The following is a 72,089-nucleotide window of genomic DNA, read 5'->3' as shown; positions in this document are numbered from 1 at the left end:
TGGTCTTACCGAAGATTGGGCCGAAGTCCAAAGGGTATGCCGGAGACATGATGAGAGGAAGATGAGAATCTTGTCAACGACATGGCCGATGAAGGATGGTCGATTGAAGACAAACGATGGAGCCGATATGAAGGCCGAAATACAACATGATGGTGCGACGGAAGAGGGTGTAAAACAAGCTACCCTCTTGTCTTGCGAAAGAATGACGGCGAAGGATAAGGCCGATAACCCAAGTGTAGACGAAGATTTCGGAATACCAGTGTCCGAAACATCGGGTGAAAAAGGGGTAAGCATAATTGATGCAGTGAAAGAGAGCAAAGAGGACTTGATTGAGGAGGTCGCCACGAAAGATGACATCGAATCGAAGGTGGCTATGGACGAATCAACGACGGATGGCCATATCGAGACTTCCCCACCACTGATTCTAGAGACTCCGGCGGTTGCGTTCGAAAGGCAACGTGAGACCGAAGAGACGGAAGGTGGCGGAGAGAAAACAAAGGTCGAAGTCGATGCATACGACGGAGAGATAGCCGAGAATATGGCTATGGGTGAAACAATGGAGGATGATAATACCGAGGATTCCTACCCACTAATCCTAGAGACTTCGGCGGTTGTGTCTGAGAAGCAACGTGAGACCGGAGAGACGGGAGGTGGCGGCAAGAAAGGTAAAGTCGGAAGCCAGTTAGGATGGAAGGTGATCCGGACGGGATTCCGATCCGAAAGAAAGCCAAACCGGGTAAAAGAGGATTCGACCGAAAGTCGACCCGAAAGAAAGCCGAACCGAAAGGAAGAGAATTCGGCCGAAAGACGACACAAACGAAAGCCGAACCGGGCAAATGAGGATTCAGCCGAAAGACGACCCGAAAGAAAGCCGACCCGAAAAGGGGTCGACTCGGTCAAAACCGATCGACCGAGTCTGACTTGGCCGAACGCGAATATGGATGGAAGCCGACCTAGCCGAAAGCCAATCGGACGAGACCGATCCGGAAAGAAGCTAATCCGACTCAACCGGAGGTTGGACCGGTCGAGGCTGGTGAAAACGAGGAAAAGAAAGCCAACCGAAACCGAAACCGATAGATCGAAACCGGGCCGGAAGGAGACCGACTCAATCGAAACCGAACAACCGATTCCGATTCGGCCGAATACGAATCCGATCGGAAGCCGATCAAACCGAAAGTTGATCGGACGAGAGCGATCCGGAAAAAAGTCAAGGTTGATGAAGACAAGAAAGAGGCCAGTAAAAGACACTACCACGAATGACAAGGGCCAAGAATATGACGAGAGAGAACAAAGAATATGGTGGATCGGATGGCGACAATGGTTCGGGTGGAAAGAATGGGTCTACTCAAAATGGAGAGACAAAGTTGACATAGCGGGACAAACGGAGGATGAAGGGGAGACAGCGAGCATCGGCAACTTCGGCACATACCGGAGGATGTGCGGGTTCGGAGGGGGCGAGTGTCGTAGTGTATTTCGTACACTACGTGAAAAAGTAAAAATAATATAACCGATTTAATTACATATAAATAAATAAAATAAGAATATCAAGATATTTATCACGTGCATAGGGCAAGATTCGAACCTTGTACCTCCACGTAGCCAAACCTTAACTTTACCATTATGCTACCTTATCTTTAGTGTTCTACAAATAGATTTAACAACTATAAGTGCTTTATTTACGCCTACCTTTATTAAAAGGTAAATCATGTATATTTAGAGTGCGTGAATATTTTATAGAAAAACGCAAGCAACTAAAAAGTGACTCATGCACATCTAGCGTGCATGAGCACTATATTTAGCAAATAAAAGCAAGGATTAGAAAAGCATCACATGCACATTTAGTGTGCATGAACATATTAGAAAAAGCATGTAGTTATGCTTAGTCTCTGCCATCACTATATAAGGATGGGGAGCACATTGTAGTTTTTGTTGATTATTTTTCTATAATGATCAATCAATCTAAAATATTCGTGGGATTCACGAATTTGCGAAAATAATTCTCTCTTACTACCTAAATATTGACTAAATATACTAAACTCGTGGGATTCACGAGATTGCTATCTTACTTCTCTTTCTAATAATCTATCCATTACTAGCCTCATCTCATATTCTTCTTTCTCCTAGTCCAAAACCCCAGTGGTTCCCACCCGACTCACGCAAACGATCCGGAGCCGAAAGGCACGACAACGTAAAGAAAAAGGGACGAAGAAAATGTCGGCAATGCTGAGTCAAATTAGAGCAAATCAGACTTCTCGCCAATCGAGAAGGAACCTCCGTGGAAGAGGTCGAAATCGACGAAAAGGGTCATGAAATTGGGTAATCACGAATTACATCGATCTACCTGCCTGAAAAACCCCGTAAAAATATACAGGTACAATGAATACATGGCACACCATTACGCGTACATGACACAAGTGGCGGAAGTGCGTGAGCCGGAGAGCTACACAAAAGTGGCGGAAGATGCAAATTGGTGTGTCGCAATGGAAGAAGAGATGCGCGCTTTAACGGACAACGAGACTTGGGAACTGGTTGACGCGCCTAAAGGTGTTAAGCTGATTGGATGCAGATGGGTGTTTAAGGTGAAATACAACACCGACGGCTCGGTCAACCGATATAAGGCCCATTTGGTTGCGAAAGGCTACACGTAGAAGCACGACGTAGATTACGACGAGACCTTCGCACTAGTAGCGAAGATGACTACCGTGCGAGTTTTGCTAGCCGTAACAATGACGAAGGGGTGGCAATTACATCAGATGGATGTAAAAAATGTGTTCTTGAGGAACAGGTGTACATGGTACAACCCCCCGAATTTCTATCTGAACAGAACACTTCGGCCGTTTGCTGATTGAAGAAGTCACTATACGGACTTAAACAAACCCCACGAGCTTGGAACGCGAAGATTACGCAACAATTGCGTAGAATGGGGTTTACGACGTCCAGATCGGACTCTTCATTGTTCGTTCGGCAAGGTCGACATGGACCGGTTTGTCTTTTACTTTATGTTGATGATTTAGTCATCGCCGGTGCCGACCTGGAAGAAATCGGCCGTGTCAAGTCTGAGCTCGCGACATCTTTCGAAATGAAGGATCTTGGAGACCTTATTACTTCCTCGGGATCGAAGTGATCCCTTCCCCCGAAGGCATATTGATCAGCCAACGTCATTAAGCGTTGAACATACTCTTTAAGTTCAGGATGACAGATTGTAAGCCCATCTCGAACCCTCTCGATCATGGTTGTTTACATACCCATATTTAACGTTTAAATACCTATAGTACCTCATTTTTTGTATAGTACGTACTATGCGTCAATGTTGTTCAATCAAATATCATGTACATTTGTCCTTGATACGGTATTTAACGTATTTATAAAAAAACAGGTATAATATGTATTTATAAAGAAAATGTAAGTAAAACCCCAACAAAAAGCAAAAGAAAAAAAAGATTTTAGTGAAAAAGAAACCAAAGGAAAGAAGAAAGAAGAATAGAAGAGACGATAATGAAGAGGATGAAGAAGAAGAAGAAGAAGAAGAAGAAGAAGAAGAAGAGAGTAAAGAAGACATAAACTTGTCTTGACTTTGAGTGTGATAATCGTAGAAGATAGAAGAAGAAGAAGAAGAAAAGAGAAACCTATCATGAGTGTGATAATCGTAGACGATTCCTCAATCTATGAAGGCATAATTGTAAATAATTACAATTTGAAGTAGAACATCGTGATACACACTTACACTGATTTATAGAATAAAGGAATGTCAACATTCATATTACTACAAGTATTTTAGGATGTGAAATGTTTAAATGTCTTATATGCATTTTAGGATCTAGAACTATACTATACATCACAAAATTATGTAAACATAGATGTTTTTTACAATATTATAGATATTTTTTAGAAAGGTAAATAATTTTTCAAATTCTAGAAGTATTTAACGTACTATACGTAAAATACGTATTTTATGTATCTTACGTATTTTATAAGTATTTAACATATTAAGAAAATGTATTTAACATATTTTTTAATTGGGAGGTACTATACACGTATTAATATGTTATATACGTATGGTATCCATACCATACCTAACAACCTTGCTCTGGATAGAAACGTAAAGCTTCACCGAGATTCGGGAAAGGCATGCGACCCGACACGGTTCCGACAAATTGTCGGAAGCCTAATCTACTTGACGATCACTCGGCCGGATCTCAGTTACCCGGTCGGCTTGATCAGTCAATTTATCTCGCAGGCCACGGCCGAACACTTTCAATATGCACAAAGGATATTGCGATATGTCAGCGGCACTAAGGACATGGCGTTGCTATATCGGGTAGGCGTAGCCGAACAGTTAGTTGGCTACACGGATGCCGATTGTGCCGGAAATGCCCATGATCGTAGACCCACATCCGGATACGTATTCTCATTGGGAAGTGCGGCGATCGCATGGAGTAGTAAGAAGCATCCAACAGTAGCACTGTCGAGCACGGACGCTGAATATCGAGGGGCGACTGTCGCTACATGCGAAGTAATTTGGCTGAAACGACTATTATGGGATCTGCATGTGGAGGTGTTCGACCTGACGATGATCTATTGTGACAACCTCAGCAGTATCCATCTTGCGAAAAATCTTGTATTCCACGCTCGGACCAAGCACATTCAGGTGCACTACCATTTTGTCCGCGAGCGTGTGCTTTCTGGTGAAGTCGAACTAGCGTATGTTCCCACGGGTCGGCAGATTGCCGACATCTTCACCAAACCCCTTGGTCTCGACAAGTTGTAGCAGTTCTCGGGTGAGCTGGGTTTGTGCCACCTCGACACGCTGAACTTGAGGGGGAGACAACAAGAGAGTGAACGTCAATGGAGTGGTAGTGACTGCTATGCCGAATCGGATGAAGAATTCAATTTCGGGTCAGCTGAAGAAGCTAAAGAAGATAACAGGGGTCATAATTGCAAGGAAGACCCGAAGACAGTTGAACAAAGGGGAAATACAACCAAGAAGGGAGTAAAGGCCAAGACCAAGACGTGGTCTGACGTTGTCAAGGGCTTGAAAACAGAAGATGAATTGGAGACAGCCAATTCGGGCGAAAGTGGAATTGAATCGGTAGTGACCGATTCAATCGAAATGTTTGATTTGAACATTACAAATCGACTGAGAGCCAAGCGGAGGAAAGGGCAGCGAAAGAGGCATCGAGAAGGGCTACATGAACAGACAAGCCGACCGGAAGGGTCGAAGCGTGCGGAATTGAACGGATTGATGAGCATGAGGAAGGCGTGAAGCCAGAAGAGGTTGGAGCAAAGATCCGGAAAAGTCAATGGAACCTCAAGTTGAGCTTGAGGGGGAGTAAACGGGTGCGTAACCCAGTGCGTAGACTGGGTGCGTAAAACCGTACACACAATATGGCCGTGGCAGTGTGTAAACCGAGAGTCCGTTATAATGTTATTCCTCGTAAGGAATAATTTTGGGAGTAAGTGTAGGATGCTCATTTATGAACAGTCAAGTACTCTCAGTACTTGTGTCGGCCCAATAGTCAGGGCTTGTATAAAAGGTGCTCACTGAGCACGAAGTATGTACAGAGAACATACTGAGAATTATTTTTGAATATAGTTTCATTTTCTTCTCTCTCTCTCTCTCTCTCCCTCTCCTTCTTTGTGATTTCTGCATTTTGCCGAACTGTCGTACTTCTGAACCGTGTACTCTATGTCTTTCGCATACGCTTCTGCACACGTATTCTTTTACAATGAATATGTCAGCATTACACAAAAATTTACCTACATTAGAAAAGTTGTGGTTCCGACAAGGGGTGCAATGTACCACTTGTCTCTACACCAGCCATTCGACGATGAAATCCAGTTGATGTTGTCGTGAAGATTTCTGGCTTTGGTATGAAACCGAGATGGAATGGGCAAGTCGGCAATGTGCAACATGTGCACATGTATAGTAGGGAAATGGTGTATAGAATAAGGGGTTGCCTATTTTGAGTGAGAGAGGTATACCACTTAGGTCGAGGGTTTCTATTTCGGGTTTAGGGTTTCGTCTAGGGTTTTACTATTCTTCTTCTTCTTCATACCATTTCGGGTTTAGGGTTTCGCTTAGGGTTTCTTCATCATCATCTTCTTTACTTTACTTATCCGGTTAGGGTTCCATATGGTGTTTTCGTTCGGCCTATGCGGCCATGGTTGTAAAGCGTTTGGTGTTTCTTAATATAACTCGTTTGTGTATCTTGCCTCCATCCATTCTATGTTTATGTCCTATTCTTTCTCCTCCCCTCTCGAGCTAAGCTTCCATTCCCCCTCTACTCCCTACTCCAAGACCCCCGCGATTCCGCCTAATATCTTACACGTACTCGCGGAATCCTGTGACATCTTTGGTGAACCTGTCGTGAATAGGTAGCAAGGGAGGACGGAGATGGAAGACGAAGACTTCGACTTTGCGGAAATGATGGCAAAGATTGTGATGGATGCCAGACGGAAGAAGGCGAGGCGAGATGCGGCTCAAAAAACCGTAGAGAGGGTGGTCGATCGAGTCGGCCGGTTCAACGGGGATGATGTCCCGAGATTCTTAGAAGCGTACACTGTTGAGATGACGAAGAGGGGCGTGGACGAAGCAATGAGGCTAGAATATTTTTGTCGAGTGGTGTTCGTATCGACGCACAGAGAGGTCAAGGAGCTTCGAGAAGCTCACGATTTGTGGGAGTTCTTTGAGGGAGCTCTATTTGAGGCGTACGGTTACACGAAACCGGAGTGGGTATACCGGCAACACGATGAGAAGCAATCGGCCACAACACAACCCGCGAGTGGCAGAGAAGAGAGGGCAGTGAGTGACTACACATTACCGCCGAAGGAGAGCTCGACGCATGATGGATCGGAGGAGTACGACCTAGAGGCGTTGGTATGGGAGGCGTATGAGAGCATGAAGGCGAAGTTCGAAGCCGAAGGAAGGTCTATTGTGGAGTCGGGCCCGAGAGGATCAGAGGATGCGGGGGAAGAAGCCTCCCTACACGTGGAGGACGGGGCCTTTGTGGAGGCCGAAAGAGTATATGATGGTGACGAGGGAGAGGGTGCGAAGCAAGCCACCCTCTCATCTTACGGTGAAAGGACGGCCATGTATGAGACTGGTGACTATGGAGTGGGCAGCACCACTTCGAGACTGGGTGGAGGATTCGGGACACGGTGGCCTGAAACATCAAGCGAGGAGGAGACGAATGGCTGTGCCGGGACCTTACCCACACCGGTTCTAGAGACTCCAGCGGCCGGCCCGAGAACCAGCGTGAGACCTAGAGTGAGGGCGGTGGCGGCGGCAAGGTTGGCAACCAAGACGACGACAAGGAGAACGAGGAAGAGGAGGATGCAAGCATAATTGAGGCTTGCATAATTGGGGACGGGGTAGCCGCAGACAATGACGTTCGGACGGAGGTGGCTACGGACATGACGAGCAACGGTGTTGGGACCTTACCCACACCTGTTCTAGAGACTCCAGCAGCCGGCCTAAGAGCCGGCGTGAGACCTAGAGTGACGGACGGTGGAGGCGGCAAGGCGGGTGACCGAAACGAGAACAAGGAAGATTGTAGCGGACGGAGGATAGTGTGAAGATTCGAACTCTTGACACGACATAGTTATAATCTAGTATTATGAGTTAACCAAGATATCTAGTACATAGTGTTGGGAGACAGGTCCCTCTGGATGGGAAGGGAGAAGAACAGTGCCGACGAACAAACTCGGCCGAGGCCGATAGGCCGGATGGGAAACGGTATGAGGAGTACTCGGCTACGGAGAGCTGGATGATACAGGCCCGGTGTGAACCTGATGAGGAGTACCCGGCTACGGAGAGCCGGATGATACAGGCCCGGTGTGAACCAGATGAGTAGTACCCGGCTACGGAGAGCCGGATGATACAGGCCCGGTGTGAACCGGATGAGTAGTACCCGGCTACGGAGAGCCGGATGGTGCAGGCCCGGTGTGAACCGGATGAGGAGTACCCGGCTACGGAGAGCCGGATGGTGCAGAACCGGTATGAACCGAAGGAAGAGACATATTCGTAAATATGTTTCTGAGAGCCCATTGTGGCTACATTTGGAAATAGCCGAAAAGTCATATTAGTATAAATATGACTTAGGGCAAACTTTTAAGTTGTTGCTGTCATTTTCTTGTTGGTGCAAGAAGAAGAAGAGAGAGCACGTAACGTTGTACAGAGAGAGAGAGAGAGAAAGAGGTCGCGGCCTCTGTTTTAACCGCCGCCTGTGGCGAAGATCGTGAGCACGAGGTCGTTGCCTCGGTGAACTCACTGTTTTGTACATTCATACATAGTGACAGTTTGCAGCCTGTGGGCTGCCGTGGTTTTCCCCCCCTAGTTTGGGGTTTTCCACGTTAACCTCCTGTGTACCATTTCTCTTCTTTGTGTCGTGTTCTAATTCCCGTTTTCTGTGTATGAAAAGAATCTCGGTTGTGGCCGAGTCTTGCGCATAAGGAACGACAAGTTCCCGTCACATAGTTATGTATGTAATTGATCCTTATTATTTTGCTAGCATCATGTGCATAGTTGCTCCCTTGTAGTATTTACAGTTGGCACATGCATGCATACCTACATGCTCTATTGTAGATTCACATGCGTGCAAACAAGTATGCATGCCATGTAGTATAAATAGAGGAGTTCACCTTGAAGGAATTCAAAGTGAACAACACTAGTTATGGAGTCTTTCCTTTAATACTATCTTCTTTCTTGTCCATTTGGTTATATTCTCGCTTGTCTCTTGAGCTTATGATCCGTGATAGTTTGTTCACCTTCTCATTCTCATACCTCTCCCTCTCATAAGCCATAGCTATGTCCGACTCAACTAGTGAGTTAGGCCAAATAATGGTAGCCTTACGACAACTACAACTTGAAAATGAAGCTCTTCGAAATTCTTTACAAGAACTTCAAGTCGGTACCTCCCTATCCTCACAACCCCCGAACCCTAGTCTCCCACAACAACCTAGCCTAGAGCTCGATCTTCTACCAACATCTAGCATAGCTTCGTCACAGTTTCTTGAGCCTAAGGTTAGCCTCCCAGAAAAATTTGATGGAACGAGGTCGCGTTTCCAAGGGTTCATCAACCAAGTGCGACTTATCATTCGGCTACAACCTCAACGTTATGGAGATGGTCTTCGACAAGACGGCCTTGTGGGCACCCTTCTCTCCAGTCCGGCCCAAGCTTGGTTTGCACCATTGGTAGAAACCTCGTCACCTCTATTGGAGGACTTTCCCGCCTTCCTCGCCGAGTTAGAGGCCACATTTGGAGAGACGGACCGACGACGTACAACTCTTAACAAGATTTATGCACTCGAACAAGGTTCGCGTGCAGCTTCAGTCTATGCTTCAGAATTTCGACAACTAGCATGCGATGTCAATTGGGATGATCAAGCTTTAGCTGATCACTTTCGGTGCGGCCTTCGAAGCAATGTCAAGAATCTTCTCTTAAACTTTCCGGAGCCCACCTCGATATCCCAAGCGATTTCACAAGCAGTTCATTGTGACAATCGTCTTTTTGAATTTCGCCAAGAAGAGCGCCGGACTTGGGTTCCACCTCATTCACTTCCACGCCACGCCCCGGTCATACAACCCCAGGCATCCTCACACTCGCCTACTTCACATTGGAGGTATGGCTTTCGTTTAACTCTAGTTCCATTCAATCTGTTGCTTTACTTGATTCTGGGGCATCTTCTTGCTTCATCGACGTCACGTTTGCCCAAGCACATGGCGTACCTGTCGTTTGCCTCTCAAAACCCATTCCAGTTGAAGCCATCGATGGGTGCGTCCTCTCGTCAGGTGCAATTACTCAAGCTACAATCCCATTAGGGCTTCGGGTGGGCTCACACCCGGAGGAGCTCGCCTTTTACCTCATCGCATCTCCTCGACATCCGATCGTCCTAGGACTAACGTGGTTGGAGGCGCACAATCCAATAGTGGATTGGTGCAACTGCTCAATCACATTTAGCAAGCCAAAATGCTCGTGCAAAAGTATGAAGGTAAATTCAGTTTCCTATCCTTCGGAGACGGTCGACTCCGAATTGACGACCTCATCATCGGTCCAAGATGGGTTTGTTTGTGGCGCCATTTCTAACACACTCCATGTTATACCCGAAAAATACTGACAATTCTCCAACGTATTTGAAAAATGTAATGCTAATCGTTTGCTTGAACACCGGCTCTATGACTGTCCGATTGATCTTCAAGAAGGTGCATGTCCACCCTTTGGTCCTCTATATGCGTTGTCTGCACCAGAGTTGAAGGCCCTTCGTGTGTATCTCAATGAGAACCTCGAGAAAGGATTTATTCAACCTTCTAAGTCACCAGCCGGGGCCCCCATTTTATTTGTGAAGAAGAAGGACGGCTCTCTACGCTTATGCGTCGACTACTGAGGTCTCCACAAACTCACTGTGCGCAACCGCTATCCGCTACCTCTGATCCCCGAACTCCTTGATCGACTCTGAGTTGCGTGTGTCTTCTCCAAAGTTGATCTGCGTGGAGCGTACAATCTAGTACGCATCAAGCCGGGGGATGAATGGAAAACCGCATTTCGAACACGGTATGGGCATTTCGAATACAAGGTAATGCCTTTTGGTCTTACTAACGCTCCCGCAGTTTTTCAACATATGATGAACGATATATTCCGGGAATATCTTGATCTTTTTGTTGTCATTTACCTCGATGATATTCTCATTTTCTCGCCAAACATGGAGGAGCACACTCGCCAAGTCCGATTAGTTCTTGCCAAACTTCGCGAGCATGGCCTTTATGCCAAAGGCGAGAAATGCGAGTTCGACCGTACCTCGATTGAATTTCTAGGCTACATCATCTCGCCCACTGGCATCACCATGGATATGAAGAAGGTCTCTGTCATTCAGGCGTGGGCGACTCCAAGGCAACTTAAAGATGTGCAATCCTTCCTCCGCTTCGCGAATTTTTACTGTCGCTTCATCAAGGGGTTTTCCACCCTAGCACAACCTCTAATCGCTCTCACCCATAAAGGCACTCCATTTTTATGGACCTCGGAGGCGCAAAATGTGTTCGACTCACTCAAACACGCATTCATCACTGCCCCGGTGCTGCTACATGCCGACCCCACAAAACCCTTCCAAGTCGAAACCGATGCCTCTGACTTTGCCATTGGCGCCATCTTATCCCAGGCAGATGACAACAACCTAATGCACCCAATGGCTTACTATTCCCGAAAATTTACGGCATCCGAAATCAATTATGCCATTTACGACAAGGAGCTTGCTGCTATCATTGCTGCCTTTGAAGAATGGCGACCCTACTTGGCCGGCACACAACATCGTGTCCAGGTAGTGACTGATCATAAAAATTTAGTTTATTTTTCCACCACTCGTACTTTGAATCGAAGGTAGGCCCGTTGGTCGACATTTCTTGCCGACTACGATTTTGAGATCGTATTTCGACCTGGTGGCCAACATGGGAAGGTTGATGCCCTTTCTCGCCGAGCTGACCTTGCACTCCGCCCTAGGGATGCTGCTTATGCTCAACAATCTAGACGTTTATTGAAACCCGACCAATTGCATCTTTTTGCCACTTGTATGTTGCAGGATGATTCTTTACTCCAACAAATCACTAATGCCTCCAAGATCGATGAGTTCGCCAACGAGATTCAAGATAGTCTGCAAAACCCCTCCAAGGCGACCAAAAGGAAGGATCTTGACACCTTCACCATACAAGAGGGTTTGTTGTTCCGAGATCATCTCTTATACGTCCCAGAGGGCCCATGTCGCACCCGGGTGTTGCGGGAATGCCACGATGACCCACTTGCAGGTCATTTTGGGGTCGCGAAAACCCTCAAGCTAATCTCTCGGGGGTATTGGTGGCCACAACCATGGAAGTTGGTCAAAGAATACATAAAGAGTTGTGAGGTTTGTGCTCGCTCCAAAGCCATTCATCATCGGCCATACGGCTTACTACAACCGCTTCCATGTCCTCGTCGTCCTTGGGCCTCTATCTCTATGGACCTGATAACTGATCTACCCTTGGTCAATAGCTATGACTCGGTGTTGGTCGTTGTCGATCGGTTTACGAAGATGGCTCACTTTACTCCATGCTCCAAAACCATTTCTGGAGAAGGAATGGTGCATCTACTACTCAACAATGTGGTACGCTTGCATGGACTCCCCGATGATGTCATCTCGGATTGTGGACCCCAGTTTGTCTCTCACTTCTGGCAACGCCTGCTATAAACTTTAGGCATCTCTGTCAAGTTGTCCTCCGCTTATCACCCCCAAACTGACGGGCAAACGGAGCATGTCAACCAAATCCTTGAGCAGTATCTTCGGTGCTCGGTTAGTTACCAACAAGATGATTGGGTCAACTTACTTTCGCTCGCGGAATTCACCTACAATAATTCTCTCCATGCATCGACTAGCGTCACTCCCTTCTTTGCCAACTATGGTTTAAATCCTCACTTCAACATTTCCCTTCCTACCACTTCCGTGAACCCTTCGGCGGAGTATCGCGCCCGCATTTTGGAAGAACTACATCATGATTTATCCTTGGAGCTTAGTCTTGCTAGTGAACGATACAAGAAGCAGGCTGATCGCCATCGATCTTCCACTCCACACTTTGTCGTTGGAGACATGGTCTGGTTGTTACGTCGACACATCTCTACTACTCGTCCATGTGCGAAACTTGATTACAAGAAGTTGGGACTATTCCGGCTCGCCCTTCCATCCCACTTCCGGATTCATGATGTTTTTCATGTCTCCCTCCTCGAACCCCAGTATGCTTCACAACTCCCAAGACGTCAGGCCCCACCACCACCACCTGTGCAATTGACGACAGGGGAGGAATACGAGGTCAACCAAATCCTTGACTCACGTTGGCACTGTCGACACTTGCAATACCTTGTCCTATGGAGGGGTAGATTCACATGCGTGCAAACAAGTATGCATGCCATGTAGTATAAATAGAGGAGTTCACCTTGAAGGAATTCAAGGTGAACAACACCAGTTATGGAGTCTTTCCTTTAATACTATCTTCTTTCTTGTCCATTTGGTTATCTTCTTGCTTTTCTCTTGAGCTTATGATCCGTGACAGATAGATCCCTCAACACTGGGGCCGGAGACTTTAGCGGTTGCGTACCGACATGAGACCGGAGAGATGGGCGATGGCCGTGAGGATGCGAGGCCTGGAGCGGGCACGTGCGGAAGGACCGAAAGGAAGGCTGGGAGCAGCAAAGAGGAGAGAGTCGGGAACCAACCCTACCGGAAGACGACGGAGAAGAAGATTGGAGTAGGGGCTGGTCAACCGGGCCCGAACCGAAGAAGAGCCGACAAGGTCAGGATTGTTCGGTCGAACCCGTATCGGCCGGTTATGATCATGGAAGAGAGCTAGCTGAACCAGAACCTGATCAGTCGAGACCAATCCGGGCAACGACTATGCAGGCATGATTGGAGGTTGAGGTACACGAACCACAACACGCAGTGGGAACCGGTGAGCGCGAGAAGGAGGCCAAGCGGGTGCGACGACTACTGTTAGGTGGAAGACCTAAAACAATAGGAACCCTCCACAACTATTCTAGAGACTTGGATGGTTGCGGATCAATGTAAGACCGGAGAGACGACGGGTGGCGGCGAGGAGTCGGAGGCCAGAGCGGACGAGGTTACCGAAACAAGTATCAGGTGCAGAAACACGGACGAGTGGGGCCAAGAGGGCCAAACGGAGCTAGAAAGGACTACGAGGACGAAAGAAGAAGAGGCTGATGCGGAAGTCGGGACTACGGCGTGTAAAGGGCGTGAAACGGAGCATGCAGTACGACCGGCGAAGGGCCAAGAAACAAGCATGCACCCGAAAGAGTGGCAACGAGTGACCGGTGATAGCGGTCCGGTCGAGCCTTTGAGAGGCAAGCATGGGATGGAAGGTGGAGCGGTGAGTTGCTGGGATCGTCGGATGAACGACGAGAGTGGAGGATGGTGAGCGGAGAGCAAAGGGCTACGCACCGGGAAGAGAAAACGCGGCGTCCCGGAGGACATGCGAGGCCAAGCGGGCCAAGTGGGCGCGAGTCGGGATGAAGCAGTAATGAGAGTCGCGAAGGACCTCGGCACGAAGGTCGGGATGACGGTACGTTCTACCGTGAGAGAGCACGACGAGCAAGGGAGAAACAAGGAGCGTGTAATGGGGTCACCTAAGGACCGAAGAATGAGCGTGTATTCAGAGGACGACATTGACGCACGGTGTCGTGCCTTTCGGCTCCGGATCGTTTGCGTGAGTCGGGTGGGAACCACCGGGGTTTTGGACTCGGAGGAAGAGGAATACAACTTAAGGCTAGTTATGAATAATAGGAAGAGAAGTAAGATAGTAACCTCGTGAATCCCACGAGTATATTAGATTGATCAAAAACTTGTATATTAATCAACAACCCTATACATATTTTTCTCCTCCTTATATAAAGATGGAAGAGGCTAAGCATGGCTTCATGCTTTTTCACCTAAAGTGTCCATGCACACTAAATGTGCATGTGATGCTTTGTCATTTTCTAAATATAGGGCTCGTGCACGCTAGACGTGCATGAGTCACTTTTAATGTCACGTGTAAATAAAATATTCACACTCTAAAGAATACATGATTTTTACCTTTTAATAAAGGTATGTGTAAATAAAGGTCTTATACGTATTAAATCTATATTTATAACACTAAAGATAAGTTATTACAATGGTAAAGTTGGGGTTTATCTACGTGGAGGTGCATGGTTCAAATCTTGCCCTATGCACGTGATAAATTCTTTTGATATATTATTTATTTATTTATATGTATCTAAATTCGGATATATTATTTTATGGTTTTCACGTAGTGTGTGGAATACACTACGACACTCACCCCCTCCGAACCCGCACATCCTCCGGTATGTGCCAAAGTTCTCGATTCCCCATATCCGTCTTCACCCAAAGCTTCCTCTGATTCTCCCCTTATGTCGACTATGAGTTGTAATTCACGTTCTTCGCTTCCCGCATCCCCGTGGTCTTCGTCTGATTGCTCCTCGTAGTCGGCCTTGGCTTGGATCACATAGGGTTTGTCGTCGGTCCGCTTCTTGAAAATCTTCACCCGCTTCCCGGCTATAGGCACTCGTAGTATTGTTCCATCCAACTCGGACAGTCGGTACGTTCCGTTGTCGAAGACTTTCCGAACCTCGTATGGCCCGAACCACCTTTTCGCGAATTTCCGCATCGTTGTATGTTGATGGTCCAAACTACTGTCATAGACGATCACCCAGTCTCCTTCTTCAATCCTCCTCCGTCGTAGTCGGTGCTTTGTGTCGAACCGGCTTTTGTTCCTTAATCGTGCTTCTTGTTGTCGGCGTATTGCTTCTGCTATGTCTGCCGGTCTTCCCTCTAGTTGTCGTATCCGGACCGCTAGTAGTTCTTCCCGGCTCATCTCTTCCTTCCACGGTAGCACTGTCCATGTTGCGATCGCGGTTTCCGTCGGCATTACAGGTGCTTGTCCGGTCATGAGTTCTGCCGGCATGTAACTGGTTATGGAACTATGCGTCGTCCGATCCGCCCATAGTGCATACGGAAGCATCTGCGGCCAGTCCTTCACCTTTCCATCGCATGCCTTTGCAAGTGCTTTCACGATCGGACTATGTCCTTGTTCGATTTTCCCGTTGGCCTCCGGATTGTATGCCGTTGTCAGCGATAACCGAACTCCGTGTTTAGCGAAGAATCCCCTAGCCTTGTCCGAGTCGAGTTCTCCCCGGTCCGCAATCACTTGTCCTACGCACCCGTACCTGCAAAATACTTCCTCCAAAAGAAATTGGCATACCGCGGAACACGTTTTCCTCCGAAGCGCTCGACCTTCTACTTGATTCGTGAGATCTTCCCGAGCTAATACCAAGTATTTCTTTTGTCCGATCCCGGTCGGCATGGCCACTATGTCGACCATCCACTTGAAGTTGATTGTCGGTGAGAATGTCGGATGTAACTCATCTCGATGTCGAACCCCGGAGTAGACTTAACATTTCTCGCAGCTTTCCGTAAACTCCGCGATATCTTTGTACATTTTCTTCCACCAATATTTTTGCTTGATCTTCACAAATGTTGCCCATGTTCCTCGGTGTCCAGCCCAATTGGATTCGTGAAACTCGGACATTATCCGGTTTCGTTGCTCTTTTGTCCCGACTACTCGAAGTGGTATACCATCCGGTCTTTTCGGCGCCCTCCATATTAATCCGTTTTCCAAGAAGAACTTTTGGACTTGCCTCTTCTTCGTTCGGATCTCGGCTCTTCTTCCTTTATCGTTTGTCGAGTCCTCGGCCTCTTGTAACATCTTTCCGATCATCAAACTTTCTCCCTCATATTCTTCTTCCCGAAATTCTCGGATTACGTTCACTCGGCATATGTGCTCCGATGCGAAGTAGTCTTCGGAAACTTCTTCATTATCCGATTCGGTTATGTCGTCTCCGAACCGAGCCCTTGATAACATATCCGCTACCGCGTTTTCCTTCCCCGAGATGTGTCGAACCTCCGGATTAAGTGACTTGACATATGCAACCCACCTTAGCATAGCTACATCTGGTATCGTACAACACCGCATCATCCCGAGTATCGGAAGACAATCCGTCTCGATCACCACTTCGGCTCCGATCAAATAATCCCGATCCGATTTTATCGCCGACACGACTCCCCACAGTTCTCTTTTGACTTGTGCATATCCACGTTGCCTTTCGTTGAGAACCTTTGCTCCGAATCGGATCGGATACCGCGAACCATCCGAGTCGGCTTGATTGATGACCCACCCGATACCGGTTGGACTTGTATCAACCGTTACTATGATCGGTCGGTCGTAGCTCGGCTTCTTAAGTGCTTCCGCCCTCCGAAGTGTCTTCTTCAATTTCTTCATGGCTTTGGTGTGTTCCGGTTTCCATTCGAATTTCTTACCTTTCCGCAACAAGTGGTAGAGCGGGTCCGCTATATGTGCATAGTGCGGAATCCATATGTGATAGAATGCACATGCACCGAGAAACCTTCGGACTTCGGATGTTGACTCGCATACTTCCTCCATAGCTTGAATCGCATCGATCTTTGTTGGTGACAGTCTTCGGCCGTAGGGCCCACATAGATGTCCGACCACCAATATTTCTTCTTGCCCGAATGCCGATTTCTCCCCGGAAAGTGTTAGGTGCACATCTTCTAGCTTTCGCAACACTTTCTCGCAATCATGAATATGGTCGACCACGAACTTTCGGCATCCCCGATCATCCATAGTCTCATCTTTTTCTTCTACCGTGCATCCTTTCATCGGAATGTCATCGAGGAACGGCATCGTTATCTCCGGAATGCAGTCTCGAAGCACCTTGTTCATCGCGTTCATCATATGAGCAACCGAGTTTGTCGCTCCTTGTGGTAGTGTGCACATTCGGACCAATCCTATCGGTGTTCGCATGGTTGTGATGTCTCGGCTCTCCACGGCTAGTTGGAATTGGTCATACCCCGAGTATAGGTCTCCGATGGAGTATATCGCACGACCGGCAAAAGCTTCCGCAAATTCGTCCACTATCGGACCGACTCCCGAGTTCCGGATCGTGACCTTATTCACCGGTTGCAAGTCTTGGATAAATCGGAGTGACCCATTCTTCTTCGGAACTGTAAACCATCGATTTGAGTACGGAGCAGTTGATGGCTCTAGAATCCCCATCGCCACCTTCTCCTTGAGCAAGTCAATGACTTTCGGAATATGCGCTCGTGGCACCGGAATCGGTTTCAGGTTCCACGGTACATGGTCAATCGTGAAGATCACCATCGGCTCCACTATTCTCGGATCGACGCACCCTATCTCCCTTGATGTAAATGCAAATGCTTTGCCGTATTGCTCCAACATCTCGCGAAACCGTTCTTCTTCTTTTTGTAATAGGAACCCACCTCCACCGATCCGAAGTTTCTTCCGGGTCTCATCCGTGAAGGCATGTCCGATATCTACGGACTTCCGAAGTGTTGGATCTCCTGAGACTTCTTTCCTCTTTTGTTCGCTATCGGCGGGTAGTGGTCCCGCGGCCGGTTTCACCTTTTTCTCCACGGTCTTGTATTTCGTACTTACCATTGCTTCTTCTTTACGGAGCGTATCCGGCTCCATTTTCGCAATGATCTCGTACATCTCGACCGATTCCACCGGGACTACCCGGTTCCCTTGGCTTTTATCTTCCGCAAGCTCTTCAAGTCGTTGTAGCGTGCTCCCATAGAACACTTCCTCGACTATCCTCACGATTTCTTCATCTCCTTTTATTATTGATGCCGACCGCAACTTATCCTCCACTTGTCGGTATCCTTTCTTCAATCCTCCGGTTACGGTCGTGTACGTAGATGCCCCATCCGGACCGATTCGTACATGTTTTGCTCCGAGAGTTTTCTTCCTGTGTGGGGTATCAGGGCTTCTTGGACTATCACTTCCCCACTCCGCAACAGTCCACTTTAAAAATCCATTCTCACTTGGGACAAGAGTTCCCTCTTGTTCCTTTCGTGATTTTCCGGCACCGTTAGGAATTGGACGGATTTCCCACCGTTTTGGCTCCGAATTCGTGCAAAAGCCGCACCGCTATCGAGCACCTTCGTCTCCATCCGTGATGCCGTGATAAAGGGTTGGCCGAGGATGACGGAATGTGAAACCTCATCTTGCACGAAGAAATTTTGGTCGATCTCGACATCCCCGATCTTCACCGTCACATCCGGACAAGCCGCAAATAGATCTTCCGTTGCTTTGGTGGCCGCCCGAATCTTCCATCCATGGTTGGTGTTAATAGGCCACTTCCCCTTCAGGTAGAACTCCTTGGACATCAAGTTGATCTCCGATCCGTGATCAATCAATGCTAGCACGGGTTCTTTGATGTTGCCGATTCGGACCGGAGTCTCCGTAGTCGCGCGTGCCCAATGTGGCCTTGTATAGTGGGAGTTCGGAATTTCGTCCTCCGCTTCGGTATCGTTCATTAAAACGGTGTTCGCATTCACCCTTGGAGCATTTTCCTCCGTACTTTGTCTTTTTCGCTTCACGAGATCCACGAGAAGATCGTGGAACTCCTTCTTTGCTATTCCGAGTAGCTCCCGAAGCGAGAAATCTACCCGGCTATCCAAGATTCTTTCCTCGAACACTCTTTTCAAGTCGGTTTGTTGTTCTATGTCCGAGGCGAGCTTGAATGCCGGAGTCGCCTTTTCTTTTCCCTTACCTCTGGAGTTCCAACTTTCCGGTATCTTCGATGGCCCGGCCGCATCCTCCGTGCGTCGTCGTTTCTCGTCCACATACACCTTATGCAATTGACACAGGGCGTATACGCTATTCTTGTCGATAGGGCACTCCCACCCCGTAGCTTCCCGGATGCCTTCCGCGGTGCTTCGGATCTCATTGGAGTCGGTTTTCTCGGTGTTTTCTAGAACTTCCGGCCAAAAAGACGTCTTTGCTCTCGATGACTCCCCGTCACATATTCCCGCGGTTGTCGCATAGTTGCTTCTTGCCGCCAATTCCTCCTCGAGCACCTTCTTCATGCCGCCTTTCCGGAAGTTCGGTCGGAGTGGCTTCCGAGAGTCCATCGAATGAATCCGGTTTCCCTCGTAGTAGATGAGATCCCGTCGTAGCGCCTCCTTATGCTCATCGCAATCCCTCCGATCGTGTTCGGCGCTATCGCACCATATGCACCGTCGGTCCGTATACTTGGAGCTTGTGGGGCGGTCATCCGACTTCTTCACCATCGCGATCTTCAGATTCTCCATCTCCTTCAATAGTTGCTCCACCGTAGATGCATCAATCCCCTTCTCGGTTGTAGTCTCTCGAGCCCTCAGTTGATGGTCTTCCAATCCGGTTCTCGGTTTCGGAATCGGTTCCGAAACCCTCTTTTCCTCGTCGGCAAGCCATTGCCCCCTCTTCGTGTATCGCGTGACGATATCCCGCACGCTTTCCCATGTTTCGGTGAGGCCGCTCTCCGTGGTCGTGTCCTCCAAGAGCACTCCGAGATCTTTCCGGTCCCAGACGTCCACGGCTCGCAAGAACATGATCACCTTGTCCGGTACGAGGATAGCTTGATCTCTCGCGGACAACCTCCCGAACCGGCTTTCGAATGCCGAAAACACATCAACGACCTTCAATCCCTTGTCCGGCGTCTTCACCCAATCTTCGAATCCCCTTCGCGTCGCCTTGGAGGAATCCTCGATGGCGAACGTCCTCTTTAGCTCTACTTCAAACGCCTCCCATGTCGGATTTTGCTGTCGTAGCCCATGGATGCTTGCTTGAAGCCCGTCGGTCGCCACCCAGTTGAAGGACGTCACTTGCAGTCCTTCCGATATTCCGCACCGTAGCATCTCCACCTTGTAGTCCCGAAGATACCGCGACACGTCTTTCCCGTTGAATTGCCCGTTTCGTTGCACGAGCCGCTCCACTGATGCCACTATCTCCGACATCGCACGTTGTTCTTGTAGCATGCGCTCGAACATCATCGTCATGTTGCTAGTCTCCGGTTGATTTTCCATCTCCTTGCCACCCGTTTTCACGTCGGGTTCACCAACTCTGTCGTGCCTTTCGGTTCCGGATCGTTTGCGTGAGTCGGGTGGGAACCACCGGGGTTTTGGACTAGGAGGAAGAGGAATACAACTTAAGGCTAGTTATGAATAATAGGAAGAGAAGTAAGATAGTAACCTCGTGAATCCCACGAGTATATTAGATTGATCAAAAACTTGTATATTAATCAACAACCCTATACATATTTTTCTCCTCCTTATATAAAGATGGAAGAGGCTAAGCATGGCTTCATGCTTTTTCACCTAAAGTGTCCATGCACACTAAATGTGCATGTGATGCTTTGTCATTTTCTAAATATAGGGCTCGTGCACGCTAGACGTGCATGAGTCACTTTTAATGTCACGTGTAAATAAAATATTCACACTCTAAAGAATACATGATTTTTACCTTTTAATAAAGGTATGTGTAAATAAAGGTCTTATACGTATTAAATCTATATTTATAACACTAAAGATAAGTTATTACAATGGTAAAGTTGGGGTTTATCTACGTGGAGGTGCATGGTTCAAATCTTGCCCTATGCACGTGATAAATTCTTTTGATATATTATTTATTTATTTATATGTATCTAAATTCGGATATATTATTTTATGGTTTTCACGTAGTGTGTGGAATACACTACGACAACGGGAAGAGCCTGCGGAAGGCAAGCGCAGAACGGAGAGAGACGGCACGCCGAGGTGCTCGGGACGAGGAGACGGTCGAACCAAAGGAGGGACACACGCGACACACAAGGCGAGGAATCTGGTGTACAACCGGAGTGACCGGGTGCCTAATCGGAGGGCATACGCGGCGGACAAAGGAGGAGTGACCGGATCGGCAATGGTGTTCGGGAGGACCGATAAGGGAAGAAGGTGTGAGGGTCGGATATGGCAGATCGGATGGAGCCGATAGATTGGGGTCAGTAGGAGCCGGCAAGGCGGTTGAGTGCCGGGACGACGGAGAACCCGGTTGATCACCATTGCCGAAATCTCTCACCTTTTCCTTTCCTTTCATGGCACATACTGGTGGATGTTCCGGCTTTGGTGTGAAACCATGATGGAATGGGCAAGTCAGCAATGTGCAACATATGCACATGTATAGTAGGTAAATGGTGTATAGAATAAGGGGGAGAAATTATCCCACATTGTAACGCCCCTCCCTCCTTGGGCTATAAAACGAAGGGAGAGGTCTATTGTGAAGGGGTTGCCTATTTTGAGTGAGAGAGGTATACCACATAGGTTGAGGGTTTCTATTTCGGGTTTAGGGTTTCGCCTAGGGTTTTACTATTCTTCTTCTTCTTCATACCATTTCGGGTTTAGGGTTTCGCTTAGGGTTTCTTCATCATCATCTTCTTTACTTTACTTATCCGGTTAGGGTTCTGTTACTAACTGGGAACACGGTCTATGGTCAATCCTTCGACCTAGACCTCCAAGTGACTGTGTGACAACGAATGGTAGTGTCTGTGTGTACTTCTTAGTGGGATATTTCCTGTAGCCTAGCAGCGTAAAAGGGAGACGGCTACAACCGAGCTCCTTAGACAGTGGGCTAGCGCACACACCATTACCTACTCCTACGCTCTCAAGAATTACCGACACACAGTAGATTAATTGTAGCTACACACAGATATCAGAGAAGATAGACCTCTATTACGATACGCCTCTTACATTTAAAATTACACGCTACCTCTATTAGAGGCTTTCTGCCCTTTATATACGTAGGGTCTTTTAGCCGTTCATGCTTTTCGCGTGAACCGTTACATGCGTTACAAAAGTATTCTATTCCATATTACTACGCTCTTGTCCGTCAGTTACTATTCCAGAGGAAAACACCTGGCACGCCTGTGGGACAGTGCCATGGCACGTCAGACCTATCCCTTTAATCTTCCTCCAAAATGGCCCTGATGTTTGGTTCTGCTACATGGTCTGTGTCCGGGGATAGTAGAGGGGCCGTAGGCGCGTCGTTGTATGGTTCCCCTGCCTGGTCTGGAGAGCTTCTCCTGGTTTCGCAGTCGTCCTGTGTGGTTGGGCTGGGTTCTGTGGGCTCTTCTTGGGCGAGGGGGTTTGGTTCAGCTGTCCGCGGGCTTGCGGTGGGTCGCGGTTCTATTTCTTCCGTCACTTCCCCCGTGATGTCGGCCACCGTTGTACGTGTTGGGAGACAGGTCCCTCCGGATGGGAAGGGAGAAGAACAAACGGTATGAGGAGTACCCGGCTACGGAGAGCCGGATGAGACAGACCCGGTATGAACCGGATGAGGAGTACCCGGCTACGGAGAGCCGGATGGTGCAGGCCCGGTATGAACCGAATGAGGAGTACCCGGCTACGGAGAGCCGGATGGTGCAGGCCCGGTGTGAACCGGATGAGGAGTACCCGGCTACGGAGAGCCGGATGGTGCAGGCCCGGTATGAACCGGATGAGGAGTACCCGGCTACGGAGAGCCGGATGAGACAGCCCCGGTATGAACCGGATGAGGAGTACCCGACTACAGAGAGCCGGATGGTGCAGGCCTGGTATGAACCGGATGAGGAGTACTCGGCTACGGAGAGCCGGATGGTGCAGGCCCGGTGTGAACCGGATGAGGAGTACCCGGCTACGGAGAGCCGGATGGTGCAGGCCCGGTATGAACCGGATGAGGAGTACCCGGCTACGGAGAGCCGGATGGTGCAGGCCCGGTATGAACCGGATGAGGAGTACCCGACTACGGAGAGCGGGATGGTGCAGGCCCGATGTGAACCGGATGAGGAGTACCCGGCTACGGAGAGCCGGATGGTGAAGGCCCGGTATGAACCGGATGAGGAGTACCCGGCTACGGAGAGCCGGATGGTGCAGGCCCGGTATGAACCGGAGGAAGAGACATATTTGTAAATATGTTTCTGAGAGCCCATTGTGGCTATATTTGTAAATAGCCGAAAAGTCATATTAGTATAAATATGACTTAGGGCAAACTAAGAAGGTAGTTGTTACTTTTCTTGTTGGTGCAAGAAGAAGTGAGAGCGCGTAACTGTACAGAGAGAGAGAGAGAGAGAGAGAGAACGAGGTCGTTGGCTCTGTTGTAACTGCCGCCTGTGGCGAAGATCGTGAGCCTGAGGTCGTTGCCTCCGTGTACTCACTGTTTTGTACATTCATACATAGTGACAGTTTGTAGCCTGTGGGCTGCTGTGGTTTTTTCCCTTAGTTTGGGGTTTTCCACGTTAACCTCCTGTGTACCATTTCTCTTCTTTGTGTCGTGTTCTATTTCCCGTTTTCTGTGTATGAAAAGAATGTCGGTTGTGGCCGAGCGTTGCGCATAAGGAACGTTGGGTTCCCGTCAGTACGCTCTAGGGAGTGGGTTTGCGGTTCCTCTTGGTCCGGGATGTTCTCCGTGTGGTCGGCCGTAAGCGTATGCTCTGGTGGATGGGGTTCCACTTGGGCGGTGATGTTGCTATCTAGTATTGCGGGGGACTGTGCTCGTCGTTTTGCGCCGTTCACCGTAGTGGTCATTTCTGGTGACACGGCCTGAAGTTCTCCGCTGTGCTATCTCCGCTGCGAGTTTCTCTTCAAGGGTCTTCACTGCCTTTTGGCCGTTAGCCCTGATGTCCTTTTCTCTTTCCGAGCACTGGTGAAGTTCAACGCGGAGGCGGTCAATCTCTGATTCCGCTAGTTGTACGACCCGTTTTTCATTATCCGTTTTCCGTGTTTGATTCTAAGCTCGGTTGTGGCCGAGCATTGTTCATAGGAGCGTGTAGTTCTTGTCAAAGTGGTATCAGAGCGAGGCAACACAGAAAAATGGACGATTCGTTGGGAGGCATGTTCAAGCTCACCGGCTCCAACTATTCGGTGTGGAAGTCGAAGATGAGGGACATGCTCGTGGTTAAAGAGCTTTGGCTGCCGGTTCAGTTCGGGGACAAGAGACCGGATAAAATCGACGCCGCAATATGGGAGGTCATGCACATGAAGACGACAGCTTACATACGGTGCTTCATCGACATGAGTCTATACAACTTCAATGAAGAAAGCAAGGCTCATGAGCTCTAGGAGAAGATCGGCATTATGTTTCAAAACAAAAATGTTGTTGATCAGGTTTCGGTATTTCGAAAGCTAGTAAGTCTCCAGTACCAAGATGGCTCCAGCATGGCAGAGCACATGAATGCCTTCCAGGGGCTGATCCACCAGGCAACATCATTGGAAGTACTACTCGCCGATGATCTACTAGCGCTACTCCTACTCGGTTCCCTCCCGGATAGGTTGGAGACGTTGGTTGTCACTTTAGGCAACACCGAGCCGGAAGGGAAACGGTTATCCCTAGCAAGAGTGAAGTCGAGCTTGCTAGATGAGGAGGCGCGTCGGAAAGATAAGGATACGAGCTCTGACTCCAAAGCGCTCATTACCGAATCGGAATGCGGAAGACAAAGGAACCGTAGTCCCCAGAACCGGGAAAAGTCGGGGACACGGTCAAAGTCAAGGGGGAGGCCTACTTGCTTCTATTGCGTCAAGCCGGGACACTTCCAGAAGAACTGTCGGCATTTCCGAAAGGACAAGGAAACCGACGGTACCGATTTGAAGCGGACACCGGACTGGAACGGTAAAGACCGGAGGGGAACGGACAGGAAGGGAATGACGACAATCGCGGCAAGTGAAGAAGAGTTGATGCTCATCACCGAGGAGAGTGAGATAAACCTTGCCGGCGACGAGATGACCTAGGTGGTCAACTCTGGAGCGTCGTTCCACCTTACCCCGGACCGGAAATGCTTCTCATCCTACTCAGCCGTTGATCACGGCAATGTCCGGATGGGGAATGAAGGTACATGCCAAATTGTCGGGATAGGAGACGCGTGGTTGACAACACCAACCAGATGCAAGCTGCTGTTGAAGGATGTTCGACACGTTCCGAATGTTCTTCTGAACCTGATATCAGTCGGTCGGCTAGATGATGAAGGCTACACGGGTAGCATCCGAAACGGTGATATGAAGTTCAACAAAGGGAGCCTGATTGTGGCTCGGGCCCGGAAGGTAAACACGTTGTACTTGATGAATGCCCGGTTATGTCCGGAGGAAGTGAACGTGGCATCCGACACTGCCGGTGAGCTCTGGCACAAAAGGCCGTGTCACATGGGCGAGAAGGGGATGAAGAGGCTTGCAGACGACAACCTCATTCCAGTGAAGAACGTGCACTGGGAGAAGTGCACTGATTGTCTGGCCGGTAAGCAAAACTGGACCTTCTTCTGACCAAGGCCACCGATGAGACGTAATGCACCACTGGAGTTGGTGAATACTGATGTGTGTCAAGTGGACACGAAGTCACATGCAGGATCGCATTACTTCGTGACGTTCATAGATGACCACAGCCGGAAGCTGTGGGCCACACCTTTGAAGACGAAGGATCAGGTGCTATCCGTCTTGAAAGAGCTCCACACGAGAGTGGAAAGAGAAACTGGCCAGAAGCTGAAGGCGGTTCGAGCAGATAATGGAGGTGAATACCGGGGGTAGTTCGAGGAGTATTGTCGCTCGAAGGGAATCCGGCTCGAATTTACCATGCCGAAAACGCCGGAACTAAACGGGCTCGCCAAGAGGATGAACCGGACCATAATGGAGAGGGTCCGGAGTATGCTAGCGCATGCAAAACTACCCAAGAAGTCTTTGTTGGGAGACAGGTCCCTCCGGATGGGAAGGGAGAAGAACAGTGCCGATGAACAAACTCGGCTACGGAGAGCCGGATGGTGCAGGCCCGGTGTGAACCGGATGAGGAGTACCCGGCTACGGAGAGCCGGATGGTGCAGGCCCGGTGTGAACCGGATGAGGAGTACCCGACTATGGAGAGCCGGATGGTGCAGGCCCGGTATGAACCGGATGAGGAGTACCCAGCTACGGAGAGCCGGATGGTGCAGGCCCGGTGTGAACCGGATGAGGAGTACCCGGCTACGGAGAGCCGGATGGTGCAGAACCGGTGAGAACCGGAGGAAGAGACATATTCGTAAATATGTTTCTGAGAGCCCATCGAGACTATATTTGTAAATAGCCGAAAAGTCATATTAGTATAAATATGACTTAGGGCAAACTTTTAGTTGTTGTTGTCATTTTCTGTTTTGGACGAGATTACTGTGCGTAACTGTACAGAGAGAGAGAGAGAGAGAGAGAAAGAGGTCGTTGCCTCTGTTGTAACTGCCGCCTGTGGCGAAGATTTGTGAGCACGAAGTCGGTGCCTCAGTGAACTCACTGTTGTATATTCCTACATAGTGACAGTTTGCAGCCTGTGGGCTGCCGTGGTTTTCCCCTAGTTTGGGCTTTTCCACGTAAACCTCTTGTGTATTCTCTCCTTCTTTGTGTCGCGTTTTATTTCCCGTTTTCTGTGTATCATTCCAAGCTCGGTTGTGGCCGAGCGTAGCGCATAGTGAACGTTGGGTTCCCGTCAGGTGGTATCAGAGCAAAATCGATACAGAAAATGGACGAATCGTTTGGCGGCATGTTCAAGCTCACCGGCTCCAACTATTCAGTGTGGAAGTCGAAGATGAGGGACATGCTCGTAGTTAAAGACCTCTCGCTATTCCGGAAGCTAGTAAGACTCCGGTACCAAGATGGCTCCAGCATGGCGGAGCACATGAATGCCTTCCAGGGGCTGATCCACCAGGCAACTTCATTGGAAGTGCCTCTTGCCGATGAGGTACTAGCGCTACTCCGGCTCGGTTCCCTCCCGGATAGTAGGGATCGGCAACGGTTCGGTTTAGGCTTAGCCGGTTTGGCCTGATCCAAGCCAAACCGGCTAAGCCTAAACCGTTTACAGGATCTCAAACCTAAGCCGAGCCGAGCCGGTTCACAAACCGGTTTATGCTAAACCGGTTTGTGAACCGGCTTGGTAAACAGCTTGTAAACCGGTTTCCAAACCGGCTTGGAAACCGGTTTAGAAACCTCCGTCTCTCTCTCTCTCTCTCTCTCCCTACCTCCCTCTCTCTCTCAGATGATCCCTCCCACTCTCTCTCACGTCTGTGGTCTCGACTCTCTCTCCCTCTCCCTCTCTCTCCCCTCTATGTAAATCCTCTCTCTCTCCCCTCTATGTAGTTCCTCTCTCTCTCTCTCTCTCTCTCACGTCTATGGTCTCGACTCTCCCTCCCTCTCTCTCTCTCTCCCCTCTATGTAGTTCATCTCTCTCTCTCTCTCCCCTCTATGTAGTCTCTCTCTCTCTCTCTCCCCTCTATGTAGTTCCTCTCTCTCTCTCCCCTCTGTGTAGTCTCTCTCTCTCTCTCTCTCTCTCTCTCTCTCTCTCCTTATATGTTGTCTCCCTCCCTCTCTCTCTCTCTCCTCGTTTGTGTAGTCTCTCTCTCTCTCCTTATATGTTGTCTCCCTCCCTCTCTCTCTCTCTCCTCGTTTGTGTAGTCTCTCTCTCTCTCTCTCCTTATATGTTGTCTCCCTCCCTCTCTCTCTCTCTCCTCGTCTATGTAGTTCTCCCTCCCTTACTCTCTCTCTCTCTTTCCCCTTGTCTGTTGTCTCTCTCCCCCTCTCTAAAGTTTATAAACGGCTTAAACAGTTTATCCGGCTTAGCCGGCTTGAGCCGGTTTAGCGAGACTCAAGCCAAGCCGAGCCGAGCTCAAACCGTTAAGGCAAGTTCAAGCCTAAACCGAGTCGAGCCGAGCCGCTAAGGCGTTTTCAAGCCGGCTAAGCCAAACGGTTTAGGCTTGAGCCGAGCCGTTGCCGATCCCTACCGGATAGCTGGGAGACGTTGGTTGTCACTTTGGGCAACGTCGGGCCGGAAGGAAAACGGTTATCCCTAGCAAGAGTAAAGTCGAGCTTGCTAGATGAGGAGGCGCGTCGGAAAGACAAAGATACGAGCTCCGACTCCAAAGCGCTCCTTACTGAATCGGAACGCGGAAGACATAAAAACCGTAGTCCCCAGAACCGGGAGAAGTCGGGAACACGGTCAAAGTCAAGGGGAAGGCCTACTTGCTTCTATTGCGGCAAGCCGGGACACTTCCAAAAGAACTGTCGGCATTTCCGTAAAGACAAAGAAACCGACAGTACCGATTCGAAGCAAACCCCGGACCGGAACGGTAAAGACCGGAAGGGGACGGACCGGAAGGGAACGACGGAAATCGCGGCAAGTGAAGAAGAGTTGATCCTCATCACCGAGGAGAGTGAGATAAACCTTGCCAGCGACGAGATGACCTGGGTGGTGGACTCCGGAGCATCGTTCCACCTTACCCCGGACCAAAAATGCTTCTCATCCTACTCAGCCGGTGACCACGAATGTGTCCGGATGGGGAATGAAGGTACATGCCGAATTGTCGGCATAGGAGACGTGTGGCTGTCAACACCAACTGGATGCAAGTTACTGCTAAAGGATGTTCGACACGTTCCGGAGGTTCGTTTGAACCTGATATCAGCCGGTCGGCTAGATGATGAAGGCTACACGGGTAGCATCCGGAACGGTGTCATGAAGTTCAGCAAAGGGAGCCTGATTGTGGCTCGGGCCTGGAAGGTCAACACACTGTACCTGATGAATGCCCGGTTATGCCCGGAAGAAGTGAACGTGGCATCCAACACTACCGGTGAGCTGTGGCACAAGAGACTGTGTCATATGAGCGAGAAGGGGATGAAGAGGCTTGCAGACGACAACCTCATTCCAGTGAAGAACGTGCACTTGGAGAAGTGCACTGACTGTCTGGCCGGTAAACAAAACCGGACCTCCTTCCGACCAAGGCCACCGATGAGACGTATGTTACCCCGTACGAGATGTACAGAGAGTCAAGTGTGATGAGCGAGGGTTGAATGTTATCATGATGTTGTGTATGTGTAGGGGGCATAAATGTAATTGTGAGTCTATACGTATGTGAACACATGCACACGTGTGTGCATGTGGATGGATACGAGGAGGTGTGAGTGAGTGTCCAATATGAATGCTTGAGGGGGCTTACACCCCTATGTATCTACCCCCTCTTGTACTATTTAACCCCTTATGGGGAATGAATGAAACATGAATAACCATTTCTCTCTCTCTCTCTCTCTCTCTCTTTGACATCTTTCTCTCTCTGCCCCCTTAACGTTGAACCCCCTTGGGAGGGGGGTGGAGCCATTCTAGGCACCACCCCCCACCCCGCAGTGCTTCTCAATGCTTGTCTTGCATTTTCATGATCTCTCACCATCATACCATTCATCATCTCCACCATTACACAATGTCTATCTTCATCATCAATCATCATCATTATCATTCTCATTAACCCTAACCCTAAAAAACCTACAACACCTTTTGGCGACCACAACGGCGGACCCCCTTTGATGAAGAAGTCCAAGAAGAGAACGTGGCAGCATGATGTGCGAGAAATGACAGAAACATGCAAATGACGGCGACGATGTTCAATGTATGTGCAAGCGAAGAAATGGAAACGATGACGTTTGTGTACGAGTGCAAGAAATGATGATGCGATGGAGGAATGCATGAATGGCAACAATCGTTGTGTGAGGTTGCGATTAGTGTCAATGTGCGGGTTTCCAATGCGGTTAGCGACAATGTGCGTGTTTTTGAAAGCGTGGTGCAAGATGCACGACTGTACAAACTGCGATGCAGTGGGAACCGATGCCAGCACGACCGGAAAGAGAAGCCCACCAGGAGACTGCGGAGAAAGTCGCAGTGTGTGGAGCGGAGACCGGCAGGATGTGCTGAGAATGCACGAGAGGTGGTTCTAAAAGAAGCAACACAGAGAGAGTCGGAACCGGAATCAGAACCAGAACCGGAGCCGGTTAACACCGAAGGGTCGAAGAAGACGGAGGAGATGCAGATGCAAACCAGACATCAACCAATAGCGCTAGAAAGATACGGACGGATGCACTAAACAAAGGTGACCAAAAAGACACAAGACACAGTAGGATGGGTCAAATGGGCCGAATAGGCGACCACACAGACGGACAGACCAGACAGTGCGACACACGAGTGGAAGACAGTGCGACGAAGGCCGGACAGAGCCGAAGAGCGACAGAGACGATATCCGAAATGCACAGCCACGACAATGGCAACAGCCAAACGATGGGACATGGACACCGAAAAGCGACGGAGCCGGCAATGAGGACAGAGCCGCCGAAAAGCGAAGGAGACGATGACAACGACGAACAGCAATTCGAGCAGTCGGATAGGCCGGAGAGTGACCAAACATGAGCAATCGGAGCGGCCCGAGAAGCGACTGGACAACACCCAGAACAGCGACACCGCCGAAAAGCGACAAGAATGGCCGGAGAACCGACGCCCAGAACGGCGATGACGTTGAAACGACGGGCCGGACAGACAATAACGGCCGGATCTGACTGACTGACCGGACGGAGTCGGAGACACAGACAAACAGCCGAGAACGGACGGGCCGAACATCAACGATTGGAGCGGCAGGATGATGCGGTAGCAGGTGTAAGGACCGGACAGAGACGGACAACCACGGTTGGGCAACGGAAATGACGGCGGCAGCACAAAGAAGGAGATGACGTGCAAGCAAAGGGAGAGTGACGGTCGTGTTTCCTCCCTACCCCGAAACACCAAAATAGAACAGAAAGAAGTGGAAGAAACAAAGGAAGAAAGAGAGAAGATTTGCAGAAGAGATCAAACAAGAAGAACTCGCAAAGAAAGAAAGAAGAGAAACAATGAAACAAAGAGGAAAGAGAAGCACCATTAGCAGTGGAAGAACAGAGAAAAGGAAATGAAAGACAAGAAGAACAGAAGATGCAACAGTTAACACCAAGAAGAAGGAAGCACGCAAGAGTAGAAGACTAGAGAAGACGCAAAATGTAAGGGGGAAAAAAAAATGTAAGAAAATGAGAAGAAGACAAACATAAAAATGGAAAAAATGACCTAAAAGTAAAAGTGAAATTATAGATGAAATCGAAAAACAAGAGAGAGGAAAAAAGAGAAGAGAGGGGCATTTGTGAGATTTTAAAAACTTGAGGTTAACAAATGAAATTTCAAAACCGTGAGGGTACGGAACGAAATTTTAGAAATTTGAGGGTATAATACATCATTTTAAAAACTCATCAACTTGAATGAAATCAATGTAATTGAATCACAATAACTCACAAAATAGAAAGAAGAACACACATACACACAATGTTATTTTAGACCCATGACGAAGTTCGTAAGCCGACAGAACGAGAATGTTTGTGTCGCGGACGATTTGCTGACCGACAAAGATGTTCGAGTTAAGCATTCCGATCGAGGGAGTCGATCGTTGAAAGGACCGATGGAAGTTCCGGTCGAAGAAATATCATCATCAAGGCATGTGGGATCGACGTGCAAGGCACTTTCCCACGTGCGTGCCATATTGTGTTACCCCGTACGAGATGTACGGAGAGTCAAGTGTGATGAGCGAGGGTCGAATGTTATCATGATGTTGTGTATGTGTAGGGGGCATAAATGTAATTGTGAGTCTATACGTATGTGAACACATGCACACGTGTGTGCATGTGGATGGATACGAGGAGGTGTGAGTGAGTGTCCAATATGAATGCTTGAGGGGGCTTACACCCCTATGTATCTACCCCCTCTTGTACTATTTAACCCCTTATGGGGAATGAATGAAACATGAATAATCATTTCTCTCTCTCTCTCTCTCTCTCTTTGACATCTTTCTCTCTCTCCCCCCTTAACGTTGAACCCCCTTGGGAGGGGGGTGGAGCCATTCTAGGCACCACCCCCCACCCCGCAGTGCTTCTCAATGCTTGTCTTGCATCTTCATGATCTCTCACCATCATACCATTCATCATCTCCACCATTACACAATGTCTATCTTCATCATCAATCATCATCATTATCATTCTCATTAACCCTAACCCTAAAAAACCTACAACACCTTTTGGCGACCACAACGGCGGACCCCCTTTGATGAAGAAGTCCAAGAAGAGAACGTGGAGAGAGATCTTGTTGGTCGTAAAGGCTGTTGGGCTGACCTTATGCAAGATTTTGATTTTTCCATACAGTATTGCAAGGGTTCTATGAACACTATTGCAGATGCTCTTAGTCGCATTAAAGAAGTTAACATGCTTAGCTTCACGGAAATAAAATATGATCTTTTAGCTCACCTTCGAGGGAAATACCTTGATGATAGTTATTTTTCGAAATACTAGACGAAAGCCGAATCTGGTTTAGATGCCGATACTAGCACCCTACCCTCGAAGGTGACCTTTCACATTACAAACGGTTTGCTCTACCATAGTGGAAAGGTTTGTGTTCCAGATTTACCAAACGTAGAACAAAAAATTCTTCATGAATGTCATGATGCACGATCTGCTAGTCATCCTGGAATACAACGCACACTCGTTCTCATCTCGAGTACTTTTTTTTGGCCTAAGATGTGCTCTGACGTGCATAAATACGTAACTCAATGCTTCCAATGTCAGATTAATAAGTCGGAACGACTTAAAGCTGCTGGACTTTTACATCCCTTAGATATTCCCAACAACAAATGGGAAAGTATCGTGATGGATTTTATTGATAGTTTACCTCGTACATAGAGGGGTCATGATGCCATTTGGGTTGTCGTTGACAGACTAACAAAATTGGCTAGATTTATTCCCACCAAAACCACGGTAACCGCTCAACAATTGGCTTATCAATTTGTTGATGAGTTATTTCATTTTTATGGATTACCGATGGATATTGTTAGTGATCGAGATTCCAAGTTTACTAGTGACTTTTGGACTCAAGCATTTAAGAAACTAGAAACTATGTTGAGCATGAGTTCCGTAGATCATCCTCAGTCTGATGGAAAAACTGAACGAGTTAATCAAATTATTGAGGACATGCTTCGAGCTTATGTAGCAAAAACCTCTTCTAAGTGGGAGCAATACCTTCCTACGTTAGAATTTGCAGATAATAGCTCTAAACATACATCCACTGGATATAGTCCTTTTATGTTGATGTATGGTTTTCAACCATGTGCCCTAGTTGATGTCACGATTCATCGCAATACATTAGACAGTACACGCAATTTTTTGCAAGACATGAACCAAATGCTACATATTGCCAAAGAGAATGTCAAGACAGCTCAAGATCATGCTCGATTTTATCCTAATCAGTATAGACGTCCTCGTGCATTTACTATTGGTCAAAAAGTTTTTTTGCGTGTCCCTAAGGACTCTACATCATTGTCTATGGGCAAGTGCGCTAAGTTAGCCCCACGATATTGTGGCCCATTTGAAATCCTTAAGCGGGTTGGGTCATTTGCTTATCACCTTGCCTTACCCTGTAACATTGGTATTCATCTTGTTTTTCACATTAGTCATCTAAAACCATTTTTAGGTTCTCGTGATAACACCATCACAATCCAAGATCTTATAACATTAGAGGATTTTTCTTACAAACCTCATGTTCTTGAACGAATTCTTGATTCTTGTACTAAACATTTACGTTCTAAAGAGATTCGGCAATTCAAGATCAAATGGATGGATAAACCTATTGATGATGCCACATGGGAACGCGAGCATACTCTTAAGGCACAATTTCCTCACTTTATATTGCAAGAGTGCAATCTTTTGAAGTAGGGGAGTATGTTATGTACACATAACGTTGATGAGGGTAGGTCACCAATATTTACATTAGTGAAGGGTATGTTCACTAATGTTAAAAAGGGGACTAATGATTAGATAGAAGGAATGATAAGTGCATGCACTATCATGATTTGGACAACCAATGAATGGAGAGCCTTTTAGAAAGGCACATCTATTCAAGGGGCCTAGGAAAATGTATAAATATGGGATAAATATGAGGCTTAGCTACCCTCATAAGGACATTAAATCGGAAGGTTGCTGTCTTAGACATCAGTGGTGCGGGCTAGGCTTTCGTCTAGACGATCGTGTTTATCTCTTACAAGGTATTAGTCATCCTAATATCCGGCGGTATGGGATGTCAGTGGTAGGTGGCTATGTCTAGATCATAGCTTGGGGGTGGTCGGGTGGAACGGGTTCTTCTATCCATTCTATTTTCCTTCTTTTACTTTAGTTTGGTCTATTGATTAGTAATAGACTCTTAACAAGTCTTAACTACTTACTAAGTATGTGTCATAGGTCTTAACTTCTATGACGCATTAGTATGATACAAAGGAGGTGGGGTGTCCACACACTTGGGTGTTCTTAAGATGTGTTCCCACACTAGGGAAATTGAGTTTGATTCTCAACAAGGGGCAACCAGGGTACAAATGATGTTGTAGATCAACCGGGTCTGGACACCTGATGTCCAAGCAAGGGTGACAGAACTGCAAGAGAGGTTCCGTGAAGTCTAAGCTAGTTTCCATCAAGCATTTCTTGATGAATATATGTTACACGACCGAACCCTGATGACAAAGAAAAGCTTTCTATAGTGGATCCAAAAAGGGGGTAAAGGACTCTTAGTCTTAGAGTTACTAAGGGAGTTTTAGAAAAGATATAATGAACTCTCACTAAGAGATTGAGAGGTATTATAGTAAGAGAAGATGGATTTATTCGTTCTCACGGTAGGTAAATCTTTTAGATAAGATCTTACCATTCTGCTAAAGGAAATGAACGAGCACGACTGGTTTGATGTTCGATTGAGCGGAGGTGTCGAAGGCTTGTCAAGTACTCAGAAGGAGGTCGCTAAGGATGGAGGATGGCTATGATCAACGAATAAATACTACTGTCAAAGAACGTCCAAAGCAAGAAATAGAAATCCAAGTGGTTGTTGGCAAAGGAAAGGTGCTATCATGATTAGTGGTCATGCCAAAGCTCAAACCCTCGACCCTGGCACTCATCTTATAGCACCTTACCTACTAGGTCATTTACATTATATATAATAATTCATGTCATTATTAAGAGATGTATGCATACAACATTATAGAACATTCTAGATCATTATGGAACATTGTGGAACTTTCTAGAACATTTTAGGAAACTCATGAAGGGATGACACGTGGCATTGCTTGCTCTTGCATGTGTCATTACCTACTACTATATATTGAAGCCCCTCACTATTTTCAAGTTATTCCGGTTCAACACCAGTCTCCAGCCTTCTAGCCTACATTATCAATCATTCTCTTAATTCTCTCGTTGTAACATTCTCTCTTTATAATAAATATCTCACCATTCTTCTTCAACAAGAAACTCTATCTTTTCTCTTGTCCGTGTGCAAACTACTAGTTATAATATTCTCTCTTTATAATAGTAATAATATCTCCATTCCGCTTCTTCCAAATATCCTTATCCCTTTTCTCTTGTCCGCGTGCTGATAGGTGCCAGACTCAAGAATCAATGAGTTGATAAAGGGAATGAAAGATTTGCAGCTCAAATTCACGAAGCTTGAGAAGGGTGAAAGCTCTAGTGTCAAGAAAAAGCCCAAGAAGAAAAGAGGGAGTATGTCCGTTGTTGCATATGATGCAGTAGCACTAGGAACCTAAAAAGGGATTGTTAGAGTCATACGGAGGGTTTGGAAAGAAACATTATCTTCTACAAGGATAGGAGAATCCACCCCTCTAAGACCCAACAACCCCTAAAGTTCAACTTTGGCAAACGGAATAAACTAGATTAAGTGGAAAGTTGAAACAAAGTTCAATCACAAGACTTATGGAAGGCTGACGATGAGATAAGGAGTAGCACTGGGTGGAATGACCTAGTAGATTCACTAACATCATTTGCCAAGATAGTAGGAGTAAATACCCATGAGGTCTCAGTGGAAGAAAAAAGAGGAAGAACCGAAGAATTGGGTTTGTCAAAAAGACAGGAAGCATGAGAAGAAAAGAGACGGGAAATAGGACGAGGTGCTACGGAGGCGATGAAGGAAGAGAAAGAGAAGTTGAACGTCGGCTTCTCATTCAAACTATCCTACAACATTGAAACATTCACCGATCGAAAGAAGGTGCTAGAGTTCAAGATTCTTGAGAACAAAGTCGGGTTGACACTTTGAGAAGTCCCAAGGATCATGAAAAAAGAATTCCACAATTCGAGAAGTGATCATCGACGTGATCTAGAGGAAGAGATAGGTGATTGAAGAAATGGGCAGAGTAAATACTATCACAATATAGGAGGAAAGTGAGGATTCAGAGACTGCAATATTAACTAGAGTACGGAGTGTCGACACACGGTGCAGTCATGAGGAAGAAAGAAGCCATTACACCCCTACACACTAGGCTTGAGCAACAACTGAGGCTCCAATCAGAATTGGAGGTCAGATGGAATTGTATGTAGCACTCATCAATCATGGGTCTGAAGATCAACATCATATATCATTCCGACTCGCGTAGTAAACTGGCATGTACCAATTCGGTTCCGTCAGCTACATTAATGAACTTTTGATTGCTACATCTGATGCATCGACAAAGACATGAAAATATTTCTCCCAATCGGGAGGTTGTACAACTGGTACCTTGGTTAGCATCTTCTTAAGGTAGTCATACACATCCTATTCGGAAGTGGTTCATTGAAAAGGTATTTTATGTATTGTCATATGTAAGGGTGTCGCTAAGTCGGTTAGATACCAAATCATCCGACTATGCCATCTAATTTGTCCCAAAAACCTACTGAGAGCTTTGGCATTGGTCAGAGGTGGAGTGTCCATTATTGCCTTCACCTTGTCCCGATCGACTACAATACCTTCCTGACTCGCAATATGGCTGAGCAGCGTACCGCTCATCACTCTGAATGCACATTTCGTAGGATTGAGACTAAGTAACTTGTTGACATTGTCGACAACGTTTCGAACATAGTCGGAGATGTTCCATATGATTGACTTTTCTGTTGTAGACTACAATATCATCCAGGAATACTTGCATAAATGCAAGTATATAATTTGTAAAAATGTCTTGGATTACTCGCTGAAATGTTATCAGAGCTGTTTTTAAGCCGACCATCATGATTACTACTACAAATACTCCCCATTCAATGATGAACGTTGTCTTTTCCTAATTCTCTGAGTGCATCCGAACCTGATTATAGCCACTAAAACCATCTAGAAAACTGTATATTTCATGGCATGCCACTACATCCAGAACTCCATCAATAAATGGTAACAGAAATGCATCCATTATTGTGGCCGTGTTCAGTTTTCTGTAGTTGACGCAAACCCTTATCTTTCCATTCTTTTTGGGTACAACGACTATTGGACTTAATAACCAAGTTGCCTTTTTTACCGGTTGAATAAAGCCGGCTCTGAGCAGTTTGTCGATTTCCTCTTTGACTTTCATTGCATAATTCGGGTTCAACCTGTATCTACGTTATTGCACCAGCTTCGCGTCTTTATGCAAATCGATTTGATGCTGATAGAACGCCTGCTCCGACCCCAACATATCTTCAAACCACCATGCGAACACATCTTTATATTGTCGTAATAGGTCTGTCATGTTAGCCTTTTCAGCTGACTCCATTTCCTTGGCGATCAAAATAATCTTTGGTTTGGCATCCTTGTCGGCTAAATTTAATTCTTCCAATACCGATGCCTAAACTCTCTGGGATACCTGCATCTCTGTTTCCATAGCTTCTTGTTGGACTCGTATTTCCTTCATTGTTTTTTCGTCGACAGGAATCTTCTGTTCTCTCACCTGCTCACTCAAATATGGCGTGAGTGTTTGCATGATGTCAACTTCGAATAGTGGAATAATTTTCGGATTAACCTCGAAGTATTGTTATTCTTCAGCATCATCCAATCCTTCCATCATGTTTACTACTTAGGAATGGATTGGTAAACATTGCCGAGTCCTGCTGATATTTTCTTGTCTCGACAACCGAATCTTGTTCTTGCCCTTCCAGAATGTCAAAGTGTTCTTGATCCAATTTTGTTTAATGTAAGCAGGTTTTAGCCAAGGTCGACCTAATAACAATGGATATGCACCAGATGCATCTAGATGAAGCATTACTGCTGAAATTTGAAAAGTGTGGCCTCCTATAATAATATCGAATTGTCTAAGTGGACCAAGTGGTCATATCGTGCTTGTGTTGGCCATTCGTAACCAGAAGGGACAAGCATCCCATTTGGTAATGCCAAGCTGATCGCATGTGAGTTTATTAATCAACGGTAACGACACTTGGAAATTTGCCAAGACTTTCCATGTTGCCTCTTCTTTAGTTGTTATAGTCGGCATCGTCTGCTCAACTTGCTGACTCTCTGACTTGTCTGTTGATATGACACTTTCTTGCAACATTTTGACGACATTGTTGTTACTAGCCTCCTCCACCCATTCTTTGGTTGCTTTCCTTACTGCCTCCTGCACTTCCCACTCCGATTGTTCACCCTTACTACGAGTGGTTACATGTTGTATCTCCGACATGACCATATTAACCACTGATGCTTTGCCTTTTCCTTTTGTTGGGCATTGGTTAGCATTGTGGCCATCTTTCCTGCAAATGTAGCAATTCGGGACCGATGAGCCGATCGACTCGCCGTTTTCATACTATGGACGATGAGTATCTTGAGATTCAGAATTATCTCTATCTCTAGAATCATGCTGGAAATGTGGAGATCCTTTCGGCTTTCGATTATCATTAAATCGACGATTTGATGGTCGAGGGTCGCCATTACCTCTGTGATTATTAGAAATTCTGTCGTCTTGATATCGACCACCCTTATAAGGTAGTTCATTATTATCCCGTCGGGGTGAGTAATCCTATTCATAATTGTTTCGACTATCGCACTGATAGTTATCTTGTCGGTCATCTTCCCGATGATATCCATTATATTGGTCATCACGCCAATAATCGTCCCGTCGATAATCGTCTCGCCGATTGTCATCCCTACGATTCTTATGTTGGCTATCATCACGACGCTCTGATCGATACCGATCATCATATCTTGGTCGATTCTCTTCTTGCGACCAATGCCATTCTGATCTTCATGAATAGTATGCTCACGGTGAATCTGGCAAACTGGTGCAGCTGTCTTATTGAGCAAATTATACACACATTGGTCAACCGAATGAGCCTTGGAATGACAAATTGTACAATGACTACATTGTCACGGTATTCCGTGAGTACATATAAGATCTTAGGCGGGACCCGGGGGTCTTGGACTAGGGAATAGAGGGGGAATGGAAGCTTAGCTCGAGAGGAGAGGAGAAAGAATAGGACATAAACATAGAATGGATGGAGACAAGATACACAAACGAGTTATATTAAGAAACACCAAACGCTTTACAACCATGGCTGCATAGGCCGAACGAAAACGCTATATGGAACCTGTTGTCTGCCGGAATAGTAATCGACGGACAAGAGCATAGTAATATGGAATAGAATACTTTTGTAACACATGTAACGGTTCACGCGGGAAGTGTGAACGGCAAAAAGACCTTCCGTATATAAAGGACAGAAAACCTCTGATAGAGGTAGCGTGTACTTTTGAATGTAAGAGGCGTATCGTAATATAGTTCTATCTTCCCTGATATTTGTGTGTAGCTGCGGTTAATCTACTGTGTGTCGGTAATTCTTGAGAGCGTAGGAGTAAGTAACGGTGTGTGAGCTAGCCCACTGTCTAAGGAGCTCGGTTGTAGCTGTCTCCCTTATACAGTGCTAGGTTACGGGAAATATTCCACTAAGAAGTACGCATAGACGCTACCATTCGTTGTCACACAGTCACTTGGAGGTCTAGGTCGAAGGAGTGACCATAGATCGTGTTCCTATTTGGTAACACTTTTGGCATGCTTGGTGATCCGTGTCTTCTCACAGATGAACAATGAGGAATGAATGTTTAGCCGTAGACGCCCTAGAGAACCAACACGACTAGATCGGCCAATCATAAGGTCCATTACACGCTAGGTAGAGGAACGCGCACGGCAAAAGCCTCGCCTCAGCGACCTCAGTACTACCTGTCGGAACCACAAAGGAGACTTCTCGCTCTCCAAATAGCTCGGCGATACACGGGAAGAGCGCTCACCACAACAGCACTGTGGTCTTGCCCTGCCCGCCGTAGCACCTAGCATAGCCTTTGCCTATCCCCGCTTTAACGGTGAAACCGACATTCACTTGTTCCTCAATGTCTGGAATGCAAACCACATGGCATGGAGCCTTTCTAAGGCAATAGCGCACTAGTCCAAAATGACGGAGTTTGTCTTAACATTGGATGGAAGAGCGACGTTTTGGCATTCGCAAATGGATCTGCCAGCAATCACGACCTTCGACCAAATGCAATCCGCCTTTTTGTGGTTCTTTCATCGGAGGTTGCCGCAACGCGAGATCCTCGGGCAGTTCTATACAATTAAGCAACTGCCGATAGAGACGATCGCGGATTTCAGCTTACGTTTCCAAAATCTACGGTGAAAATTAGAACGGGACTCGACCGAGGATGAGGCCAGGGAGACATTTCTTGCAGCATTACACCGACCCATACGGACAACGCTCAACAACAATAGCGTGAAAGGGGAAACGACCGATATGGTCATAGAAAGAGCGCTACAGCTCGAGCTGGACGAAGAAGAGGAAAGGTTTTCCATGTCCTCATTACGACAAGCGTTACCTTAGGACGAGGAACAACATTTTCGTCAAGCGATCTAGTACACGATTTGTTTGAATGCAGGGCATTCCACAGTGGAGTGCAACATGCGAATCGACTGTCCAGTCTGTCACTCGAAAGCTCACACAGTTCAGCAGTGCAAGTACAATATGTTGAACAGAGCAATGCCCATAGTACGCAGCGTAGACACGCAACGTTCCCCACACCGGAATGAACAAAGGAGGCAGGAAGACCGACCACGGTATCTGGATCGCAATCCACGCGACGATTAGCACTACTGGAATCGCCAGAATCACAACAATTCCGAGGAAGACGAGCCGGAGGATGACGACTACCGTGGCCACACCAGATATAATAAAGGGGGCCGACGCTATGAGAATTACCGGCCGACAAACAAACGGGGCGGCTTCAATGGACCTCATGGAAAGCATCGGCAATATCGGGACCACTAGCGATATGACGAAAGCTCGGACGATGACCGGCACCAGGAACCACGTTGGGACCAACAACAAGCACCGCGTACCCTCTGACAAACGAAGCAAGACCGGGAGGAGCAAGTCGCAACAGGGGGATCGACACACACCACCAGGGGCCGAGAAGGGCGAATCTAGCATCCATTGTTTTGTTTGTCAACAGCCCGACCATTATGCCACACAATGCCCAATATGCAAGGGCAAGTGGCCCGCCGTCAATATGATTACGGCGGAAGTGCAGCAAGTCACGACACGTCAGCAAACAAAAATGGTTGATTGGGCAGCGCAAGATGAGATACGGCGAATAGCCCAGGCATGGGTTGAAAAAGCAAACACGGCAAATACGGAGCGCATGCGGAAGGAGTCCGCAAACACGAGGGAGCTATTGGACGATGAGGGACCATCCCCGGACCCTATTTGGCAAGCACAGGCAGGTTGCGAGCTAACGTTAACCATGGAGAAGCTGCTGCAAGTAGTCCCACAATTCCGTCAGGCCGTGGAAGAGCGGGTGACGGGCAGACCTGGGGTAAGCGTCGCCACGAATTTCACGGACATTAGCGACAGACCGTCAGTAGTGGATCACCACAACCCGGCTATTAAGTTGATATTACATGGCCAGGAAATCACAGGATGCGTAATTGATGGTGGCTCGGGCGTTAATGTAATCACCGCGAAGACATGCGAACAATTGGGAATTTCAAAATGGGAGGCTTGCCCGTTCTGGCTTTGCATGGCAGATACCCACTTAGTACGACCATTGGGGTTGATACGCAAGGTAGCCATTATAGTGGGCGGACATCACTTCGACATCTCAGCGGTAGTCCTCGCCCTAGATGCCCCAGGGGCGTACCTTGTGCTGCTGGGCAGACCGTGGCTGCATTCAGTGAATATCAAGCAGAGCTGGCAACACAAGTGTATAAATTTTCGACGCGGATGAACCAAGGTCCGCGTACCAACGAAGGAAAGGGCAACACAATCCAAGAGCAAACACCATTGTACGTGGAAGATATAAATATGCTAGCTGGGGTGAAGGATACAGAGTTAGAGGCATACCTAGACGAGCACCCTCGGATTATTCCGTTGTTCGAAATCGACGTCATTGAAACCGCGGCGGAATATGCCATGGTTACTACACTCCACGATGAGGCTTACGAACCAAACCCGGAGGCACTATTAGAACTAAGCAGAGTACGAGCAATGTTGGAGAGGGAAATGGAAATTTCAGAGCGAGTCACCGCCTCAACCCTGGAAGAAGTAAACGTGGGTACAACGTCAGAACCCCGTTTTCTCTCCATCGCAAAGGAATTAAGGTCGGACCAAAGAAACACGATGATCGTACTACTCAAAAAGTATAAAGATGTGTTCGCCTGGGCCAATGAGGACATGAAGGGATTGGATCCGAAGCTCTATCAACATAAGATTAATTTAGCAACCGACGCGAAACCAGTCCAGCAGCATCGCTACCGCATGAACCCAAACTACGCGGCCCGCGTAAAAGAGGAAATTGACAAACTCCTGAAGGCGGGATTCATACGGCCAGTTAAACAAGCTACATGGTTAAGTCCAATCGTAGTCATACCAAAGAAAAATGGCAAAATACGGGTATGCGTGGACTACCGAAAATTAAACGCCGTAACCATTACGGACGCATTCCCTTCACCGTTCACCGATAGCGTACTGGACGCCGTCGCAGGGCACGACATGTGCAGTTTTTTAGATGGCTTCAGTGGGTACAACCAAGTATGCATGCACCCCGATGACCAAGAGAAGACAACATTTGTCACGGACTGGGTAGTCTATGTGGCAGTCGTCATGATGTTTGGGCTAAAGACGGCGCCGACAGCATTTCAACGGACAATCACGGAGATTTTTGGGGAATATATTCCGGCCTTCATGCAAGTTTTTTTAGACGATTTTGCGGTATATGGGAAAACAACCGACTAGTTTACGCATCTGGAACTGTGCCTGGAACGTTGCCGCACCGCACGCTTAAGCCTAAATCCCGCCAAATGTGCCTTCGGCGTTACCAACGGGGCTCTCTGTTACGGGCATGACCATTTAATATCCCGTGGTGAGAATTTACCGTAGTATCCTATACACGTGGATAAGTGTGAGGGTTAAACGAGAGTGTAAAGAAGGGGAGGATTACTTTTAATCCTCGGGATTGAGACAACCCATTAGGTCAAATGTGAACTTGCCTGGGGGCCTTGGGTATCGCTATAAATAAGAGCCCTAGCTACCCTCATTGGATCATCTTTTGACTACATCGAGACTCTGCTCATGTGGTGGGTCAACTCTTGTAGCGAGCGCGCCAGCACCAGGTACGACTCGACGCCACGGCGGTGGTATGGGACGCCGATCGAGGCTCGAGTCCGTCTCGATCCCTTCGCTCGGGGGTGGTCGGGTGGATCGGCACCCTTCTTTCTCTTTCTCCTTTCTATCTTTCATTTCTTTATCCTTATCTTAAGCTTACATTAGTACCTAGATCTATAATATTTGGTATCAGATTTTTGTACTAATGTTTCTTTGTTTTTCATTTGTCTTTTGATTGATGCTGATCGATCGTTGTGCGGTTGGCCTTGATCCAGACAACGATCAACAAAGAACTTCGGTAACTCTTTCCATAATTTTTCTTTCTATTCTCTCTTCTCCCATCTAATCATGTGTTTAGTTTATATGTATTTTTTTTCATTAAGTCAATGATGTTGTAGTGGTCTTTAATTGATTATCTAAAACGTTTACATATGTGCACGAGGTCAATACCTCGTTTGACATATTAATAATATGTGATGAGTGTCGTATGCGTACGAGGTTAATACCTCAATTACGTATTACGTTCACGAACATATGTTACGTTTGCGTATGAGTTTAATACCTTGATTTGTTGTAAACGATATGCGTTTGGTCTCGTATGCGTAAGAGGTCAATACCTCCATTGCGTATTACGATGATCTCTTATTTGTGGATGTTTCGTGTGCGTAGAGGTATATACCTCGATTATGTATCTCGATCACATCATTTGTGGCTATTTACTATAATGATATGTTTAATATAGGCATATGTGGTCACATATATACGTATTTGATCGTATATATGTGATAAGTAAACATATGTGTATATGGGTCGAAGCATGCTACGGTGTACCAACTTTTGGCCAAAAATTTAGTACTAAATCGAAGAAGAAAATAAACATTAAAAATTGTAAATAAGTTTCAAAAAACAAAAAACAAATTCATTACGTCACACTCGAATGCAAAAAGATATTGTACGTCACACTCGAAATGTCCCTAGGCCATATTTAGTACATTAATTGTTGCCCCAGTCTCCTAGGTAGAGTTGTACGAAAGCACACCTGGAGAAGGTATCCATTGTGACAGTTGGTCAGTCTCAGTATCTCTCTCTCTCTCTCTCTCTGGTATGGGTAGTCGAACGTGTCAATTGGTATGTCTCTCTCTCTCACTCACTCACTCACTCTCTCTCTCTCTCTCTCTCTTCTGTCTCGAAGTTGTCAGACAGACAGTGGCAGAAAGTTAAAGAAAGACGACATATCTATTACAAGTCTATCTCTCTGTTTCTTTCTTTCACTCCACCTTCGATTCTTTCTGTTTCTTTCTTTCAAAGCTCTGTTTCTTTCTTTCTTTCTGTTTCTCTCTCTCACTCCACCTTCGATTCTCTGTTTCCCCGCGTAGCTGTTCTTGTGTTCCCCTCTGTGCCAGGTTCGATCTCTGAACGCAGAGATTTTTGTTTCCCCTGCTCGTTGTATGTGTTGTTGATTTTCCTTCCTTGTGTATGCTCGTTTGTTTCCTCTGTCTATGCTCGTTTGTCTCCTCTGCAGCAGCCTCGTTTGTCGAAATCAACACGGTCTGGTACCTCTGCAAGTTGTACAACCTCTAGGTAATCTCTGTGTTGCATGCCCAACTGGTATGTGTTCTTTTTTTGAATATTTCCTGTCTGTCTGTTTTTTATTTGCATGTGTATGGTCATTTTTAGGGTTTGATTATTCATAGTCTATGTGTTGCATGCCCAACTGGTATGTTTTTGTTTTCTCTGTGTTTCTCTGTGTTTCTTTTAAAAATGTATGAAAATATTTTGATCGAGGTGGTTGTGTGTTAGACATGTTTGTACATGCAACGTAAATGGAGTTGGCTATGATGAGTTGCTATGTTTTCGTTTTGTTCTTGTTTCTTGTCCATCTGTTTTATTTTGTGTGAGTTTGACATGGATGAGTGTTTTTCCAACTATTTTGGGTTTTTGTGTGTTTGACATGGCTTGTACATGCGATGTGATGGAGTTGGCTATGATGATTTACAATGTTTTCGTTTTCTTTGACTTTCCTATCCGTCTGTTTTTATTGTCTGTGTGTTTGACATGGATGAGTTTTTTTCCGACTATTTAGGGTTATTGTGTGTTTGACATGGTTTGTACATGCAATGAGATGATTTGCTATGTGTTGATGGTAATTGCTTGAGTTTTCTTCTAGTACATGCATATTCATTCCCTGAGAATTGTGTTGACTAGGACAATGACGAGAAGGACACCCATAAAGAAGACATTGATGAAAGAGAAAGTGAAGACACCAGTGAAGGAAGGAAGAAGGACACCCATGAAAGAAAGCAAGAAGACACCCACAAGAGAAAGGGTGATGAATTCATCAACACAGAGAAAGAAGATGTACCACTCCATCAGTCGAGACACACCTCTTGGATGGAATTATTTCCTTCGAGCACGACCTGACGTGTATCCAGAGCTGAGAGAGTGGTTGTTAAAAACCTGGGGGTCAGCACATCCCGACACAAGGCGAGGATTCCACATTAGTGGTTTGAAGAGGGAATACATGAATTTATTGAAGACGAGATACGAACATGTTTATGATACAAATCAAATCACTAACAATGAGGTGGGTACTGTTTTTGCACGTGCTTTTGCATGTGAAGTTCAAGGTGGCATTGACGTAAATTGGGAAGATTTTAATCGGCACCGGTCAGAACATTACAAAGGGTCCTCCAGTACCAACACTGGCTTGAAGTCATCTGGAACCTCTCATGTGGATATTCTAGCTATAACACCTATCCACCAAGTTCTAGAGGCAAAGGTACGGGCCACAATGACTGAAAAGCATGAACAGATGATGGCCGGTTGCATAGCTTCTATGAGCTCAAGAATACAAACACTACTTGCTGATTTGGAAGCAGTTAAATCAGCTGAGATACAGGCAGAAAAGAAATTTTCTTCAATAAAAACTACATATGAATGGATTGCATCGACAATCCAAAATTCAGAAAGTGAGGTGTTGAAAGAGGAGTTGAAGAAAGAGCTAAACAATATGAGCACTCAATTAGGTTCACAGATGAGAGACCTTGATACTTGCAGGAATGCACATGAAGAAATAGATAATAAGTTGTCAGCCTTAAAGTTGCATTCTGAGAACCTTGCATGCTTGATGCAGGATTTAAAACAAAATGGTTTTGATACTGTGTCCATCTGTAATTGAGCACCCAAGTGGTATAGAAAGTACCATTATTAGTATAGCTATATCACGGTATTGGCTTTAAAAGTTATTTATTTCTACTTCTTTGGTATAAATAAGTGAGCAACTAATATATTATAACTTGTGTTTGCAATCTTCCAGGTGTATATTTTGTGGCCTCGGATTCAAGCTGGAGGCTATGGATGTTGTGATTACACCATGCTTGCACACATATCATGTGCTATGTGCTAAGTATCATTTTGAGAAAGAGAATACATGTATGGACTGTAAAACTACAATTGCGGCTAAGTGGTACTATGCTTGGGGTTTAAAAGTACACCCGTACGGTATGTGGCTCTACTATTCTATTGTTTGTATTATATGATGTCAATTAACATTTGGACTAGAACTAGTGTATGCCACAATTCATACTTCAAATTTAGTGTAATCTCTAACAACTATTATGTGGAACCCTAATTATGTGGGTTAGTATTGGCAGTACTCTTAATATATAATTGGTATGTGTAGTTGAAGGGATATTTTCCACAATTAGTAGTACTAAAAGGGAACCAGGTACAACATCGTCCAATCTGTATTGCAACTTGCCTAGTATTAGTTTAGTAAACACTATACTTATAGTACACTGTTGATTGTTAAGATTGTTTGTGTAACTTGGGAATTAGTACTAGTAATGTAATTTGGGAACAAGGTGTATAGTAAATTGTTGAATAATAGTACAATTATTGTAATTTAGAAATGAGGTGTGTCAAACACATATCACGTTTAGTACTAATACTGTTCAAGATTAATATTGTTGGTGTAATTAGTACAAGTTATGTAACTAGGTGTGTAGAAGACATATCATGTTTAGTATTACTTGTGTGCAAAATACCAATCTACATTTGTTGGATTAGTACTTAGTAAGTACTACATGGTTCATGATTAGTACTAGTTCTGTACTTTGTGAACTAAGTTACTAGTACATTGCTCATGATTAATACTAGTTTTGTAATTTGGGAACTGAGTAGTACTTTGTTCCTTATTAGTACTAGTTTTGTACCTTATTAGTACTAGATCAGTAATCTAGAAAATAAGTGAGTAGTACATTTTGTAGGATTAGTACTAATTGTGTAATTTGACTAAGTCAGTGGTACATTGTTGAGTAGTACATTGTTCAGGATTAGTACTAATTGTGTAATTTGACTAAGTCAGTGGTACATTGTTGAGTAGTACATTGTTCAGGATTAGTACTAATTGTGTAATTTGACTAAGTCAGTGGTACATTGTTCGGGATTAGTACTCCTTGTGTAATTTGCTAACTAAGTGAGTAGTATATTGTGCATGATTAGTACTACTTGTGTAAATTGGGAACTAAGTGAGCAGTACATTGTTCGGGATTAGTACTCCTTGTGTAATTTGCTAACTAAGTGAGTAGTATATTGTGCATGATTAGTACTACTTGTGTAAATTGGGAACTAAGTGAGCAGTACATTGTTCGGGATTAGTACTCCTTGTGTAATTTGCTAAGTGAGTAGTATATTGTGCATGATTAGTACTACTTGTGTAAATTGGGAACTAAGTGAGCAGTACATTGTTCGGGATTAGTACTCCTTGTGTAATTTGCTAACTAAGTGAGTAGTATATTGTGCATGATTAGTACTACTTGTGTAAATTGGGAACTAAGTGAGCAGTACATTGTTCGGGATTAGTACTCCTTGTGTAATTTGCTAACTAAGTGAGTAGTATATTGTGCATGATTAGTACTACTTGTGTAAATTGGGAACTAAGTGAGCAGTACATTGTTCGGGATTAGTACTCCTTGTGTAATTTGCTAACTAAGTGAGTAGTATATTGTGCATGATTAGTACTAGTGTAAATTGGGAACTAAGTGAGCAGTACATTGTTCGGGATTAGTACTAGTTCAGTGATTTAGGAAATAAGTGAGTAGTACATTGTTCAAGATTAGTACTACTTATTAATTTGACTAAGTCAGTGGTACATTTTTCGGGATTAGTACTTGTGTAATTTGGTAACTAAGTGAGTAGTATATTGTGCATGATTAGTACTACTTGTGTATATTGTGCATGATTAGTACTAATCGTGTAAATTGGGAACTAAGTGAGCAGTTCAATGTTACTTATTAGTACTAGTTCAGTAATTTAGGAACTATGTGAGTAGTACATTGTTCATGACTGGTACATTGTGTAAAATGGGAAGCAGCTCTTGTGACCTACATTATATATTTTAGATGATGGTACTAACATTCAAGGTTTTTTTGTTTCTTGCAATGAATGTTGTAGTGTCAAGCAACTCCACGCCAGGGAAGGTAATGGAACAACCAGCCCCTGTGCCTAAACCCTCAATATCTGCTGCACATTCCAAGGTTCAGGGACCATCATTACCAATAACCTATGATTTTTATGATGAGGATGAATGTATGAGAAGGGCCATTGGAGCAGTGGAACATATGCTTCTACAAACAAATTCCCCAAGCTCCGGTCAACATCAAGAAATAGAGCCCACTAAGAAGAGAAATGAAGTTTCTTTACAAATAGAGCCCAATAAGAAGAGAAATGTTGCAAGAATGTTGTATGGAAACGGCAAGAAAGGCAAAGTTGAATGCAATAGTGAGTCATATAAGTTCTCACCTGTCTGGAGCATTGTCAACCTAATCCATTATCTAATACCATGTACTTGTGTTACTAGCTGATGATGAAATGATATTTGGTGACGGCGATACGAGTCCAAAACCTGATCATGAAGACGAATTTATCACACTCCCAGGTACACGTCAAAAGCCAGGCTTCGAAAACAATGATTTAGCTCATAACAACCCTATTTTTGTTGTTATTATAGATCATAACAACACTGTTGAGCACCTAGATGTTGTGGAGAAGATGACCGAGCCCACCACTTGCAATGGGGTATCTACGGCTGTACAGTATGACGATGTAACATTAGGTAAAAATGTGGCCCTAAACCCTATGTTCATTGTTTGCAAACTTTTGAGTATGTGAGTTCATACCAATATTCTTTGGAATCCCATTAATTAGGTTTACAAGAGCAGTCTGATTCCCAACTGCAATCAAATGAATCGGGAACTTCATGGAGCACAAGTGCAGAATCAGATTCCCATCAGAGTCAGAAACAAATTAACCTTTGCAAGGAGGCAGACTCTGGAAGCACATCTTCCACACATGAGGATTGTGAGAAAAACGAAGCATTCATATGTGAAGAGCAGCTGGCATGTACAAACAACACTATGTCTAAAGAAGCCTATGAGTGTGGAAAGAATATGGCAAGTACTGAAGAGAAGATTGAAGCCCATGAAGAGTGTGGAAAGAATATGGCAAGTACTGAAGAGAAGACTGATTGTACTGATAATGTGGCAAGTGCTGAAGAGAAGACTGATTGTACTGATAATGTGCTAGTACTATCTAAAGATTCCCATGAGGATCATGGAAGGAACATTGCTAGTAATGAAGAGGAGCTTGATTGTACTGAGAATGTGCTAGTAGTGTCTTGTGAAGCCCATGAGGATCGTGGAAAGAACATCGCTTTCCCTGAAGATAAGCCTGATTGTACAGAATCCCATGAGGAGTGTAGAGCGAACAACGTTACTAATGAAGGTGGGCCTGATTGTACTCAGAGCGAACAACGTTGTCTTAAGAATGAGGTGACATCCATCGTACAAGAGGAGTTGACCATGACTACTGCCATGGTCCACATATAGGAGTCTAATAAGAACGAGTGTATAGGCATCGGTGATGATGATAGGGCAATAAAGATCGCTAGGAGTACAAGCATTCAGGAGATGAGTGATAATTTGTCTATCGACAGCACCTTTGTGGATTTGTGTACAAGCATTGCAGTTGCAGAAAACATAGTTGCTCTCTCAAGCTTGCCACCAGTACAAGGTGCCCGCGCATCCACGCCTCTCTCTGATGCCTCTGATGATGAAGTGCCACTTAGTCAGCTCATACCTAAAGGCTTTAAGATAAAGAAGAATGTAAAATCAGAAAAATCTGGCACCAACAACAAGCGCATTACAAGATCGGCCAAGTTACCCTCTAGTGCCTGATTGTCTTTCGATTGTACTTGAACTTTAGTTGTTAGTGATGTCTGAAATTGAACTATTTGGATACCAAAATACTGTTTCAATTGCCAATGTAAAAAATCCAGTTCATGAATCTGAAATAGTTATACCAGTGTGAAATCAAGTTCATGTTTAAGGATTGCTTCTATATTTTGCTCATCAACATATATCAAAAACAATGGGAATATACTTTTTGATCTAAGTATTCTTATTTTACAACGTTTTGTTTCTTTTTTGAGATCATCTCCTAATCCTCGCAAAGTCTTTCAGTCTATTGTAGATAAAATGCTTGAAAGTCTTCTTAGCTTGCTAGGAAAATTTAGGTTTTTAGGTGTTGATGATGAGAAACAGAAAATATCGGGTATCGGGTGTTATTGAAGATATACTGAAGTATAGACTGTTTCATCAATCCCATTTGGACGGTAACCAGAATGTGTGCAAATTGTTGAAGCAATGTGGGCCATATTTTGATGATATCATCCCAAAGGATGAATCATCCACTAACAGTAGTAAGGAAACACTTACCTTTTTGAGCTATCACAAATTATTGTTTCAGAAGTTGGATTATTTTGTTAAGGAAAGGAAGGTCTGTACTTTAAAATCCATAGCCTGGATATTCAGGACTTATATACAAGAAGTAAAAACTCAGATGGCTTCACAGGACATATCATGAAACAAAAAAGGCAATGAAGAAATCCAAGTCCTGTTGACAACAACTAATATATTATGAAGATAAGTACAAGTGGTTGAGAGGCATAAACCCTTTGGAAGAAAGACGAAATATATCAATTCATTTGTCAATCATCAAAATTAATAGTGAACTCCAAGTGGATGTTTTTCAGTTTTCTAGTACAATGTATTGATAGGGTGACTTTCAAGCATTAAATAGAGAGACCTCCCCTAATATGTGCTCATGAACCTCTTGGGGGACCTTGTAGACAGTGTTGTATCCCTTAACCTTGTGCTTTGCTTGAGTCATATTGAATTTGATCGCAAGAATGGCATCAGCGTAGATTATTGCGATGGGTGCTTCTTTTAGTAATGCATATGTGTTCTTGCACTGCGGCAACTTTGCATAATAGTTTCCATACACGACAGACTCACCAACGTTGAAATTGTTGCCCCAACCATCCGTCACCACTTCTTTCAATAATGTCTTTCCTTGCTTGCACACCACAATGTAGTAGTCTTCTAAATCTTCATTCTGAGAATATTTGAGCACTGCAAAATGATCTCCAACTTCCAATAAAACTGCCAAGTCTTGATTTTGGTTGTAGTATACAATATCGTTTGAATGCACATCCTCTTCAATATCATCTTGTCGTTCAGGCTCAAGCTTCTGCAACTTCCAGGGCTCCACGATTGATAGGTTGATGCATTTATCCCAAGCTTCATCTAGACACATGGAACAAAAGCATGATAAACTACGGAGTAACAATTGGGTTGTGTCCTTGCGGCTAAACCCTAACACACAATGGGTGCTGCGTGTGCCTTTCACGGTTTTACAACCATATGATTTAGTTCTATCGACCTCATCACCGCGAACTTCAACAAACAATCTGTTCTTACCATCATTTGACATCTTCCATGTTAGCCACTGCACAACATCATGTGCATTTTGTAACTTAGCGCCATTATTATCCAACTGCTCACTTGTAAGGGCACGTTTGATCACAGCCCCCGCGCCATCATGCTCTCCTTTTCCATGTCCAGACCCGAAGTAATTCCATTGCATACGAATATTGAATAAAGAGAAATACCTACTTTGGTGAGTACAAGATGAGTACAATACTATGAGTACAACATGAGTAAATACTGATTTAGTACAATTCTCTTAAGGACGGACAATACTATGAGTACAAGATGAGTAAATACTGATTTAGTACAATTCTCTTAAGGACAGACAATACTATGAGTACAAGATGAGTACTTTATATACTCCTGTAAACACAACATAGTACAGATACAACACACAACATAGTACAATGTGTCTATGGAGAACCCTTCACATGGATTAAAACATAATTAGTACAATTCTCTTAAGGACGGACAATACTATAAGTACAAGATGAGTACTTTACATCCTTTTGTAAACACAACATAGTACAAAACCAACACACAACATAGTACAATGTGTCTATGGAGAACCCTTCACATGGATTAAAACATAATTAGTACAATTCTCTTAAGGACGGACAATACTATAAGTACAAGATGAGTAGGGTTGCATCCTTTTGTAAACACAACATAGTACAAAACCAACACACAACATAGTACAATGTGTCTATGGAGAACCCTTCACATGGATTAATCGATACTTAGTACAATTCTCTTAAGGACGGACAATACTATGAGTACAAGATGAGTACTTTACATCCTCCTGTAAACACAACATAGTACAGATACAACACACAACATAGTACAATGTGTCTATGGAGAACCCTTCACATGGATTAAAACATAATTAGTACAATTCTCTTAAGGACGGACAATACTATAAGTACAAGATGAGTAGGGATGCATCCTTTTGTAAACACAACATAGTACAAAACCAACACACAACATAGTACAATGTGTCTATGGAGAACCCTTCACATGGATTAATCGATACTTAGTACAATTCTCTTAAGGACGGACAATACTATGAGTACAAGATGAGTACTTTACATCCTCCTGTAAACACAACATAGTACAGATACAACACACAACATAGTACAATGTGTCTATGGAGAACCCTTCACATGGATTAAAACATAATTAGTACAATTCTCTTAAGGACGGACAATACTATGAGTACAAGATGAGTACTTTACATCCTCCTGTAAACACAACATAGTACAGATACAACACACAACATAGTACAATGTGTCTATGGAGAACCCTTCACATGGATTAAAACATAATTAGTACAATTCTCTTAAGGACGGACAATACTATAAGTACAAGATGAGTAGGGCTGCATCCTTTTGTAAACACAACATAGTACAAAACCAACACACAACATAGTACAATGTGTCTATGGAGAACCCTTCACATGGATTAAAACATAATTAGTACAATTCTCTTAAGGACGGACAATACTCTAAGTACAAGATGAGTACTTTACATCCTTTTGTAAACACAACATAGTACAATGTGTCTATGGAGAACACTTCACATGGATAAAAAGTTCATTAGTACAATTCTCTTAAGGACGGACAATACTATGAGTACAAGATGAGTACTTTACATCCTTCTGTAAACACAACATAGTACAATGTGTCTATGGAGAACACTTCACATGGATTAAAAGTTACTTAGTACAACATAATACAAACAAAATTAGTATGCATGCATCCATTCACAAGTGCAAGATTCGAATAGTTAGAAACATAATTAGTATGCATCGATGTGACTAGTACTGTTTGTTAATAGTTACAAACATAATTAGTATGCATCCACTAACACAAGATTTACTTCCTTACACATTGCATGATAAGTATTAAACATATGGATTAAAAATTACCTGGCGATAAAGTAGAACGATCATGCCGCCTTAAACTGCGAGGCAGCACCATCAGACCAAACCCAATGACGGTTAAAGGTTAACCCTAGAGAAAATAAATCTGCATGGTGAAGCTTAAAACAATGTTGAACAAATAGTGTATCATGCTTTTTATCATCTGAAATGTAAAATATTGATTTCTTATGTAACTCACCGTCTTGCCGCCAATAGCAAATATGTACAAGTATTGTACATTGATCATTGTACCAATGCATTGATTGAACCTCATTTTGAACTTTAAATGTATAGTTTTCTGCAAAATCAATAACGGATACAATGACACCCGTTGGTAAGTTATTAATACATTCCTTGAACTGTGAATTTTGCCAATAACTCCGGAAGTTATGTGGAATAAACTCCCCAAGTTGTTTCTTAAATTCTGAGACAAGGGTAGCAGCACATGTCTCCTTATATACTTCCTTGATACGCTTAGTTACAACTCCCTTGCCAATATTTTCAGTCACATACTCCAAATATTTCCATTTCACGATATGACTATTTCCCATATCAAGCTCCTGCCTACAAAATAATGGTAGCGGACAAACCTTACATGTTCTTAATAGACATGTACGACGATGTCACTCACATGATGGTTCTTTTTCACAAACACAAGACCTCCATAGCACAGAAACGGATGCATAAGTCATGTTTCGTGCATTACACCTATTATCCTCCCCATTTGGTCTACAAATCTCACAAGTGCAGACACATAATTCCCCATGTATACCCTTAGAATCAGTACGCATTGCATTCACTGCTAGCCTTAACATGTCCATCTTCACATGGTACACACAACAACATGTATTCCTCTCATTTAATTTTCTAACATAAAATGGTTTCAAACCTTGGAACTTGCGGAATCCGACAGTTAAGCTTGGATGTTGGTCTTTAAAGTTCATGTACAATTCAGCCTACATCAACCAATATATATAGCAAACATTAATATACACTTGGTCAAAACACAAAGTTATGGAATGTGAATTGATATAAAAAAATGGAATACCTCTGTCATCTCCAAGAAGTGTCTAGGGTGAATCTGGTACTTACCCTGACTTATTCGTTGTCTACACACGTCCTTCTTATTTGGTGAGACACGCGTATTTTTGGCCCAAAATGAATCCACTTTCTCAATAATCTCTTGAGATAAGGCATCACATCGTCGTCTACGTCCCGACCCCAGCCACTTGAATTTGCTTGAGTGTATATTTCAGCGATGTTTCCTCAAGTTCCTTCTTTGAATACCCAGGGCTAAGGCAACTTTAGTATCACTATATTTTTTTTCTCTCGCACCGTTCACAACCATGTGTAGGGCTGCCCTCTTTGCAGCAAGTTTGTCTAAGCTCTCTACACCTTTCACTAAGTCTAGGGATGACTTCATAGACTCCACAATCTCTTCTGAAACACATTGGTCCCTAAATTTTATTCTCTCCATGTCTTCATTCAAACTTTGATGGTGTAACACTCTACAAATAATATCCCTACGATCCTCTTCACTAAATCTCTTCGTTATTTCTACCAAATAACGAACTATGTGAAGAACCACTCGTCTCTTAGTCCTTTTAGATATGCATGAGTTACTTGACAACTCACTCTCGTTAGGAACCCCCATTCGGTCACTAGATTTATCCACAAAAATTAAGTGTCTTGCGAAAGTAGTTAATGTTATATAGACTCAACCAAGAAAACACAATCAAATGTTTTTAAATGTGGCCTGCAAAGTGAGAAATATTTTATTTCAAACATTAGAATTACATATCAAATATGGCAAATGTCAATTCTAAAAATTTAGTACTGAAATATGAAGAAATGAAACATTTTAGTACTGAAAATAAAAAAATGGATGGAAGGAACCTCCAATGGTGGAGGGAGCGTTGGATATGCCGCCTCGATTTGGTGGAAGGAACCTCCAATGGTGGAGGGAGCGTGGATATGCAGCCTCGATTTGGTGGAAGGAACCTCCAATGGTGGAGGGAGCGTTGGATATGCCGCCTCGATTTGGTGGAAGGAACCTCCAATGCCGCCTCGATTTGGTGGAAAAAGCCCCAAATCACCACGACATCAACTGCAATCAATGGAAGTACGAAAGTCGTTGTCGAAGAAGTGACTATTGGCTGCTACCTAAACCCTTAGAACAGTCTCTGTACCTCAACCGAAACCTAACAAAAACAGAAACCCTAAAAAAATCAGAAATCCTCAACTCAAACTCTCCAACCAGACATGGATGTCTGAGATTTAGATTGAAGGAAGATCAGAAACGTGACATGGATGTCTGTGATGAAAAGCTCAGAGAGATAGAGGAAGAACAGTATGAGGGGAATCGCCAAAACCACGTGAGGGGAAGCGCCAAAATCGACGTGAGGGGAAAATAGCCCCCAAAATGGAAGAACATCTCCTCACGTGTTCCCCCCACTCCTTCTACAGTAAATGCCACTTGTACTACAGTCACTCCACTCTCCAAAATCGATTTTCTTTTTCTCTAATTTTTTTTCTGAATTATTCAGTACTAACAGTATTGAAAGTACTGACAATTTTTGTGGCCAAAAACAGTACTTTTTTGGTACACCGTAGCGTGCTTCGACCCATATTCGTTATTACGTGATTATATCGAAAGTTGTCATGGTCGGGAAAAGGATGTTGGTGGCCGTCCTCACATTTTTGTGAGAATGGCGTTGTCACCATCCCTTTTTCAACAATTTTTTATTGTTGATAACCCCGTTGATGACCTCGATTTCGTTACGTAAAGAAATGCCAATAGCCATAATGATGTTGAGTACGTAGGGCTTGACCCACTTCAAGTGAGGTCGCTCCAATGATGCACGTATCCAACATCCCTCCCTCGTTACATGGATACGATGCCACCATGAGATCGTTCTTACGAGAGGCATTCGTAATGACGTGACCATGTGATGGCCCACGTGAGCCTACTACGAAATGAGGGCTCATTTGGCTTGACCATTAGGTTGCACTTTGGAGTATGCCATCGTAATTACGAGACTTGAGGTTAGGTAACGTACCAACATAGTTTTGGTAAATGAGGGCGAAATAAGGACCCTTGACATATATGTTCTTTTAAAAAAACATATATGATCAATTGCCTCGCATATCTCTTATACGCATCAAACATTAAGTCGAGAAGAGCAACTTACTTGGTTGGCTCAAGTGTTTAATGTATTTGTTCTCGAGGTCTCAAGTTCAAATATGACAAAGACCATACAACATCCTTGATACATATGACTATAACACATGTTTAGACTTAAGGTCTAAGTGCACCTCGGGGTCCTCGTAATAGGACTTAAAGAGCCGAAACCACTTATGTGGGCACCGAAACATAGTTTATTGTTAACATTTTTTTCGTGTATAAACTATTCATGACGCGAACATACATGGTTGAGCCTCGGGGAGCCACCATGAAAAAATCGATATAGAGATCAGGGAAAGACATTTATTTGTCACCCCCATGGTTTTTAAAACACCTTTGTGTTACCATAGTAACCTAATCTTGAACCTCATCTCATACGTCTAGAGGGGTATTGACGTGAGATAATGATATCGATTAATGCTCGCCCATGATATGTTTACATCACGACATGATGTTATGACTATATCTCTGACCTTATCCTATTTCTTTTCCAGAAATAATTTTTCATGGCTCAAATTAACGACCCGATGTCATCCGCTCAAGCGGAAGGAACTCAAGGGAATCCTCCTGGACAAATGTCCACTGAGATGTATTAGGCACAAATAACCCAATACCTTAGTTTCACCGCTCAACAGATGACCAAACTTCGGCAATCTCAGAGTGCTCTTGAGGCACGTGTCATTAGTCTACAACGTGAGACTAATAGACCTGATGAGCGACAAGGTGAACCATCATTTGTCGTTAAGCCATTTACGAGAGACAAAAAGGAAAGAACCGAAGAAGCAATCTGCACATGGCTGGGACGATGGGAGTCTCATTTTGAGCTCTATCCCACGCCAGATAGTACGAAGATTGCATATGTCGGCCGAGAACTCGGCGGTAAGGCCGCCGCCTGGTGGCGTGGCCTCCGTACTATGGGGAAATTGCCCGATACCTGGACAGATTTTGTCACGGTTTTTAAGGGTCAATTTCTGCAACCTCCCTCTCGAACCGAGGCCGCACAAGCTTTAATGAATCTCTCTAGCAGGAAATTTTCCTCGCTAGAAGACTATGTTCACCATGCTAGAACCCAAATCCAAAAATCAGGTCTAGAAGGGGACAATTGGTTGATAGCTTGTTTTGTCAATGGCATCCCCAATTCGGACTATCACTGGATAGTGCACGATAAGGATCCAAAATCCTTCGAAGAGGCCGTTGAAATAGTTCTTCGCTATCAACGCACTTCGAAGAAGGACCATAACAAACCCAACGAAGCGCCCGGGACTAAGCAGTCGCAATTTGTTGGGAAACGCAAGACACCCAACGAATTCTTGGATCGCGATTGTAAGCGACAACATCCTTTTTGTGTATTCTGCAAAAAGAAGGGTCATACAAAAGATCAATGTCGAAAGCTCCAACGGAAAGAGCACGACAACAAAGCTAAAGCTGCAGACCATAAAGGTCAGATTCCTAATGTCCTTCAGGTCTATACACATCATTTAAGTAATTGTCAATGTTCTTTCCCTCACTATGTATTGGGTCCCAATGATTTACTACGTGCAAACGGGTATATCAATGGATCTCCCGTACAATTTTTATTTGATTCGGGAAGCTCACACAATTTTGTGAATGATCGTTTGGTTCAGATATGGGGAATCCAACCCACCATAAGTGATCACACCTACACGGTGCACTTGGCTGATGGAAGAGTACAATACATCAACGGGGCGATTCATTCATTAGGAATTTCTATTGCTACTTATATAGAGGAAGTAGACTTCCATGTAATGAATCTTTGTACCACCGATGTAATACTGGGTTATCCCTGGTTTTATAATAAAAACTCTTCTTTATTTATTGATTGGGCTCGTCATTCCATTTCTTTTGTACTGAACGATTGTACGCATTTTATTCAATGTGTAAAAAAACAATCCCTCTCGGTTGTTTCCTTGTGTCCATCAATATCCGAGTTGTCTTGTTCTACGTTATTTTATTGTGTACTTGATCCAGACATTCACGTTTACAATATCGATAATGTTCTGATTCAATTAACATATTTTGAACAACAAAAACTTTATGAAATCTTAAATGATTTTCATGATGTTTTTCCAAGTGAACTACCTGATGGGTTACCTCCTAAACGTAATATAGACCATCGTATAAACATTGTACCTGGTGTTGCACCAATAAGTATACCTCCGTATCGCTTAAGTCGATCTGAAGAAGATGAGGTATCTAAGCAACTCAAGGACTATTTACGAATGGGTTATATACGTTATAGTAAATCTCCATGGGGTGCACCAGTTCTCTTGGTTAAAAAGAAAGAGGGCACATGGCGTATGTGGATTAATTACCGACGCTTGAATAAAGTGACGATCAAGAATTCGTATCCATTGCCCCGGGCTGACGATCTAATTGACCGTCTCCAGGGAGCTCGGTATTTTACGAAACTTGATCTCCGTACTGGCTACCATCAAATACGAATAAGTGAGGACGATGTTCCTAAAACGGCATTTCGTACGCGTTATGGCCATTACGAGTTTTTGGTTATGCCTTTTGGTTTGACCAATGCTCCGGCTACTTTTCAACAAGAAATGAATGACATTTTCCGAGAACAACTTGGAAAATTTGTCGTTATTTTCTTGGATAATATTTTAGTTTATAGCCGTACATTACAAGAACATGCTAGACATGTCCGCTTTGTTTTACAAACATTGCGTGACAAACAGTTTTATGCGAAGATCTCAAAATGTGAGTTCTTCAAGAAATCAATTACTTATCTAGGACATCTCATAACCGAACGAGGAGTTGAAATTGATCCTTCTCGCATTGAGAAAATCAAGCTTTGGCCCACTCTTCGGAATATTCGAGAAGTTCGATCATTCCTTGGTTTTGTGGGGTTTTTGCGAAAGTCTCTTCGTAATTACTCCCAATTGACGACGCTGTTTACTGATCTTTTAAAAGGTCAAACGCGTAAGTCTACAAAACCTATTGTGTGGAATGCTACACTAGACCTTGCCTTTAAGGAACTCAAGGACCTGGTTTGCAAGGCTCCTTCACTTCTTTTACCCGATCCTTCAAAACCTTTTGAGGTTGAAACCGATGCAAGCGATTATGCTATAGGTGCTGTCTTGTATCAAGATGGTAAACCAATAGCATTCGAGAGTAAGAAACTTGATTCTGCTCAATGTCGGTATACCGTTCAAGAAAAGGAATTATTTGCAGTTATACATGCGCTCAAAACATGGCGCCATTATCTTTATGGAAATCACTTTGTGGTAACTACGGACCACGAGTCCTTGAAATATTTTTGTGACCAACAAGACCTGAAAGGTCGTAAGGCACGATGGGCTGATCTCATCCAGGACTTCGATTTTTCCATACGATATCGTAAAGGTTCCATGAACATTGTCGCTGATGCACTAAGTCGCATCCGTGAAGTTAACACGCTTAGCTTCACTGCAATATCATCAGATCTTTATGATCACCTTCGAGGAAAGTATCCTGATGATAGTTATTTCGCAAAATACTAGGCAAGAGTTGAGTCTGGAACAGACACCACCACATCCTCGAAGGAATACTTCCACATTGCTAACGGTTTGCTCTACCGTAATGGGAAGGTTTGTGTTCCAGATTTACCCGAGGTCAAAAAGAGGATTCTTTTTTAATGCCATGATGCACCCTCAGCAGGGCACCCTAGAATACATCGTACACTCGTTCTCATCTCCACTCAATTTTATTGGCCTAAGATGCGTCCTGACATACATAGCTATGTGACTAAATGTCACCAGCGTCAGGTTAACAAAGCCGAGCGACTTAAAGCCGCAGGACTTTTACATCCCTTGGACATTCCCAATAATAAGTGGGAAAGTATATCCATGGATTTTATTGTTAGCCTTCCTCACACCCAAAAAGGTCATGATGCCATCTGGGTTGTCGTTGATCGACTAACTAAAATGGCCAGATTTATTGCTACTAAAACCACGGTAACAGCTCCTGAATTGGCTTACCAATTCGTTGACGAATTGTTTCGTTTTTATGGGTTACCGATGGATATCGTGAGTGATCGAGATCCAAAGTTTACTAGTGACTTCTGGACACAAGTCTTTAAGAAGTTAGAAACTACGTTGAGCATGAGCTCCATGGATCATCCTCAATCCGATGGACAGACAGAACGAGTAAATCAAATTATTGAGGACATGCTTCGAGCATACGTTGGTGCAAAACCAACAAAATGGGAACGTTATCTCCCAATTTTGGAGTTTGCTTATAACAGCTCCAAGCATACGTCGACGGGATATAGTCCTTTTATGTTGATGTATGGTTTTCAGCCACGAGCTCCGATTGATGTTAATATACATCATGATGAGTTGCGAAGTACGCAAAACTTTCTTCGGGATATGCAAGATATGTTGCATATTGCACGAGATAATATAAAAACAGCTCAAGATAGAGCGCGTTTTTATGCCGATCATCATAGGCAACCTCGTGTATTCAACCCTAGACAGAAGGTATTTTTACGTGTACCTCACAATTCTAAGACATTGTCTACGGGTAAGTGCGCTAAGTTAGCCCCACGGTTTTGTGGACCTTTTACAGTCCTCAAACGCATTGGGTCATCAGCCTATTGTCTCGCTCTTCCCGATGGTGTCGGAATTCATCCAGTCTTTCATGTGAGTCGTCTAAAAGAACTTCTAGGTTCTGGCGACAATACAGTTACGACTGAAACTCTGGTTACTTCTGAAGAATTATCTTCTAAACCACATGTACCAGAAAGAATTCTCGATGTTAAAACAAAAAAATTACGTACTAAAGAAATCCGAGAATTTAAAATAAAATGGATGGATAAATCAATAAAAGATGCCACATGGGAACGCGAAAATACTCTTAGAACTAACTTCCCTAACTTTCCATTGCAAGAGTGCAATGTTTTAAAGAGGGGGAGTATGTTACGGGCATGACCATTTAATATCCCGTGGTGAGAATTTACCGTAGTATTCTATACACGTGGATAAGTGTGAGGGTTAAACGAGAGTGTAAAGAAGGGGAGGATTACTTTTAATCCTCGGGATTGAGACAACCCATTAGGTCAAGTGTGAACTTGCCTGGGGGCCTTGGGTATTGCTATAAATAAGAGGCCTAGCTACCCTCATTGGATCATCTTTTGACTACATCGAGACTCTGCTCATGTGGTGGGTCAACTCTTGTAGCGAGCGCGCCAGCACCAGGTACGACTCGACGCCACGGCGGTGGTATGGGACGCTGATTGAGGCTCGAGTCCGTCTCGATCCCTTCGCTCGGGGGTGGTCGGGTGGATCGGCACCCTTCTTTCTCTTTCTCCTTTCTATCTTTCATTTCTTTATCCTTATCTTAAGCTTACATTAGTACCTAGATCTATAATACTCTCCTAGGCCATATAGTCAGCAAGGAAGGGATAGCGGTCAATCTGAATAAAATCTCTATGATTACTCAAGCCAAAACCCCGACAAACGCGAAAGCACTCAGCCGTTTTTTAGGACAAATACGATGGCACAGTCAGATGATACGATATTTGGCGAACTTCGCCACACCGTTACATGCCACCGTGCACCGGATTCCCTTCCAATGGACAACGACGAAAGAAAAGGCATATGACGCGCTAAAGGTAATTCTCACGTAGGCACCCATCGTACAACCACCAGTTTGGGCGAAGCCATTCCACGTGTTCGTAGATGCCTCGGATATAGCAATAGGAAGTGCGCTAATGCAGCTCACAGAGCCAAATTGGTACCGACCGGTGTACTACGCTAGTCGGAAATTATCAACGGCGGAGCGTAACTATTCCACAACGGAACGTGAGGCATTGGGGATGATCTACAACATCAATAAATTCCGGCGTTATTTGTTAGGGCGGAAATTCACATTTCACGTGGATCATTCGACACAACTATATTTGGTGGAAAAACAAGCGCTTCCGAGGAAATTGGCAAGATGGATGCTGCTGCTTCAAGAATTCGATTTTGTAATTCAGCACCGCCCGAGTACGCAACACGCAATGACAGATTTTTTGAGCAGACTTGACAATGGAGAAACGGCGCAGAGGGATGACAACAACTTTTCGGATGCAAACATTATGTGGATAGCAACACTAACAGAATGAACAGAAAAGACTTCCTTGGACTGGTGGCTCATGGAAATGACCTACTTTTTGACTATGGGACTGTCCCCACCGCAATTACGCACAGACGAGAAGAAGCGATTAGCCGCCCGAAGCCGTAACTTTTGCTTAGTAGAAGGAATCTTATATCACAAAGGCAGTGATGGCATTTGGCGATGCAGTGTACATCAGGATGAGAAAGAAGCAATCTTACGGGAGGCTCACTGCGGCACGACGGGCGGACACTACGCGGGAGATGTTATGGCCCGGAAAATATGGCAAGCAGGCCTATGGTGGCCAATTACACAGAAGGATGCGTATGACTATTGCAAAAAGTGCGATTTGTGTCAACGGATGGGCCAGCCCACGGAGGGCGCAAGAATGCCTCACCAGCCTGTATTGCCGTTAGATCCCTTCCAAAAGTGGGGATTGGATTTTGTAGGCCCTTTCACACCGGCTGCGGCCCGTACGGGTAATAAATACATATTGGTGGCCACGGATTATTGCACCAAGTAGGTAAAAGCAAAGGCACTATGGGAGAATATGGCAGCTGTCACGACGAGATTCCTTTACAAACACATATGGTGTCGGTTCAGTTGTCCGATTGAGCTCATCAACGATCAGGGGAGCCACTTTCTCAATACGGTGGTTCATGAACTAACACAACATTATGTAGTGGTCCACAAGAAGAGTACGCCATATTACCCATAGGCGAATGGGTTGGCGGAATCCACCAACAAGACATTGCAGACTATATTAAAGAAAATCGTCAATGACAATAGAACGGACTAGGATACCAAATTACATAGTGCATTATGGGCGTATAGGACCAGCTACAAAACAAGCATACAATCAACACCGTTTCGACTAGCGTTTGGACTGGAGGCCGTTATGCCGATAGAGTTCCAGCTACCCAGTTTACGGATTCAAGTACGGGACCGACTATCTTAAGCCATGTCGGAGGCAGTATGATTGCACTAGGTACTCGAACTCGGCGAAACACGCGTACACAACATGGCTGTGTTGGATCAGGAGCAACGATGACGTAAAGTATTTGTGGATCGACATCGGAACGCACGGGAAAAGGATTTTGCGGTCGGCAAAAAGGTACTGGTTTTCCAAACCTGCATGGGGCATATGCCAGGAAAATTACGATTCCGCTGGACAGGCCCGTATTGGATAGTAGGAGCGGAACAAGGCACATTTAAACTGGGCACACTGGTCGGGGCAGTACTACGACAGAAAGTGAATGGGTTTCGCCTTAAACCTTATCTGGGACCCATGCCACCTAACTCGTTCCCCGCCAGACAAGGCAAAGCCGGAGAATCTGCGGAGTAAGTCAATGGCCCCACTTGTATTTTAGTGTAAAAATAGGCTTGTATGTAACCGTTACGGAAAAAAAAGGGAAAAAATGAGAGAAGATAGCGACGCTATTAAAAGGACTTAAGGCGTGGCGTGCACACACTTCTAGACCAAGAACACGCGGTACCACGATGGCTCATCGACCAATGAACCCTAGGCCACAAAAAGAAGGAAATAGAAGGTTTTCTGCACAATACAGAAATCGACCCTCTAACTCTCAGCGCTCTCATCGCTCCCCGTCCTCACCCTCTTCTCCATCCTATCATAGAGCTCAAGACAACCGCAACCAACAGTCCTCACCCCCTAGCCACGAGCCTATTCTGACTATTCCGATATTCATCTCTACCGCCTTGCGTCGATGGCTCATGGAGAAACGCTTGGACGGGTACATCAGGGTCGCGGAGGCACCTCCACACCCTGATGCACTGGACATCGCCAAAAAGCTCAACATCGACACGGTCACCAACTCATCTATTCGGAAAAAATTGGACCTGTCATCGCTAGGTGAACGACACTTCGAAATCCCTCCTACGGAGTCGCTGTAGAGATATTTCGGGCCATATTCGTCATCCGCCAAGGCATTTAGAACGAAGGAGATCCCGGATCCATTTTTCCGCGAAATCGCCAAGTTCCTGTTAGAGGTCGGATGCGTACATGTCAACGCATATGGGATGGCCAAGCAAAAGGCAGGCATCAGCATTGATACCTTTGAAGGGTGTACGGTCGATTGGGGGGTCATCACGGGGCCAACGTTAACGGAAGGGTTGCATGCGTATCAAGGAGGTAAAAAGCTCAGGCCTATCATACAACAATATCTGACGGTACTATTCCTGCCCCGAGGGCTGCTAGCACCGCAACCCAGCAAGCTTATACCGCCTCGATTTGCGAAACGAAGGTTAGCGGAGTTAGCCACCACAGAGTGGGAAGATGAACCCCAACCCGCCCAGCCAAACACACAAACAATGCAGGAAGAGCAGGTGGCGGCGCGCACCGAGGAAGCGGCACTTGAGCTAGATGTCGAATCACAACAGGAAAGCCCCAGGCCGAAAAGGCGGAGGCTAGAAAGGAAAGATGGGCGAGGATTAGTGAAAGACGCACTCGTGGCTGCAGAGACAATGATCGTAGGCGACAGCTCCGCAGCTACGAAGCCCAACACCACCTTCGAAATAATCCGGGATCCATGGCCGATCATTATGGCCCAGTCATAACGAGGGAAAGCCGTATTGACGGTGGAAAGTGAGGTCCTGGCGTATCCAGACATCCCGGACACGGTGTCGCGTTGTTACGTGCGTGCACGGAGAACGAGGCGGGACCATGGGGGCCTTGGACCGAGAAATATCCGAAGGAGATGAGGGGAAGGAAACTACCGATGCACTCCACACGCGCACAGAAACACCGATTCACATGCGTTACAACTAACTTCGAATGATGGAGACAGAACGAATGTATATGTATATATATAAATCGAGGAGTTACAACCTGCAAGCCGGCGAGTGATAGGCTCCGACGCCTGCACACACACACACACAGAACGCGAGATGGAGACTCTGCCGGAAGCACTCGGGCGTTCCGCGGCGTAGAGTCAGCTTCCCGAAAACCTGCACAGAACGACTATGGAGAAGACAGAGGAGAAGAACTTGGTTCCAGTCCGGCAGCACTTTGTCCTCCTCAAAACGTGATACCCCTATACAACAAAACTTGTGCCCACGTGTAAGGGCCGGTTTGTGCACGTTATACCCGGTTTCCGCCTAGGGATGACATCCGCCCCCACCTAACCGCGCATCCACGGGTATGCGCCAAAATTAGACTCTTGCCGGAGAAGACCGGCCCATGCTTATCCTTCATCTTCCGGATTGACATCCGTTCCGAGCCGGTCGTTGTCGCTATCCAGGTCATCAGGGTCCAGTTCAGCCTCGTGCCGCTTTTTGAATGCTTTGATCCTTTTTGCCCGCCACCGGTACCGCCATCCTTGTCCCGTCGAGCTCCGTGAGATGGTAGGTCCCATTGTCGTTGGCGCATGTCACCACATAAGGCCCGAACCACCTTCTTGCAAACTTCTGCATTGCCATGTGTTCGTTGTCGAGGCTGCTGTCATACACTAGAACCCAGTCGCCTTCGTTGATCTTCTTCGGTCTCAGTCGATGAGTCCGGTCGAACCTTCCTTTGTTCTTTACCCTCGCCACCCGTAACTTTTCCACGGCTTGGTCCACGTCTTCCGGTCTTCGCCCCAGTTGCCGAATCCGTGCCGCTAATAGCTCCTCCCCGCTCATCTCGTCTTTCCAGTTCACCGTGGCCCATGAGGAGATTGTTTGCTCCGTTGGCATGATCGGCTTCTGCCTGTATATTAGCTCTGCCGGCATGAACCCGTGTAAAAGGTAGCGTGCGGAAGCAAGTATGAAGACCGAACAGAAGGAAGAAAACTCAGGTTTAATGGAGAGCTTGAGCTTACACAGTATACGCGGGAGAGACAGAGAGAGTGAGATAGAGAAAACACAAGAACTATATTCAACAAACAATACTCAATCTCTATTCACCATTCTATACATATGTGTGTTCAATGAACACTTTTATACAAGTCCTAGAAGGACTGACAGAAGTACTGACAATACTTCAATGCTCATTAAGAGCTCCTACACTAACTCCCAAATATATTCCTCACGGAATATCTTTCCTAACGGTCTCCCGGTTTATGCACCGATCTGGCCCTACCTACACACCGGTCTGCGTACTGGTTTACGCATTCGGCCTAACCGATCGGTCCCAACCGATCCGGTCCTCGGCTTCTTCAGCCGATCCGGCCGATGTTGAGCTTGTCTCTCAACAGTCCCCCTCAAGCTCAACTTGAGGCTCTTCGAGATCTTTGGGCTCACAACTCCGGTTCCTCCTGGCTTCACGCCTCGCTCGCACTCCTCGACCTGTTCGACCCTTCCAATCGGCTTGTCTGCTCATGTGGCCCTTATCAGCTCTTCTGTTGTTGCGGTGTTGACGCTTCTCCTGCTGCCTTTTCTTCCGCTTGGGCCTCAGTTGATTCAGCGTATCTGAATCAGACATCCGAACCGACTCGGTTACCTCCGATCGGTTTTCGCTCTCGTCCGAGTTGGCTGTCTCCAACTCGTCTTCGGTCTTCTTTCCCTCGATGGCGTCATCTTCCCCATGCATGGTTGGCTTCGGCTCTCTCCTTCGACTGCTCCCCTTCTGTCTGCTTCCGGACTTTTCCGTGGGTCCACCCTCGGCTTCTTCAGCCGATCCGAAGTCGAACTCGAGAACCGAGTCAACCGACTCCGTGTCGCGGTCTCCGCTCCTTTCCTGCTACCTTGCTTGGTCGTTCGGGGTCTGATCAATATGCCTTCTGGGGTACGGATCACTTCGATCCTGTTGAGAGACAAGCTCAACATCGGCCCGATCGGCTGAAGAAGCCGAGGACCGGATCGGTTGGGACCGATCGGTTAGGCCGCGTGCATAAACCAGAGGCCGTTAGGAAAGATATTCCGTGAGGAATATATTTGGGAGTTAGTGTAGGAGCTCTCAATGAGCATTGAAGTACTGTCAGTACTTCGGCCAGTCCTTCTAGGACTTGTATAAAAGTGTTCACTGAGCACGTCTTATGTACAGATCGAGTATTATTGTTGAATATAGTTCTTGTGATTTCACTCTCTTTGTCTCTCCCGCGTATACTGTGTAAGCTCAAGCTCTCCATTAAACCTGAGTCTTTCTTCATTTTGTTCGGTCTTTATACCTGCTTCCGCGCGTTACTTTTTACATTGTATCAGAGCGTGGGGGTTGAGAACCTCTCTGCAGCCGACACAGCTTGACGAAGAAGAACAAGAAGAACGATGGATAGAGGCATGGCGAGCTCGCTTCCAACAGAGAAGCTCGACAGTACCAACTACGCGTCATGGTCCTACAAGATGCACCAGTACCTGCTCGGGCACGGCTACTGGAGTTATGTCGAAGGAGCTAATGACGCGGCACCCAAATCGACACACAGAGACTTCCCGTCGTGGGAGAAATCGGTGAGAAGGGTATTATACTGCTTCGCGTTGTGTGTGGGCGAACAACTATTGAGCTATGTTCGGAATGCAAAGACGCCGAAGGGTGCATGGGAAAATCTGAAGAAGATTTTCGCCGTGAGCACCACAGCCAGGAAGCTTCAGCCTGGAACGCGAGCACCACAGCCTGGAACGCGAAGATCACGCGGATGGGCTTCGTCACGTCAAAATCGGACTCTTCCCTGTTCATCCGGAAAGGTCGACTCGGACCAGTTAGTATTTTGCTATATGTTGATGACTTGGTCATCACCGGTGCCGACCTACATGAAATCGACCGCGTGAAGCTCCAGCTTGCGGCATCGTTCGACATGAAGGATCTGGGGGACCTTCGTTACTTCCTCGGGATCGAAGTGATCCGTACCCCCGACGGCATATTGATCAGCCAACGTCATTACGTCTTGAGTATGCTCTTCAAATTCAGGATGGCCGACTGTAAGTCCATCTCGACTCCTCTGGATAGAACCGTCAAGCTTCGTCCCGATACGGGAAAGGTATGCGACCCGATGAGGTTCCGACAAATTGTCGGAAGCCTCATATACTTCACCATCTCCCGACCCGACCTCAGTTATCCGGTCGGAGTGATCAATCAGTTCATGGCACGACCTACCGAGGAGCACCTTAAGTGTGCGCAACGCATACTTCGGTATGTCAATGGCACTAAGGATTGGGGACTGCTATATCAGACCAGTGCAGCCGCGCAGTTAGTCGGCTACACCGATGCTGATTGGGTTAGCAACGCCGCCGATCGACGATCCACGTCCAGATACGCGTTTTCCCTCGGGAGTGCCGCGATCGCGTGGAGCAATAAGAAGCAGCCGACAGTTGCGTTGTCGAGCACCGAAGCTAAGTACCGAGGAGCGGCTATCGCGACATGCGAAGCCATATGGTTGAAGCGACTAGTTAAGGACCTGCAAGAGGAGGTGTCAGATCCGACGACGATCTACTGCGACAACCTCAGCAGCATCCAGCTCGCGAAAAACCCCGTTTTCCACGCCCGGAACAAGCACATTGAGGTGCATTACTATTTCGTCTGTGAGCATGTCCTTTCCGATGAAGTCGAACTTCAGTACGTTCCGACGGATCGGCAGACTGCCGACATCTTCACTAAGCCCCTTGGTCTGGACAAGTTGCAGCAATTCTCCGGTGTGCTCGGATTGCGTCACCTCGACGTGCCCAACTTGAGGGGGAGAACAGTCCTCAACGACCAAGCAAACCAGCAGGAAAGGAGCGGAGGCTGCGACACTGAGTCGGTTGACTCGGTTGTTGACTCGGTTGTCGAGTTCGACTTCGGATCGGCTGAAGAAGCCGAGGGCGGACCCGCGGAAAAGTCCGGAAGCGGACAAAAGGGGAGCAACCGAAGGAGAGAGCCGAAGCCAACCACGCATGGGGAAGATGACACCACCGAGGGCGAGAAGACCGAAGACGAGTTGGAGACAGCCAACTCGGACGAGAGCGAAAACCGATCGGAGGTAGCCGAGACAGTTCGGATGTTTGATTCAGATACGCTGAATCAACCGAGGCCCAAGCGGAAGAAAAGGTAGCAGGAGAAGCGTCAACACCGCAATAGCAGAAGACATGATAAGGGCCGCATGAGCAAACAAGCCGACCAGAAGGGTCGAAGCGCGCGGAGTCAAACAGGTCGAGGAGCGCGAGCGAGGCGTGAAGCCAGGAGGAACCGGAGCTGTGAGCCCGAGGATCCCGAAGAGCCTCGAGTGGAGCTTGAGGGGGAGTGTTGAGAGACAAGCTCAACATCGTCCGGATCGGCTGAAGAAGCCGAGGACCGGATCGGTTGGGACCGATCGGTTAGGCCGAGTGCGTAAACCGGGAGGCCGTTAGGAAAGATATTCCGTGAGGAATATATTTGGGAGTTAGTGTAGGAGCTCTCAATGAGCATTGAAGTACTGTCAGTACTTTGGTCAGTCTTTCTAGGACTTGTATAAAAGTGTTCACTGAGCACGTCTTATGTACAGATCGAGTATTATTGTTGAATATAGTTCGTGTGATTTCACTCTCTCTGTCTCTCCCGTGTATACTGCGTAAGTTCAAGTTCTCCATTAAACCTGAATCTTTCTTCCTTTTGTTCGGTCTTTATACCTGCTTCCGCACGTTACGTTTTACAGATCCCGAGGAAGTAATGAAGGTCCCCCAGATCCTTCATGTCGAACAATGCCGCAAGCTGGAGCTTCACACGGTCGATTTCACCTAGGTCGGCACCGGTGATGACCAAGTCATCAACATATAGTAAAATACTAACCGGTCCGAGTCGACCTTTCCGGATGAACAGGGAAGAGTCCGATTTTGACGTGACGAAGCCCATCCGACGCAGTTGTTGCATGATCTTCGCGTTCCAGGCACGCGGGGCTTGCTTTAGTCCGTAAAGGGACTTCTTCAGTCGGCATATTGCCGAGGAGTTCATTCCAGAGTGAAATCCGAGGGGTTGTACCATGTACACATGTTCCTCAAGGTCACCTTGCAGGAATGCATTCTTTACATCCAGCTGATTTAAGTGCCACCCCTTTACCGCAGCTACTGCGAGCAAAACACGGACGGTCGTCATTTTCGCGACCGGCGCAAATGTCTCGTCGTAGTCGATGCCGTGTTTTTGCGCGTAACCCTTTGCCACTAGCCGAGCCTATGGTGTTGTACTTGACCTTGTACACCCACCTACACCCAATCGGCTTCACACCCTTCGGTGCGTCAACCAAGTCCCAGGTCTCGTTCTCCGCCAATGCGTGCATCTCTTCCTCCATCGCGGCACGCCAAGTCGCGTCTTTAGCCGCTTCTGCGTAGCTCTCCGGCTCACGCACTTCCGCTACATGGGTCATGTATGCATAGTGATGCGCCATGTACTCGTTGTATCCGAACCGCAAAACAGGATTCTTCTAGCGGGTAGATCGGCGTAATCTCACATTAGCCGATGTCGAGGCCTTCTCGGTCGACGCGGACTTCACCTTTAAAGACC

The sequence above is a fragment of the Azolla caroliniana genome, unplaced genomic scaffold (assembly GCF_043228905.1).
Source record: "Azolla caroliniana isolate FFs.n. ecotype wild unplaced genomic scaffold, voAzoCaro1.0.p SCAF_12, whole genome shotgun sequence".
NCBI classification, from domain to species: Eukaryota; Viridiplantae; Streptophyta; class Polypodiopsida; order Salviniales; family Salviniaceae; genus Azolla; species Azolla caroliniana.
Note: the sequence above shows the minus strand (reverse complement) of the source record.